Here is a 69,732-nt window from a genome sequence, read left to right on the forward strand (position 1 = left end):
ACATAATGAGAAGGTGCTGAGTCAAAGGGCTGGCTGGAGCGGGGCCATGGGGCTGACGAGGGGACGAGGACAAAGCTGGCAGGGGGAGAGAGTGCTAAAGGCGGGAACTCCAAGTGATGGATGACAATTGTGTATGGAATAACGTGGGAGGAAGATGGGGGTGTCTGCTGTTGCTTGCTTCCACAAAAAGAAAATGTGGTAGTTACAAAGCTAAAAATGGAAAATATTAAATTAGTAAGAGAAAATAAGTTACCATAAAAAGGGTGACTAAAACATGGATCTCGCTGTCACGGGGTGTTGTCAAGAACTAGGATGGTTATAAAATGACCTGATGTTTTAATCCCTCCACCATTTGCATACAGTCATTTAAATAACACTTTAGCAGGGATAGGCAATGTGTCTCTGTGGGGCTGGAGGGACCTTACTACAAACTGCCTTAACTCTCTCGGAAGCCTCTGTCACTGACTGCTTTTAGAAAAGGGATATTTGAGTAAAAAAAAAAAAAAAATCCCAGTAGGTGGTTCAGGCACAGCAATTTTGATGCATTCCAGAGGAAGCATTAGGCATAATAACTCTACTGCTTCAGGGCTCAGTAGTATTTCCTTGTCGCACCAGAGGAGGAGTGGATGCTGATGAGCCTGACTGATGGGGGGTGATTCAGAGAGCAAATCTTCTCTTCTCTTTCCAGGGCCACCTGTGGGGTTTGTCACAGGCAGCTCCAATTCCCCAGAGCCAGAGGAGTGGTGGCACTGGCTGCTGGGAGCTGTGTTATGTGGGGCTGCTGGGGGGTGGCTGCCTGCCCTGGGCAGTGATGCAGGTGTGCGGGTCGTGCTGCTGGCAGCCATGCCTGGTGTGTGGGAAGGCACCTGGCAGTGAAAGGTCATCCGTGATTACCCAGATGAGAGAGGAAGCAGCACATTAATAAAATTAGCAAGTGGGCTTAACCAGCAGGTGCTATCACAGCACCCTGATGTCTCTGAAGCCCAGAGCCCACCTGGCTGAAACCTTCCTTCCCTGCAGTGCTGTTGCTAAACCATGGGTTTGTGCCAAACAGTGCATCTCCAGGTGGGAGAGGAGGCAAAATATCCCCCCCGTCCCAGCTCCAGCTCTCCTCCAGTTGCACCATCTGCAGTTGTTGCAACATGTCTTGTTGCATCCAGAGAAGGGAATGGAAACCTATTAGTCAATCCTTTGTCTTTTTTCAGCACCTGGAGCCTGGGTGGGCAGCCAGGCTGTGGAAGAGGCTGTGTGTGTTCTGGGGAACAGGCTGCAGCATCTCTGATCTCTGCTGTTTGAAATTTGCTGTGACTCTGCAAACACTCACCCTGGTGTGCTTAGTAGTGTGGAGACCTAAGTGCAAGAGGCTTTTTGGAGTCCCCAAAGGCCACTCCTTCTGCTGAGAGCTTGTCCTGGTTGTGCCATGTGGGGTTTGTAAGGAAAGCTGTGTCTGTACGTTCCTGTTGTCATGCTCGAGAGAAACCAAGCGGGACCCCCTGAGTCATGGCTGCTCATATACGCTTGAGTTTCAGAACTCTGTGGGTGTCGGAAGTTGTGCTGCGTGTCACACCGCCCTCGGGCAGCAGGACTTCGCTGTAGAGGTTTTTCTTTAATTTTGGCAAATGGGTTTCATCTTCATTCTCAGAGATGAAAAAAATGTCAAATCCTTGATAAGGGGGGACTAGGGACAGGTAGCAGAAGCTTTCATCTTCTTGTTGATCCCTGGTGAGAGGAATAAACCTGCCCTGGACCAAGGTGCCGAGATGGATCAGATGAGGGGTCTATCCCCAAAAGCTTGACTGGCCGGGTCAGCAAGAAACACTGTCTCTTTGGCCTAGCTGAAGGTGTGGTGAATATGCTGCTGGGCAGAGGGCCCCATGGCAAGGCTCGGTTTGCAAACGCCTTTAAGTCACATAAAGGAGGGTCTTGCAAGTGAACCAGCACCAAATGTGATTTCTTTCTCTCTTCAGCTGGACTGTGATCGAATTCTGCACGGGGTAAAGGGTGGAAGGATTTTCTGCAGCAAATCCTCACAACCAGTCTGTGGCACTGATGGGAAAACATACAAAAATGAATGTGACTTGTGTTCAGCTGCCATGTGAGTAGGCGGAGAGATTTCAGTAATACAGGGCCATCCACCATTCCCGAGTGTCTTTTGCAGCACAGTGTTTGTTTTGATATATCGTGACTCACCATCAAGTGTGTCCTTGGTGCCTTGCTGTTAAGCAAACATAGATCAAAATGCCTGAGATTAATCTGATGACAGCTAATTAAGATACACAAGTTTCCAGAGTCCCCTATTCCCTTTCTGCTCGATCATAAGATTGTTTGGGGAGTAATAAATGCCATCGTATTGGAAGTAGCATCAAAGTATTAAGGAGTCCACAGAGGGCTGTCATGCCAATGGCAGAGAGCTGTGGCATTGCAAGTGAATAATGAGCAATGTCTTGTCCTCCCTTTGCAGGAGAGCTTCAAGCTACATCACGCTAGACTATCGAGGTGAATGCCGAAAGCCTGCCCCTGAAGTGGTAAGCGGCATGCCACAGCTGGGCTGGGGAAACATCAATCTTTTCCTTTCCCCTTGTGAAACTCCCCTGTCAGCGCAGTCTCGGCTTGTGGGGGCCTGATCCAGGCAGCCAGAGTGGAGAGTGAAAAATGAGAAGTACTTGGCAGTCGGTCATCACCTGCCCTGCTGTGCTCTTCAGCAACAGCTGGGGCCAACACCTTGGCCCTTCAGGCAGGTTAACGAACAGGTTGATTGAATGAATGAGTTAACTGAATCAAGGGATTAATTAGAGCCAAGCTCTGTGGCTGCTTTTCGGCTGTGTGGTGCAGCAGGCTCTGGCACTGTTAAGGTCAACTCAGGGAGTCCTGCAGGTTTGGAGGGTTTGGTTGTACCACAGGCTGGGAGGGTAGAGGAGTATTGGAGCCCCTGATCTCCTCTTTAACATATATATATTCTCCCTGCACCCTTGGCCACCTGAAGTGCCTCTTGGCTGCATGTGGCATCCCATTTCTCATTCCAAGGGCATGCTGGGGACCCAGCCTGGCCCCTGCGTCTGTGGTGGGATCATTAGAGCCCCTGGAGTGGGGTGTTTGTGGTGTAGATGTTTAAATATAGGTTCTGACTTGGATTTAATGTATAACCTGGGCATGGTCTCCATGTAGGCTGTAGGGTAAGACAGTGACATGTCTGGGAAAACATGGCTTTCCTCTGGGGACTCTGGTGGGGCCAGAAAGACTAGAACTGTGTGAATTGTAAGTGGCTCTTCCCTAATAACATCCAGAGAGATGGTTGGGAAATGAAAATTATTTACTAAGTGGCATACTTTTGGGAAAGGTTTTGAGCCTTGACATCTTGTGTGATCCCGTGTAGCAGATGAGTTAAGTATTTCTCCGTTATGCTCCGTCTTTCCACCAGTGGCAGCTTGGCAGTCTCCAGCACTTTGATTTGCAGCCCAGGTCTGTGTTTGTGTCTCCTGAGTGTGCGGTATGCCCTGTAACACCCAGGGAGGACAGTCTTCTGTGTTGGCATGAACTCTTGAGAAACTGAATATTCACCCCAGGGAAATACTGAGATTGTTCCCATGCTCCAAACCTGGAGAGAATCAAAACATTGAACAAGCCAAACAGAGAAGTTATGTAAAATTTTGGATAGGAGCTTTGGCTTCTGAATATGAATTTGGTATCTGTGTGTTTGTAGGCAACAAAGAGCTTTACTGTGGGATAGCCTTCATGCTATAGCATTACACGATGCCTTCCTCTGATCAGTGCCAGGATGCCAGCAGATCCCCAAGACATTAAAAAGTAAACATCGCAGCTCTGGCCCTCTGGTGGAAAGCAGAGGAATGCTCTCAACTTTAGACAAAGTTGAAGAAATCGTAGCGCAAAGAGAAATAATTTTGCCTGTGAATCATATTGGAGAACATTGTGTCTTGACCTTTCATGTGATCGAGCCACTATTGGTTTGTGTGTTCTGGGACCACAGGGAGATCAGGCACTGTGCAAGCTTGTTGGTGACTGTGCTCACACTGCCCAAGACAGATGAGATTGGGTATACCATGGCAACTGAAAAATAGAGAGGATTCCCGCAAAACTGTGCCTGGTCTGGAATTCCTTACTGTTTTGTGTTTTACCAAGATGTTACAGCTCTCAAGCCTTTGCAATTAGAGGAATACACCATTTACTGAAAGTCAGACAGCTTGTAGCTATATTAAGTATTCCAAGGAGAACTGGATACAATTAAAAGGGAAAGTGATAAGCCTTTTCCCTGGAGTGAAAAAAGACCCCAAACATAAACCCCTGTACACAGGGATTTATTCTTTATGTATATTACGTGACCTAAAAAATCAGATTGGAAATTTATGGAAGCCCACCTCCTTAGAAAACCTATTGAGTCCATCAGACTTTCCCTATTTCTCAGTTGGAAGTTTATGGACAGTGTAAAGAGCAACGTTATTTTCAGCACTGAAATTCATGGTCACTTGCAGTATAACAAATTCTTTTTTTCTACTGAAGATCCGGGCACTCAATATATGCTACTAAAACCCAGAGGAAACCAAGTGCTTTTGGCATCAGAAATAGTTTTAGACCGTTTGCAGTGTGAAGAATGAAAATGCAAAGGTCTCTCTAAGCTTTAGAGGAAGATAAGAAATTATTACCCAAAAATGTAATATTTCCTCAAGTTGTAATTTGCAATTATCCATGGAGGGTGCTGAGTTGCCTGACAAAATGTGTGCCTATCCTTTTGCAGCTCATTGTCTGCATCCATTCCTGCCTGCAAAGCTCCTGCTGGATTTCTGGGTGTTTCTGGCAGCATTCTCTGCCTGGTGACCTGATTGCCTTCAGGGAGGGATGCTTGTGGGAAGGGATGGGAGCAGTGGGGTTTGAGAGAGGTCTGGCACTAAAGGGTGTATCTGTGCACTGCTGTGGTGGAAAACCTTGCTGCAGAAGAGAGCCTGTCCTCAGGCTGGCTGGTGTCCAGGCTCACCACCTTCCTGGGGAGGTCTGTGCCATAACCAAATTCCTTTTGGTCCTGTGCTGTTTTACTGTGGATGAATGTAGGTCTGAATCCTGGGCGTAGGTATCCTTTTTAGTAAGCTAGCTGGTCACTAGGCCCTGCAGTGCTCGGTCATAGGGTAGAATGAACTGTGGGTCTTTCCAGTACATCTCACTTTTAATGCTGCATATCTCGTAGTTCCTTTGCTTCTTCAAAGTTCTTTCCACAAATCACCCATGTGATAGTCACCAGTCTGCCTACGTTAGCCAATACATCATGGGATATCCAGTTTCTCCTTCTTCTAAAATTTGTTTCTTAACAAACAGACAACTCCCAGGTTTGCAATGGGGAAGTCCCCGTTTTCTTACAATGCTCTTTTTTTTTTCATGCTTCTTTTTAACGTGGCAGAAGGAAGGAAAAAAAAAAAGAGCAAAACCTTTCCCACTTAGGTGGTAGGTGTGGAAAGCACCTTTCTTCAGGCTGACATTAGTCTTGTTTTCCTAGGCTGGCAGCGACCCAACCTGCCTGCCTTGTTGCCAGGATCTGCTGCAGTTGTTTAGTGTGGCCACTGAGCTGGCCAGAGGGACTGTCACACAGATACTAATGCCCTGCGAGTGTCACACAGCAGTAGTCGTGCTTGGGAATGGACTTATTTTTTTGCTCTTTCTTTCCAGGAGTAACGGAGTTCAGACTGCTAGCAGACACCAGGGATCAGCTGTGACCAAAGGTACAGAGAGGGGCAGTGATTTACCCCCTCTTGGCCAGCCTGTCCTCTTGCAGGCTGCACTTCACAAGGGTTGGAGTGCCTGACCTTGCCCAGGTGGGCTGTAGGGCTGGGGCACAGGGCTCTGCAGTGTGCTTTTCCCTCTCACTGCAGCCAGGGGATGGTGGGGGATGAGCCTGTGGGAAAGTCCAGACTTTCTAGTGCCCGTGTTAGTGGGCTCTGCCCATTCCTTTTCCCCTGGCTCTGTTTTTTCAGCCAAGCTGTCCCTGTGGAGCAAGGAGGATGCTGGCAGAGCAGCCTGCTGCTGTCCTCCATTGCAGGGAGACAGGGGTGACCCAGAGCCCCTACAGAGCATGGGACCATCACAGCTTTGTCGTTCCCTCATGGTCCTTTCAGGTCCCTTTGCCTTCTGAGACTATAATAATAAACTGTCTCCCCCTTGTCTCCCCTAGGGCAAGTAAAGGAAGAGTTGATGTCGAGCATCAGGGGAGCTGCTGAGTCCCCAGGACTGCCAGAGCTGCCTTCATCCCTTTCTGTGGCAAACAGGGCCCATACTTGCTCAGGTGGAGGGCGAAGGGCTGTGGGGACCCAGCAGTGTCTTCCCAGGTCTGCCCCACGCGTGCCGTTGCGGTCTCTGCCACCTCACTGTGTCTTAGCGTGCTTCTACAATAAAGATAACTCAGCAGCTTCCTGTCACTTTTCTTCACTAAGGCTTGTGGGCGGGACATGAGTCCCCACTCCAGCTTTACACCGCCTGCCCCCTAAGCAATAGCCAAGCACCAGCTGCTGTAAATACCCAGCGAAGATGTTGGACCCAAGGAGGAAGGTGGGCCAGGGTTTTGTGAGGAGGGACCAGAGGTCAGGTTCTCTGACTCATTGTGGGGTCTTGGGTCAATCACTTCACTGCCCTTTCAGCCCTTTTCTCTTGCCTGTAAAACAGATTAAAATATACTTACCTACCTCAGAGGGTTGTTTTGAGATTTAATTGGTTTATATTTGGAAACCCACAGATGAAAATGGGTCTTAAAATACCCTGTGTATTAGGCTGGCAGTTTAACTGTTGCAGTAAATGTCCTCATCTGAGGCACGGGGAAACCCAGACCACTTCGTTTTGAGGGGTTGTGGGAAGTAGATACACCTTGAGGGGACATGTTAGATGGTGTGCTGAGTCCTGCTGCACCACAGCCGGGGCTGGGGGCACAGCTCTGAGGGTCTCTGGGATCTGGAGGTATGAATTTGGCCAGCAGTGTGTCTTGCTCTGAGGGGGTAGAAGAACCAATGGCATCCTTGAGGCAATGCTGGCCAAGCAGAAAGCTCGGCTGTCATGGTGGCCCTTGGACCTTGTTGTTCTGGGTCACCCTTATGCCTTGGCCTGAAATTCATCCCCCAGACAAGGCCCTGTGGGCATGAGGGCTCAGCCAGTGCCCATCTTGGGAGCTGTCTCCTGCAGGGAGGGTTCCTTCCTCTGGGGTCCTGATGCTGGGGAAGATGGAGAAGTGAAGTTCTATGGTGTTGAATACTTTAAGCTATTTAAGGAAATGTACCATTGTTTGGAGTTTTAACTGATTTGCAGACAGTTCTAATTTGTTCATAATCTGAAAATGTTTTAAGATGTAGCCAGGTCTTTGAGCTGAAATCTCCCCTGGCTCGTTGGGGGCAACCCATCTGAGAATGGGGTGGGATTTGCAAAGTGGGAGACCCTGACAGTGGGTTAACAGAGATCTACTGGCAGTTTGCACGCACTTCCTGTACTTTCTTTTATAGCCGTTACTGAAAGTAAATATGTTCTTTATTTGTATAAGCTTCATTGCAGGACATTTCCAGAAGACCTTGAGTGAACACACACAGTGTTTGAGTCCATTCTAGTTGTGGCCTGATCTGTAAACACTTTCAGTTGCAGATAAGGCTGGAGTGACTTTCTTTCAGATTTTGGCAGGATTTTACTTAATAACAATTAATTTCACCTCCACTAAAGACATAGATTTTTTTTTTCAATTAAGTTATCAAATCCTTTTTTTCTACTACAGTTAATGAGAATTGATTTTAAACTCTCAAAATGCTTACGCATGCATCACTTTATTTCTGCTGATAATAGTAAAATCTGATTTTATTATCAGCAAACTCTGACATAAGCAGTTGTTAATATTTTGTACGCAGATTTTTAATGTGAGCAAACACTATGATTTACAATTAAATTATTACTGCCTATTTCTATGTGGGAAATCCCCTCACTGCGGTCATGCAGGGTGAAAATCTCATGAGTTTGGTCCTGGTTAGCTGTTTTTTGGGATGCAAAATTTATCTGCCTTTGGGCTGTGATGAAACAAGTAAATTCTTGAATGTTATTTATGCAGCCCTAGAATGATGAATATCAGACAGGAAAAGTGTTCTCTGATGATGTCTGCTCACTGATTCCAGCTAAAATCATGTGTAGAGACATCTACATGATTTCATAAAAGCAGTGCACAATTTGTGGCTTAAAATAAATTTTTGCAAATGAAAATCAGTACACTTGAAAGGTATTATGATTTGTAGTGATTTCAAGTATTTAGGGTTTGAAATAATCACCCATAAAACCTGCATTAACCGTGCTCCACAGGCAATGAACTGATGAAGATGGTGCCCCACTAGCCTCTTCTGTCGGTATTTGAGCAGCTTCTGAATTTCTCCTGCTGCCAGCAGAGATTATCATCCACAAAAATTGCAGCTGGCAATAAGGGATCGTTAATCAGGTTCCAAACCTGTCTGCTGAGAAGGTCCAGGACAGTGACTTGCTAAAACCGCCTGCACTGCTGCTAACAGCCCTACCAGAGGTAGCAACGCTAACTCCTTCCTGCTCGCAGCAGCCTGCCCGGTCAGTCCCTTCTTGCTTTCAACACCCTGTTGCAGATCGCTGCGAGGGCTCGCCGATTATGTCCATTCCGAGCAGGGCTGCGTGCGGCGGAGCGCCGGTGGGACTCTGCGTGAGTGATGCCACGCGTTATTTCTATGAGGTTCCTGGGGAGAAGGAGGCAAAGGTTCAAGAGGTATTGGGAATTTATTACTCTTTCTTTTACATTTGCTCTTGGTTACCCTTTGTGTTGCCCTCTAACACAGTAACAAGGCCAGAACAGTCCTCTACAAACCTGGAAAGGTACCAGCACTCTGGGGACTCTTCAGTTTGCTGTAAAATACACTTTATTAAGGGTGTCCCTTGCCAAGATCCACAGACCCCGTGTAGTTCACAGTGGTTTCCGAGGTTGTGCACAACTGTTATAAATCAGCAGCTTTGCTTTCCAGGCTTCTCAACACGGTTGGGTTTTGAACTAAACTACTCTCCGCAGGGACCTTTTTCATAAAAGGTGTCAGGTACTTACGGGATTCTTCAGGGCGTGCAGAGGCTGCTCTTGGTATGTAGTGAGGCCTGTTGACTCTGGCAGACGCCTCACAGGCCTTGAACTCACTGTGGCGTTTCTCAATCCTCTGCAGTCTGTCCTTTTAGATCCTGGTAGCTCTGCCCACCCCCTCCCAGCTGCTCTCGCAGCCACCATGGAGGGAAAGCCCATGCACAGCAGCACAGTGTGCTCTGGCCAGGGGACCTCTTGCAGTCTGCCACAGTAGACAATGCCAGAAATCCTGCAGTTTAGGGGTGTTTGCTTCTCCAAGAACGGAGTCGCAATGTGGGAAGCCTGATGCTGTTTGTGTGGTGAAGCCCCTCTGCATCTGCTGCAGAGCTCTCTTTTCTGGCTCTCGTACATCCCTGTGCCGCTCAGTCCCACCAAGCAGCTGCCGTGTATGGGTACCTGGGGGGTTCAGCATCGTTTGCCTTGATTATCACAACCTCTGCTCCATTGCCCATCTGCCTTTATCCTGGGGACTGCTGAACAGGCTTCTCTTTCCTCTCTTTAGGGCTCCTGTTTGGCATGTTAGCACATCTGTCCTTTCCTGTGAGCACTCCCTACTACAGGGAGCTCTTGTCCAGGACATTTCCTTGGGATCTCCCTGCTTCAGTGTGCTGCAGGAGCCCTCCTGCCGCCCAGTCCTCCCACCAGGACTACAGCACAAGGACTTTCAATGCTCTTCCCTGCATGGATTTAGGAGCAGCTCCACTCAAGTTCTTTGCTGAAAATAGCAAGGTGTTAAATGCAACTACTTTCAAATTACAAATCCAGATGAGAAATCATAATTTGCCTTGATGTTGAAGGTCCCAAAAGAAATAGTTTAGTGTTAGGTGTATTAACGACTGCACACTTGGTTTGTGGATGGAAAATGTGTGATTTCTGTTTATATTTATGAAAAACAGGTGAGTTGGCTCTATTGCCTTCTGGCTTCAAAGAAGTCACTTCCTTTCTTGGCCTGTGTCAGTGAAGTTCTGCAGAAACAGTGACAGATTCACGGCTGTAACTAGAGGGAACCTGGAGAGGCAGCAGAGGAAAGGAGCAGAATGCCCATGTCCAGGGGTGCTCAGCCAGGTGGGCTTTGCAGAGCCACCCTCTCCCGACGTGCCCTGCAAAGGGAAAATAAACAGATGGACGCCAACACAGCGTGACTGCAAGTGGGGGTTGCACAAACACAAGGATGTAAGCACACGGGGAACAACCAAAGGTCTCCCTGTCCAGCCTGCGTGGGATGTGTTCACCGGAGGGTGCAGCGGGTCCTAAAAGGCTCTGTCCCAACAGACAGGCTGGTGGAAAAATCTCTGCCGAATCACTCTCTGAAGCGGGCAGTTCTTTCGTAGGGTCGCAGCATAGATCTTGTGCACAAGGCAGGAGTCTGAAAGCTGAGCACAATGTGCCTTGGCCGAGGTGGGGGGGAACAGGGACGTGCTATTGCTGTTGTCATATTTTCTACGTCCCAATTCCTTCTCTAGATCTTTGACAGGTGTTTGCTGTTCTGTCACTTTAATCTGTCTCCTTTTGCAAACTCTTCCCCAAATTTAATAACTTACTTGGGAGAGAATTGTTTTGATCTTGACAGAACATGCTGAGTCAATCTATTTTAACTGGAGATTTGGTTTGCAAATACTATCTCCTTTCTGGTAAGGTTCAGGTGTCATCTCTGTGGACATTGGCAGGAATTCACTTGACCATGACAGCTTTTACAGAGTCTAGCAATTAAGTTGTCAAGATACATTTTCCTCTGCCAGGAATCATTAATTGATGATAGTCTTGGCTGGAATAAGCCCTGAGAGATGGATATCGTAATCAGGATGAACAGAGGTCCTTGTAGCTGAGGCCTGCATTGGTCCAAAGGTCTGGAGTCCTTGACACTTGGTGGAACTAAGATAAGGGAGAGTGCAGGAGACATCTGTGTCTGAATGTCGGGGGCAAGGAATGAAAACAAGATATAGGAATAGGGATCTTTCTAATGTCACTAGAGATTAGCATAGCTGGAAATGCTGGCATCTGGGGAGACTTTAGCTTTGCAGATGCACTCTGCGAACTACTAATATCAGCAGAGCTCCTGGATACGAAAGCAAATAGAATTTTCCATTAGGTAATCCCCAAAATCGTGTTACTGTGGATTTGCTTTTCAAGTGAGAAAGATGTTGGAGATGTCCATCACTTAAAAAATAAAACTGGGATGATTCAACACAAGCTCGTTCTGTTTAAATTATGTCAAAAATAGATCTGCAAGTTAAGGGTTTTGATGATCGAGTACAGAATTTCAAAGATTAAAAGTTAGAAATTTAAAGAATTTAGGATCCCAATTGAGACCAATCCAAAGAATTGCTAAAAATCTGCTTAAACAAAGGACAAAAGAAGTGTTCAGGACCAATCTAAGTTCTGTTAACCTTAATAGTGGGCAAACCTTTGGGAGATATCTGAAGAAAACTGAAGTTATAAAGTGTAAAGGGACAATGTACATAGTTAATTTTCAGGAAGGAAACTGTGCGTGGGCTAATATCAATCTTTGTGAAGTTGGCTGACTTCCTAGATAAAGGAAATACTGTACATCTAGTCTATGCAGACATCAAATGTATTTGGCCTGCTGCCCTGTGGAATGGTGTCACTTGGGCTTGGCAAGGTGGGTCAGGAACTGGTCAGGGGGGAGTTGGTAGCAGATGAGCAGAGGGTACCATGGGAGCTATCAGTAAACAGCCAAAAAGATGTATTTTAGGACCAAACTTAATATTTTTGCTCTCTGCTGTATTACAGAAAGATTTGGCACGTGGAACAGAGCACTGCTGAATGTTTTAGAAGAGCAGCATTTCTCCCGCAGAGCACAGGGTGACCTTCTGGACTGAAATTGCCTGGGCTCAAACTGGGATGAAATACAGCAGTGAAGAGTACAAAATCATGCTCTGAGGTTAAATAACGAGGGTTTTGGCTGGCAGCTCAGTTGAAAACTATAGAGGAGGAGAAAGATCTAATTGCATTTAACCAGTCGCAGGGTAGATGTGAGCCTGCAATGTGCTGCAGCCATGCAAGGGGCAATCCATGGCTGGGGCAGATCCATGTGGGAGGAGAGGGGTCTTGGCATGACCCATGCTCCCCTTGAGCCATGCAAAAGGCCCCTTCCTGGTATACATGCTTGTGTCAATCATTAGCTAGAAATCTAGTCCTGGGTAAACATAATTTTGGCTTTGAATGTCGATGACAGATTTGGTGCTTTACGTAATAAGGTGAGACCCCTTGATACCGTGGTGTGCTATATATTCCTGCTCTGACCTGCAGTCGTCCTCTCCCGCACAGAGAGCTAGCAGGCTGCATTGGAGCGGTACCTCTGTCTACCATGAAGATAGCAGGGGTTTTCGTGAAGGCAGCTCTAGCCCTTTGCTGCTGCTTAGGTGAGTATTTCCTGGGATATTGCAGAGATTGATCTAGCTGAATCAGAGCTGACTTTTCATTTCAGTAAAAGCATTTTGGGTCTTGTAATGTGGAGGAGAACCTTATTCCATGAAGAAATATTCTTCCTGAGAGACTATAGGATTAAATTAGACTTCGAGGCTGAGGTGTCAGCAAACGTCATACAGGCAACTGTTCTAATCTTGGTTTGCAGGAGCAAATTGCTGAAGGAGCAGTCGTAGTGCAGGGCAGGAGCTTGCACATGGGAGTCCTGTGTATAAAGGGCAAAGTAAACCTGTTAGAAATGACATCGTTTCCCATGTGAGCAATATAAATGCAAACTTTAACCTCTAGGATTGCTCTGTAAGTTTACTGTGCTCTTCCTGGTAACTGAGAGGGATGTGTTTGGAGATGGACAGTGCTGGTGGTCAACAGTCATCTTAAAAACCCGTGTCCAAACTTCTGAAAGTCAAATACAATGTCTGATAGAAGAGGTTAAAATCCAAGAGTACTGAATTGAAAGTACCAGTATTGCTTCTCTGTAACATCTTAGGGATGGATTAATATATGTTCTCCCCTGTTTTATTTCCCCTCAAAATTGCAAGGTAACTTCATTTAGTTACTTTTAATACATCCTATGGCCATTTACTGGGATAATGTAAAACTTCATATTTTCCTAAACCAAATAAAATAGTCAATAACAGTCACTGAATTTAACAGTTTCATGAAAAGTTTTACATATATCTCCTCTGCATATCAATAATTAGAATTTTTTTTTTCCTCTCTCCATTTTTTTCTTTCAGGTATTGCTTTTGGAGTTGAGGTGAGCTACAGATCCACTTACTCTGTTCTATTCCAGGTTTCTGGTAAATAGAAACAGCATATAATTACCTGATGAGCAAGTAAATTAAATCTAATGAAAGCTTGGCTGTCCAAATAATATTTGCCAATGCACGATTGAATGATATTGCCAACTTCACAAGAGAGTAAAAGATTCCCCATTTTTTTACAATATTTATAGTTCATTAAATAAAATGATGAAAGTGAGAAGTAATTATACAATCCTATTATCGTAACTCTTAGACATAATTTAGTTACTCCAAACCAAAGTCAGTAGGTTACCTCCTCATGAGGAATACTGTCTTAAGACGATACGCTTGAAAGCATCAAAGACACTGATTCTGTTAATTTTTTCCATGCTGTAAGACCTGCAGAACTGTGTTCCTTGCATCGGTTTTCTATATCTATATCATAGAGAGGAAAACAGCAGGGGCTGCGCAATGGATTTGTCTGCAGGTTCTTCCCACGCAGTTATAAGACTCCTGTAACTCACCAGAGACTGCAGCACGATTTGAAACCATCAGATTTTGAGCTGAGGGGCTGTGATGTACAACTGGGCTCCCAATTACCAGCTGCCTTTGTTAGGCACCATCTCACCCACAGCAATCCTTCCTCTGTGCCCTGCCTCCCCCAGACCCCAGCAGGAAAGCATAATCAGAAACTTGTGTAGAGAAGATTCCCTCCTCCTGGCTGCCTGAGCAGATTCAAAATAATACCTCTAAATTACCTCCTGGCAGGAGCTGTAGGCGCTGTGGTGGTGGGAGGCTGCCTGGGGGCTTCTTCCCATGGTGGGAGCCAACGGTGGGGATGACTCTGTGCTGCTTTTGCAGGTTGATTGCAGCCTGTATGCCAGCAGCGTCACCAAGGATGGGTCAGTTTTGGTAGCTTGCCCAAGGAACTTGCAGCCGGTCTGTGGCACCGATGGCACCACATACAGCAACGAGTGTGGGATCTGCCTCCACAACAGGTGAGTATTGCTGGAAACCTAGCAGAAGCCTCAGGGCAAGGGACTCAAGGCACGGGGGATGGCTCCATCTCCCAAAGGTGGATTGGGCAGAGGAGCATGTGAGTTAGAAGCTGGGTGCTGACACCACCAGCCTTGAGGTGATGCTGCTCTCTGTGATCCCTGACAGAGGTCTGCTTTCTTCCAGGGAATACAGGGCCAATGTGAAGAAGGCACATGATGGAGAATGTGAACCCAAAACTGTTACGGTAAGATGAAGCCCGTGGAAGACTTCAGCTGGCTGTTCAAATGCCTCACAAGAGAAAAACAAAATGTGCATGACCCAAAGGGAGCTAGAACCTCATGATAACCAAAGCTAAGAGGGTGTTTATGGGCTGTCTAGTCCCACATCTCTGTGGGTTTTTTTAAACTGGGACTTCCAGACTCTGCAACTGGGAATAAAGTGTTGTGTTTGCTGAACATTGGGTCCCACCGCTGGGATAGCTCCAGCAGGATCTTATGAAGGACCTCACAAAATCCAAATCACAGCCTTCCTTGTTATGCTGGGTTTTTTTCAGCAGGTGAAAATTCCCACAGAAAATTCCCACAACTTTTGACAGTGGAATTAGTTTGATGCTGGATTTGTTCCCAAAGGCTGAGGGGAGAGTAAGCAGACTATGTACAAGTGTTATATCTTTGTATCTAAAATGTGGTTTGTTTTTTTTTTTCTCCTCTATTCTTGCTATTTTTACAGATCGATTGCAGCAGGTACCAAAGAACTCTAGCAGATGGTCACGTCATGGTAGCATGCCCAAGGATACTGAAACCAGTCTGTGGCTCAGATAGCTTCACTTATGACAACGAATGTGGGATCTGTGCCTATAACGCGTAAGTCTTGTACACAGAACGTCCTTCTGGATAATTTGTGATAGTTAAGGCTCTCAGAAGCACTTCTGTAAGACACTAGTCTTTGTTAAGGCAGGTGTCTCTGTTAGTCTCTTTGGAGGTGGGCTCTTGTAATTCTTCAGCCAGCCTGAGTTTTCTTTCCCCATTTTCTATCTGTGCTTGGGAGGGGAATCACAAAAAAAACCCAGAGGACAACCCAGAACAGAGCCACAAACAGATTAAAGCGTTACTTGTGACGCATGATTACTCCTAACATTTAATTACACTGCGATATGGAAAATACTGTGTGTTTGCTGCTGCTGCCGCCAACCACAGGGCACATTCATACAAGTGAAGCAGTTGTAGCGTCCCACAGGGCGGGTGGGACCTTGTTTTCTTGTGCCAATGCCTAGGGTGTAATGGGAAAAACTGTTCTCAAGGCTTCCTAACCAAAGTATTTCTTTCTTTCAGAGAACATCACAGCAACATTAGCAAAAAATATGATGGAGAATGCAAGCAGGTCATTGACGCTGTAAGTGCAATAGAAGTAAAAAACTCATCTCTTAGGGCTGTTAAGAGAATCCTTAGAAACCCACAGATTTCCCTAGGAATTGTAGGAGGACCATATGCCAAGGCTGGCGGGGGTCCCAGTCCATGCTTTGCTTTTCTGCACAGTGAGGGTGGGTTTTGCATCCTCCCTGCTCTGAGGAGCAGGACACCCCATGCATACCACACCAAACCCAAAGGAGCAAGGAGATGGATATGCAGTGAGAAGCTGCAGAACTCTCTTCCCTATGTACTAAGCTGACTTTTGTGCCCAGGGGAAGGAGAGGCCTGAGATTTCACTTGCCAACATGCTGAGCAAGTTGGCAGTTTTCTCTCTGGAGATCACAAGCGTTTCCACCCTCTGCAACAGGGATTCAAAACTCCCGTGCTGGTTGCTTTCACAGACATAGAGAGATTCGTAAGACCACTAAGCTTACATATTTATAGAGTGCAGTTTATTATATATTTGTACAAGGCCAGCAGTCTGGTGCCTCAGGAAGAGAAGCTTCTATATTTCAGCACCAAAATTCTGGGATGTAGAAAGTCCATTCTCCAGCTGATAGAGAACCATTTTTTCTTTATCCCTTCAAACCCTGTGTTTAACTACAGAGAATCTGAAGTTAAGAAGAACTGGGGATGAAACCAACACAAACCAAAACAGTATTAGTCAGATTTCCAGCTGGTGAAAAGTGTTTCCCACTAGATTCAAGAAAATTCAATACTATTTTTTAATGAGAATGGACCCAGAATTTGTACATATTCCTCTGCCTGAAAGACCCCTTTCTCAAGATTGTCCCTCTCCTCGATTCCTAGAGTACTGGTGTAATATTCAGAAAGTTCATTTCTGATGGAAGATTTAGCTTCAGTCTATCAGGGCTTTGCCCTGTTGCAGAAACAATGGAGGCTGGGATATAGAATGAAAAGCTTTTTTCACCAACTTTTTTTTTGCATAGCAAGGGCTCCACCAGAGCTAATTCTCCTTATTTTGACAGATTGACTGTGATAATTACCCAGCATCAGCCACTAAAGATGGCAGACTACTAGTAGCCTGTCCAAGGATCCTGAATCCAGTTTGCGGCACAGATGGCATTACATATGATAATGAATGTGGAATCTGTGCCCACAACGTGTAAGTGCCATACATAGAGCACTCGTCGTGAGTAGCCAGCATTGCTTTGCAGTCCTGAGAACCATCCTTCTGCACTTCTGTTTATGCCTATTTCTTCAAGTCTCTTAGAATCTGGATTGGTTTTGGATTTACCTCAAGTTTCCTTCTGGTACCTTCTTTGTGCTCATGAGGGGAAACCTTGGAGTCAGATGGCAGCTCCTTGGATTAGTCTGTGAGCTGGGCAGTAACTGAGAAGTGGAAGGAATAATTCAGAATATTACTTTAAATTGCATATTATGAGACGATGTGATGAGCTTATTAATGAGTAAAGTAATGTAGCTGATCTGATGCACTCTTACAGAGTCTGAAGCTGTGGTTTGCTTCATTTTGCACGTGACTGCATGCAAGAGGTTAGGCATTTAGTTCCTCAACTTTATTGTTTCCCTCTTCCAGAGAACACAGGGCCCATGTTAGCAAAAAGCATGAAGGAAAATGCAGAGAGGAGACTCCTGAGGTAAGTATTCAATATAAGGCATATTTCTCCTCTTAGCTGTATTAACTGAAAGGTTCCCTGAGGCTACATCTGCTCTGAAAGTGAGCTGGCCTGAAGCCTGGCTTTCTCCACATGTCTATTAACTCTTGTCATCCCCTTGTGTTGAGGATGCCCACAAATCCCATCTGCCCTGAAGCAGGTGTCCCCTGGGCCCTCCTTGCCTGCACAGCCCTGGCAGATGGGCTGTGTAGAGTTAGGCACAGAGTTTTATATATCCCCACCTTTAGGGTGGGGATATATTCTGGTATATGGAGCACATGTGAAGTTTTGATCTGAGTGTATCATCCAAGAACTCCCAGACTTGGTGTATACGATGTCCCAACACGTAAATGTAAAAGTCAGTCAGTTTGTGTTTAGATCTTCCTTTGTGGATGCTCTTCAAATGTATTGTCAGCAAAGTCCAAATTCCTTCACTATTTTGGTGTTTTGTTTATTTGTGCAGTTCCGTCTGTGCATGAGAGGACTCATGCAGGGCTGACTCAGCCTGGTTTTGAGAGAACTGAGACATAGCACTAGTGTTGTCTCAGCATCCCAGTAAAAAAGACGTGGCGGAAGGGTTATATTGGGTTTTTTCTCAGAGAACAAGGACCTCCCGAGGTTTGACACTCCTGCTTTTTGTAGATCGATTGCAGTCAATACTCATCAAGAATTATTAAGGATGGCAAAGCCCAGATGCGCTGTCCAAGGATCCTGCTCCCAGTCTGCGGCACAGACGGATTCACTTATGACAATGAATGTGGCATCTGTGCCCATAACCTGTAAGTACTGTAGGTGGGACACTCTTTTGGAATGGCTAGCCATGGTCAGAGCTCCAGACAGCTTTTCTTTTGATACCAATGTATCTACATCTCTCTGTTTCTCTTTCAACCTCCTGAAGCCCCTGTCACCTTGATTTTGTTCCCTGATGCTCTGTTTGCGCTTCTCGGGTGAGCTGTGGGAGAGACAGCTCCTAATCGGAGCACATGATGAGGGCTGGGGTATTTGGGCAGAGGAAAGAAAAAGCATAGCATGCAGTAAGGAGACCTGATAGGTCTGTGGCAGTTTAGGATTACGCTTGCTAATGAACGGGAGAAGCCGATTCATTAGGCAATCAGATGCCTCCTTTATCGTATGTGTTGGCTATGAGTGTGGTTTGCTCTCTGTATCACCTGGGTGTCACAGGGCTCAGCCAGCGAGCACACTAACGCCAGCCTCTGCCTTTCAGAGAACATGGGACCCACGTTAAGAAAAGCCACGAGGGAAGATGCCAAGAGGAAAGTGCTCCTGTAAGTGTTAACTAGCTGTAAAATAAGCTCCATGTCCTACTCGCTCTCCAGTCTCCAGGAAGACCCTGGCTGGGCTCGGTGCACTGAGGGGCGATGCACTGGGCTGGTGCTGCAGTTCTCCCTGGCTGCTCACCACGGCTGCTGGCAATGAGGGCAAGAGAGAATGGGAATAGGCTGGGACTTCAGAAACAAAATGTCCCAGTGCTGCAGATCTCTGAACAGAAATCATCAGAGACAGCCCAAGAAGCATGAGCCTGTTTTAGCACAGTAGGAGAGGAAGACAGCAGGCTGCGTTAGATGTCTCTGTGTGCATTCAGCGCTAGGATTTCCATTGCACTAGACAGGCAGGTTAAAAAAATCCTCGTGCCCTGGTCAGCCAGGAAGAATCTGCTCTCAGGTATGCATACAGAAATAGCTTTATTATCCTGCACAGTAACAATATGTGCTGATAATATCTCAACACATTTATTCTGCTTATGCAGAGCAGCTCTAAAGCACCAAAAATAATCTCATGCATCCTGAGGGACTGCAATATATTTTCTATAGTAGAGACACATTGTTAAAATGCTGTCTTTGCTTTAATTAGCTCTTGGACCATGTGGGAAATAAGAGATGCTGCACTGGGGAAACTATACAAAATGATAGCAAAGTGCCAGCAGTGCTTAGCTAGTGTAGACTGACTTCCAATAGGTGTTTGTCTATTTATCCTCAAATATTTAAACTGTTTGATTTTTATATACTGTAAATATTTTTGCAAGAGGAGCTGGTGAAACAGTTCTTGCTGCTGTTTTGAAAAAGCTGAAACAAAATCTTGGATTTAGTTAACTATGTCAAACTGTACTTAATGTCAAATACTTTAAATCGGATTCCTGGGGTTAAATGCTTATTTAAAAACACGTATACATACCACTCTCGGAAAATAATCTTTTTGGTCAGCTGTTCCTTTCTTCAATCTATTGACAGACAATACCAAACCCAGCTACAATTACTTTATTAATTTCTATTGGAAGACTAAACTTAAATCCCCTGATTTTCCTCTGGAAGAAGCCTTTAAAATCTGGAGGATCGGAGTGGACAGACTGCGGATGAGGCACACTTCCATCTCCCAGCAGCTGACCCAGGACTGTTATTTTATCTCCCCAGGTTGACTGCAGCAGATACCTGAGCAACACCAAAACCGGTGAAACCATTGCAGCCTGCCCCTTCATCCTGCGCGAGATCTGCGGGACAGACAACGTCACCTACAGCAACGACTGTGTGCTGTGCGCCCATAACATGTAAGCCCTGGGGGTCACCCCCTGAGAGCTCAGCTGAAGAACTCGTTGAGCACTTTTACCTCTGCTTTCTCTTCCAGTGAATCTGGAACCAGCGTTGCCAAGAAGCATGATGGAAGGTGCATAGAAGAAGTTGCCGAAGTAAGTGAAACATAAAGAAAAGGAAGAGCTTGAGCTGGTGCTGCGTAACTTGACTAAACGCTGGTTGATTTTGGTGGTGTAACCTCTGCTAGCGGTCACAGCTCGTGCTCTCCTTCCTTCTGTGGGCAAGTATCACCCTCCCAGCAGCAGGAACATTGTGCACTTCCTGCACGCAGTCAGGAAAAGAAAGAGAAGACAGGTGGGGAATGAGTTACGAGGCAGGTAGCATAAATAATTTAAGGCTTTACAAGAAGAAATCCCTTTCCCACGGCAGTCTATCATAGCTGACGCAGGAACTTAGCAGTCTGTTTTGGCAATATGGGAAAGGGATGCGGATGACCCAGGATGTCTGGTGCCACCTGGATGCTTGCATTTTACAAAAGGATGTTCTGCAAAGATTAGAAAATTGCCTGTGTTTTGAATGCTGATACCTAATGTGTCAGGGGATTCAATCCCATCTCTGTTGTGTTGTGAGCTTTTTTTTTGTGTGGTGGTTTTTGGTTTTTTTTTGGTAAATGCAGTGTAATCTAATGTATACCAACAATGAATCTTGTAAAAATACCAGATTAACTATATTTGGCCAAGTCTAAACTATTTACACTCACTGGGAAATAGAAGAACAAAGCCATCTCATTAGCATGTGTTTGAAAGAGTCAACATCCCGAGTCAGATATTTCATTTCTATACAAACAAACTATGAAATGTCATTCTTTTGTTTCCCAAGTACGCTCTGTGCTCAGACCAGGTAAGATACATAAATCAGGGAGGAAGAGCTCACGCTGGAGAAACTGGGAGTGCTAAAATGTAAGGCCAGTTCTTCAACTGGTGTTAATCAGTGTCAACTGCTGGCAGTCCTGCTGGCAGATTTCCACACTCGAAGCTATCCCATTGCAACAAAAGGCCCGTCAGCACATCTCCCCTCCATTCTTGTGGGCTGCAAATAACTCCTTGGTCAGTCAGCTCTCTCACAGAAGCATATAAATCATGCCATTTTGATTTGGAAATTATTTTTGAGCTGCGTTTTGTAATATCCCGATAGATTCAGCAAAGCATTGGGGCATCATGATAAATACGAAGCTGAATGAGTGATGTCTACCTTCAAGCCTTGATTCAGTCTTCTCCAGCATAAAGCTAGGAAAGGAAATTCCTAGTTTTCCATGAAGAATAAGTTAATATAGAACCATAATTCCTATGGCAGATCCTAAAAAGCAGAGGCATAAGCAGGGAGGGTTGTGTCTGGGCATCCCTGCACAGAGCAGAGCCTGTGCCGGAGCTTTTGCCATCCCTGTTCCCCAGCTTGACTGCAGCCGGTACGCAAGTTCCACGCTGAAGGACGGCACGCAGCACATGATTTGCACGATGATCTACGATCCCGTGTGTGGTACTGACGGTGTCACTTACGCCAGCGAGTGTACGCTGTGTGCCCACAACCTGTAAGTACTTGACCTTCTCCCTGGGGGTTTCGCAGTGGTGGTGGTTGGATCCGTCTTTGAGCGCCACATAATATGCACGAGCTCTCTCTGAAACCCTGCATTGGATAGGTCTTGTTTGTCTGCCTCTGTTTTCCTGGTTGGTGTTTGACATGGGTGTTCCACCCCAGCGTCCCACAAAGGCGGATGCATCAACCAGGGAGAGTGTTATTCCAAAAGACATGTGCCTGGTCCCTATGGGCACGTTCTCGCTAGTGCTATGCACGCAAAGCTAAACTAATTCACGTGAAAATCTCCTGTGCACTACGAAGAGAGTGGGGATACGTTCGTGCACTGCGGTTGTAATGGGGATAGTTGCAGATAATGATGGTCATCTTTCTCCAGGGAGCATCACACCAATTTTGGCAAAAGAAAGAACGGACGCTGTGAAGAGGAAATTACAAAAGTGAGTGGGAAAGTTTTGGAACAAAGAGTGGGAGATTATGCTCTGCTCTGGGTTACAAACCAGGGGAGTGGTGGTGTGTAGACCTGAGGAGATCCCTTGGGAATTTCACACTGGTCATACAACGACCAACATCAGTCCCATTGCTCTGTAACTGAGTAGGAAAAGATGTGGCAGTGAGAAGAAATAGTACAAGTTCACATCTGCCACCAGGAGGAAACTTTGAGTTGGTTAAGATGATGTTACAGCCAGTTTCATTTCTCAGTGGGGTGTCATTCCTTATGCCGGGGGGAACCATGGTTTGCTCTCAGGCAGAGACTCGTCTGTCTTCTGTGGGCAGGAGTATTGCAAGAACATCCAAGAAATCTCTATCTGCATCATGAATTATTTGCCTCACTGCAGCTCTGATGGCAAAACATACGACAACAAACGTGTCTTCTGCAATGCCTACCTGTACATACAAGAGCAAAACCCTTCCTTTCGTGATCAATTCCTGTATCCGCTATAAATGTGCAAGGCTGTCTTCATAATGCATTTTTGACTAGCTGCTTATAGGCACATACTGGACATTTCTGGTGCACTATAACTTGTGCAAGGAGATGGGTTTTTTACCATTTTAAGGGAAAATGTGAAGGGCCCCTTTCTGTGTCGTCCTGCTTGTTGTCTTCAAAGATATTTTATTAATTTTCATCAGCATATAATCTGAATCTGTTCCACAAGCTCATTTTTTCATGTGGAAAGTACTTCACCAAACCAGCTGGATTGTATCAAATGGGTGAAACCTTTCATCTTTCCTGTAATGACAGTAATGAAAGGGCGTATTTGGGCTTTTCAGTTTGTTCTTTATCTCCAGTCAATGCTAAGCCAACGCTTGGGCCAGTGAGGTGAGCAACGGCGCTTCAGCACTGAATATGCTCTGTGTCTAATCCTTCTCTCTCCTTTTCTCACCAGATAAAGCATTAGGACTCTCAACCTCATGAGTATGACTGCATGTTAAATCTGTGCTGGAGTCCAGCCCAGGAAGACATGTTCCCTTTCACGTGACGTCCCATGGGCTGATCTTCCCCAGCAACTTTTCTTCAGTTTGTCTCATCTCCTTAGCTCCTGAAAAACTTGTTCAATAAACTTACTTGGCAACATTTCTCTGTCTTAATGTCATGTCCTATCCCTTTTGCCCATTCTCCTCCCTGACATGGTACCTCTAGTGGTGCATATGTGTTTTTCTATTGATGCTTTGCCCTACCAAAATATGAGTAAATATTTTCCTGCCACTTGTCAGTGCTGTCCCTGCTCTGATGAGTGTCTGCCCTCCCCTTGGAGTTCCCAGGCACTTCCTTATTCCTCAGAGTCTCCCTGTCAGTACTAGTCTCCTCTAACCATTAATATCTCTGTATGACTTGACTACAGACTTCATCTTTACAGTCAGTGCAAGGAGACATTCACCTCGAGGGCATGGCCCACCTTCTCTACAGGGCAATGTCTAAGATGTGGGTGATGGTATGCTGTCAAGGAGAGCACTTCCTTGTCCTGTAGGGGACAGCCATCAGCGCAGTCAGCTGCTTTTGAAAACCATTCGGGAAGGAAAAGGATGCAGAGGTTCACTTGTGGCCACTTTTAACCAAACATATAGCAAGTCATAGGAAAGCAGTTCTGCTTTTTTGGTACATTTTTGAAACCAAAGTGCTCAGAACCTGGTGATAAAGTTGCTGTCACTTTGGTGTCTGTATATATGGCAGGGAGGCGAGGGGACCTGGGGGCTGCCATTCATCTGTTGGCAACATAGGTACAGCCGCTAACACTAGCCCCACTTCAGGTCACCAAAGCTACTGCAAGTCCAATATTTCAGGGTTAAAGGATTTCTTCTGGCTACAGCTAGTAGGTCCCTCATTCAACATCCCATTGTAGTTTACCAGAGAATAACACAATTACTTGAATTGGTTTGGACAGTCACTCTTTAAATTGTCAGGCTAGATGAATAGGCTGAAGGCAAATGTTCCTGACTTGGAGATACTGTGAGTATTGTACCAGGGAATGAGGCCGTAGTACCTCCGTGCTATTAGAGTCCGTGGCTGGCATGTACTTTTCAAGACGATTTCTAACTAACAATGGCTTATTGTACTTTACTTGGGTCTGTGTCCTAATGTAAACACTCCTTTGGTTTATATAACCTTTTTGCCATTTTCTGTTAAGGTGTTTTTGCAGAACATGCTGCTTTACTCTAGTTTAAGTGTTACTTGGTTATCCTCAAGGATAAGACCTGATTTTTTTTTTTTTTTTTTTTTTTGTGGACTTTGGCAGACTTTCACTTGGCCTTAGGTCTGACCCCTGGCTTTTGCAAGCCTTTGCAGTAAAGCTGTCAAGAGTCAACAGAATGGCATTAGCTGGGCACATCTGTGCCAAAGCCTTCTCTGCTGAGCTCATTGTCTGATGACACCAAAGGCAAATAAGAACTCAAGGAGGAACGAAGTTGAGATTAAGTCAGAGCAATCCAGGGAAGAAGCCAAAGTGATCATTAGACACATGTCTCTGTGCCACATTTACCAGTAGGTTTCATGTAATAGTACATAATGGAATAAATTACTAGAACTGGGCCAGAAAATGAGGAAAGCCTGACATTGGAGTTTAAATATCCCCCGGGCTCAGGGGGTGTTTTATGAAGCAATATAACTCTGTAAAAGTAGGGCAGCTTTCTTCTCAGGGACAGAGCTGTTTTCTGTGCCTTGGAGTTGTTTTTCAGCTTTTCCAGAGATATTTACTAAGCATGTGTTAATTAGATGGTTTCTTTCGGCTTCTTATTGAAGAGGAAGGAACGGTCAAGCAGAGATGAGTACATTCAGGAGGAAGCATTGAATTTTTGTGGCTTAGGAGAGAGGTAGAACAATACCAAGTATAAAGTGTCACTAAGAGACTTGAAAGGTAATTTTAAGGTATGGTTGCCTAGCTGGATGTCTGCTTGGCCATAGGGAGAGGAATGGCTGGATAGAGATTCCTGTGCTGGGGAGCACCAAGAGACCATGTCAGGAGCTCAGTGCTTGCCAAACTGTAAATATATTCAGTAGCTGTCTCCAGCATGAGGGTGACAGTCGTGTTGGTGCTGCCCAGCCTACTGCTCCATTGCTTCTCAGGTGCATAATGCTGCAGAGCCCCAAGGGTGACTTTCTTACCCATTTTGGGCAAAGTCTGAGCAACTTCAAAGTGGTCAGGTCACACTCTCAGACCATTCGATTGTCATGCTACAAAAGCTTGTTTAGAAACTGGAAAGCAGCACTAAAAGGATCAGATGCAAGGCTGGATTTAGTCCTGTTTCAGTGCACTGTCACATTTGCACTCTTGCCATGAACAGAAACGGTTGCAGGTGCAGCCTTATACTCTCAGTCAAGGATGCAGTGAAGAAAAAACTGACTTTCCAGTGCGTGCTATGACTGCAACATCAGGTATCTAAAATCTACTGCTGAAACGCAGCTGGTCCGGCTCCTTTACGCCACCTTGCAGCCACTACTGCAGCCCTCTGGCTCTGGAGAGCAGGGACCGAGCTCCTGAGCAGCGCCAAGGACTGATGAGCTTCTACGGATTTCACACTGATAATGGTCCAGTCTCAGGATTTGTGACTTCTAAGTGCACTGGTACGTATGGCAGAAGCGATACTTTAAATATATAAATGTTCTCTCTCCTTCCTTGTTTGTCTATCTTATATTTATAGCCTTATCAATGTTTTCTGAGTCTACAATCATTTTTCTTACAACACAAAGAGGAGGAAGAATGAAGTGAATCATTTAACTCTTGATAAGTGGGATTTAGAAAACAATACTTAGTTGTTTCATATGGATCCAAAAGATTATTTTTTTTCACTATCAGCATGGTATACATCAACACTCACCCACCTGTGACTTGAAGAAAAACTCCCAACTTTTCCTTGACAGCATCTGTACCTAACTTCATTCAAATAGTTTATCAAAAAAATCTTTACCTTTCAAAATTATGACGGCTGATAATTTGCCTTGGTTTAGCTTTTTTTTCATATGCTGCATTTTCTAGAGAGGCGTGTGGATGGGCCAAGATACTCTGTCACTCTCCTGAGGGGTGCGTGAGAACAACAAGGCTCATCCCACTGATTTTCTTTTTTTAAAACTGTTATCTTTTCAGAAGAATATTTAAATTATTTTTTTACCACTTTATGTGTTCCTCAAAAAAAGAAATCTGGAAGCTCATTGCATCCGTTGCATAGGTCTGTTTAATGGACTGTTAACAAAGGAAACATTCTGGGAACTGGAAAAATTTCCTTAGACTTCTAAATTTAAAGGAATATAATCCTGATATCCACCCATTTTATCCATCAGCATGTTCACACTCAGAAATGTTCCTTCTATTGTTGTAATTTAATGTTTGATACCATTTTATTTGGTTCTTTGCCATGCTCTGGGCTCCAGTTGTGTGTGTTCTGCTGATGAATGAGTAGATATGAAAAAAGCAGAAAGCAGTAGTGGAAGAGAGCCTGTCTCCAGCTGGCAGACATCCACTCAGCCTAGGAGCGTTTTCCAGATTTTCACCAGCTGAGGTGCAGCCCCGTAAGTTTAAACATACTGTGAATTTGCAAACAAAGAGCGTTCACATAGTGTATCGTTTCCTGCCTATTTTTCATTCACAGAAGCAAAACCTTAATTTCATTCAAGCCCCCTGAAGGATTAGGAATGTTGGGAAATTTATTGCTCTAACCTCTTTTCTCTCTGTTGCCTTCAAGGCTCAGCTGTAGCACATACCCCAGGGGCATTGCTGAGGACGACTAGTCAGGATCCCCTGGCCAAGCACCGAATGAGCTCTGTGCACAGATGGTTTCACTTACACCAATGGGCGTAGGATCCCTGCCTATAATGTGTCAGTCTGATGGAAAGAACATGCTTTCCGAGTGACAGTCCCCTAGCCCCTGGCCTCTCCCTGTGCTTTTCCAATTTATCCTCTTTTTTCCCTCTCCACTTGTTTTTTGTGCTTGGGGGGAGATCATGAAGATTTAGTGGAGAAAAGGAAATAGCTGAAGAAAACAGCTGGAGTGGAAACCCAGATGATGCAGCATATTCAGATGGCATAGGTTTGTTGACTTGATAGGATTATAGTGGTTAGAGACACTAAAACCACTTCATTGTCTGTGGTTAACTCAGATGAACTCTCCTCCGCTTGCATCATTTGGGAGTTTCATTTACATTCCCAGCATCTATTCCCCTTTAGGAAAATGGTCACACTGAGTCTCTAATGGCAGACTTTCCCTTTTCCAGGGAATGTGGGACACCCAGGGACTCAGGAACAGCAGTCATTCCAGTGACTAAGAAGCAGGGCAAACCAAGAAGCAGCCTGAACTCCCATTGCTGTCCGTGGCAGCATCCCAAATAATGTCAGCTGAATGCTGAGCAGGCAGCGTACGATTGGACGTAAGTGACGCATATACCTTCTGTTGACATTTTATTTGGCAGGGATTTAACACTAGCTTCCTAATATTGCTATTCTCCACAGGCGGCGTTCAAATGTATGAAGAGAAGGGTAGCAAAAAGATGCAAAATATGAGACAGGTAGGAGAAATATTTCTTTGCTATGCAAGCATGCACAAACAACCTTCTCTGACAGCATGAGGAAAGTACAGTATAACCTGTTTCAAGACCAGAAAAGGAGACCAACAAAATCTTTGCAGATATCAGTGCATTCAGCTCTCCTGAGAATGAGAATGGGGCACAGTGCCCAAGCCAGGGCACACAGGGGTCACGTGATAGTGTACAACATAGCAGTTGTTATGCACGTACTAACATATTAAGTAAATAACTGCATTACTTTGCTAGTGCAATAGTTCAGAGGTGGCAGAAGTCCTGCTATCTACCCCAATGTCTGTGAAATAGTAAAATGCCATAATCCAGCAACATGCTCCTTTCTGTTAGCACCAACGGTGCTTCACCCATGTCTGCCTGCATAGAATCAACCAGTGGGCTCATTAAAGCTCAACTCTGCAGAATAAATGAAATTGTTGCCCTTTCTTTCGATGCTCGTAATGAAGGAAGAAGTGTTCAGTGGTTATGATGTTAATAGTCCTTCAGCTATAGAAACTCCTTCCACTCAGTTCCTCCTATTCCAGTCAAGTTATAGTACCATGATACAGCCTGTCTCTCACCCCATTCTTCCTTTCTTTACCACCAGGGAGAGCAGCAGATTTTCATTCTTGGCCTGTTGCACCGTATCCCTCAGAAAGAAATTCCTTATTGCTGCTTTATTTACAAGATCTTTCTTAAAAAACAAACCATCATTCATCCCAAATCTCAGAGGTTCCTAGTTTTCTTCCCATAAATGAAAGCAAACACCTTCATTTGCATCTTCCAAACATTTTTTCTCATATGAATTTTTGCAAGTTTATTGGCTGATAAGGTGAGATCCAGGAGCGTATTTTTGTCTGATACTTGACTAACCCTTGTTCTGCATTGCCTTGTCCTGTGGTTTCACGTGGAAAGAAAACTTGGCTGGGGATGTGAAACTCTGACTCCCTGGGCAAATAATGGGCAGGGCAATGCCTCCAGGTAAGTGTGGCAGCGATGGATGGGTACCTCCAGGAACAGCTGCTTTCCACTCCTGCTTTCTTCCTTCCATGTGGCACTTGTACAAGTGGACACATTCTTGAAGAGTTTAACTTAAATAACACTTTAGAATAATTTCTCTCTCACACATATCATTGTCTGTGTACAAACACCTGCACCTTTAGCTCCCTCAAGTTGGGCAGACCTTTAGCTCACCCTGTCCTGAGCTTGCATGAAGCAGGTCCCGGATCCTGGCACAAAGGGCTGTGGAGCCACAGCCTGATGGGGATCTGTCTAACAGGCCTGGGGCTGAGTCCAAGGCTTTGGCCATTTACTCAAGGAAATTCTCCTTCAGCTGCCTACTGCTCCAGAAAGGGCTCAGGAGAATTGTTATTCCAGTCCTCCTGACCTCTGATCAAGATCATAAAAGGAAACTATCACTTGTTTACAGCCAGTCCTCCCCAAAATGCACAAACTTGGTGTGTTACTTACCAAGAGGAGGGAGATGTAAACATCGAAGGTTAATTACCCTCTTGTCAAAAGCACTTTGTTGTCTATAGACATGTCTGTCAATTTTACGACATAGTACCGAGGGGAGCGAGCACTGAAGGCATGTTCCTATGATAAAATAATGAGACTTGGCAGCTCAGTGTGAAGAGATGATCCCTGTGCTTCATGAGAGACTGTAACCTGTCTCCCCAGCCAGCCTTGACACAGCCTTTGTACTGCAGTCGCATCCGGGATGCTTATCCCTCTGTAAACAAGCTCTCGAATGCAGCTGTCCAGGGATTAAACGATCTTCCTTGAGGCCTTCGTATTCCTCTTTGCTGCTTGATAGCATGCAGCAATTGCTCATCCCCACCATACTGAATTACTTTTCCCAGCCCTGCTAGTTAGTCAATTAAAATATCTTTCTTCTGCCTCTAAGCCTCTCTTGGCAATGACACTTGCGTAGCTGTCTGAAATCCAAGGGACACAGCCACGATCCCCCTGCCGTGTGCTATTCTGGTGATGTGCGTGCTGCTAGATGACTGGTAGCTTGAAAATGCCTCGTCTGCTGTCCTTTGGAGATGTGTTCAACTATTCCCCTGGTTTATATAAGCTCAAAGCAATTTGCTTTCATGGCAGAACACGCTTATTCATTCTATTTTAACTGTGCACTGAACTATAAATAATGTCTCCTTGCAGATAAGAATCTATTGAATTTTTTTTTTTTCTCTACCTTTGGAAGAATTTCTCCTGATCCCAGGTCCTGAAGGAGATGTTCCCTGCCTTAGCAGTGAAGTTGCCAGATTGACTTTCTCCTGCCAGGCAGTCATGAATGGTGTCAGCCCCTGGTCAGCTGCTGCTTACCCACAGCCACCTCCTTGTTGTTCCTGCTCGGGCTGTGGCAACGATTAAATGAGCACTCAGTGATGCACAGCCAAGATCATTGAAGTGTCAGGAAAATTGATGAAACCAATGATTTCCACTTCCTCTGACCCGCCGCAGGATAACATTGCCTGCATTACCTCAAAACCACCTAACCTACAGTATGTTCACTTCAATGAGTAATAGACTGGGTCATTGTCCAGCCAAATGTTCTGCTGTTTAGTGTCTCCTTTGTCTGCTGCTCATTCTATTGTTTTCCTGCTTTCACGTGAGTAATTCTTGCTCTGTGTAATGGAGCCCTGACCTGATGTCCTCATCATCCAGAAACCTGCTCAGAGCTGGAGCACAGGACGACCTGGTGAGGTGACATTTGAAGGTATATTCTCATAGTTGGCTCTGTTGAGACTTGCATCTGGTCCAGACTGCAGCAATGCAGTGAAAGGGCTGCTATTTTGGCAGCTTATTTTCTGTGGTGCAGATAATTTTGCTGCAAGTTTGAATGTTGGTGTTGTTCTGGGGAACTGTGATGGCAAGGGTCCTGGGCTGCTGCAGAAGTGGAGACACTTTGAAATCATTGAGAGCTAATAGTATTCTTAAATGTGAGTAGTTATTGGGTTTTTTATACAATGATTGCAATCTACTCTTTTTGTTGTACATGTTACTGGTCATGGTGCTACCTGTAGATGTGGCACTTAGGGATGTGGTTTAGTGGTGGACTTGTCATTGTTAGATTTACAGTTGAACTTGATGATCTTAAAGGTCTTTTCTAACCTATATGATTCTATGATCCCCTGTAAAACTGTGCTGGGAGCTCTTTGTACCACTCCCCTGGGATCTTTTGGCAAAGGTTGTTAGAAAACTCTGAGGCTACTCTCCTGGGTCATGGAGAAGTATTATGTTCCTTCATTAATAAAAACTATGCATAGGAGAGAGCATTATGTAAGTACCATATACATAAAATAATTCAGGTTGTAAGAACTCTCTAGAGGTCTCTAGCCCAACACTTGCTCAAAGCAAGGCCAAAGTCAAAGCCAACTCCAAAGTCAAAGCCAATTCCGGATGCTCAAGGCCTTCCTTATTCAGCTGGGTTTTCAATATCACTGAGGAAGGACATGTTTGGCCTCTCTGGTTCCTGTGCCAACACTTGGTCACCCTCATGGCAAAGAATAATTCCTCATATTTGGTCAGAATTTAATCTTTTCGTTGTGCGGGTCTGAGAAGACTCTGTCTCTGTCATCTCTACAACCCCAGCAGGGAGCTGCAGATAGCAATGTGATCCCTGCAGCCATCTCTTCCCCAGGCTGAGCAAGCCCAGCTCCTTCAGCTTACCCTAAATGCCCTGTGCGCCAGCACCTGACCAGCCTGGTGGCCTCTGCTGGACGCGTTCCCATGTGTCAACATCTGTCCTGGCACTGGGGCCAAGTACATTTTATTCATTGCCTAAGTAATGTGAAACCATGTTAGCCTTCACCTGCAGGGTACAAAGTTCTGCACATGATCTTATTAGCTCAGAAAAACATTCACTGGCATTACCTGAATCAAACTCTATTTAATAAGTTCATTAACACATGGATATGTTTTCATATGGATATGCTTTAATCCTATCAGTGACTTTGTTTGCTTTATTGCTCAGTTCAAACGGTGCCTTCGGGCACTAGGTGAGAGGCAGATCTTCCACTTGTCCTGTATCGGTTTCTCCAGGCGTGTGGGTCAGCACAAACAGTTATCGGCCACACTGTGGCCAAGAGAAAGACAAAGCTGGGAGCTGCAGTCTGAATTGTATTTAGCAGGCATTCTGGAGTGATCAGAGGCAATTTCATGAAAGAGCTACAACTAATTATTTCTATTTCCCACTTTTACAATAACTATTTGTTAATTAAATAAAGTGACAAAACCCAGGAATGTTTGGAAAAGTGTATTAAATAATTTGTCATTCATTTATCCCTGTATTACTTACACTTAGAGGTCACATAGTTTTGATTCTCTCAGAGAATATGAAATAGATACTGGCAAAAACTGTAATGGAAAATGTAAAACCAAGGAATTCCTTGGGTAAATGAGAGAGGATGTTGTATATAGACAAATCCTACCCTGGTGTCAACTCTCAGACCCTCTGGTGCTCACCACCACAACATGTGGCAACCCCAAGATGTGGTACTTACTTGCAGAACTCGGCCCTTGTGCTGGCTTCTGCACACACAAGGATGTTCCTTTAGCCAAATGGTCATTAGCCATATGCTGTATCTGACTTTGAGGATTAGAAGACCGTAATGAAGGGGATTACAGCATGAGATCAGTGGCAGGATTACAGACCAAATCCTCTTTCTAACTGTTCTCCCAAGAGCTGAGCAACCTGTCCTACAGCGTGAGTTTAGCCAGCTGTGGGATTTTTCCACGCTGTTATCGGAGGCAGGATAATCTGGAACTGTAACTCTGGGTGTCAAGGCTGCAGACATTGGCTAGCTAGAGGCTGTACACGAGTCTGAAACCTGGTGATTTCTGGGTGTAATTTTTGTGGCTTGCCTGGAGGGGGGTATCTGAGTGGCTCGGGAGAGACTGGTCTTCTCCAGTCAGCACTTAATTGTCCCAGACTTGAGTTCCTACATTGTCTGTGGGTGAGTGGCGAGAGAGTGAAGGAATGGATGTGCTGAACATCAGATGGATAGTGTGGTAGTTGGAGGAAATATCTGGGTTACTCGGGCTCAGTAAGTGCCAGACCCACTCTGGCAGTTACAGTGGAAAATTTTTCTTTGGTGTTTACAGGCAATGCACGCCAGCCTTTGGCAGGAAGGTGCTCTCCACCCATCAGGAGAGAGGCCAGTCCTGCCTAAAGGACAGCACGGACCGGGGCAGGAGCAAGTGGGCAGCAGGCAGGAGGCAACCAGACAAAAGCTGCCAGGTCAGGCTGGCGGGAAGCTGCTGGGAAGGTTGGTGAGGATGATTCACAGAGGTGTCGCTGCCTGGCTGGAGGAGGCAGTGGCAAGGTTCATATTTGACCCAGAAAGATGTGCATCCCTCCGACATGCGCAGAGTCCGTATGTGTGAACTGCTGAAGGCAGCAAGCATGGCATACGCCCAGGGGAAAAGCCTCTGCCTTCCAGAGATGCCATCCACCAGCACATTAGGGCCATACGTCTTGAAGATGTACCAAATCTGTCTAAAATATTCATGCATGCTCCCTGTAACTTATAGAAACAAACCCAGTTGCATAATTATTTTAATGCTTCACCCTTTAAAAAAACCTATCTCTTTAAGGTAAAAATGTAACCTAAATATTCACACAGCCATGCTGTGGCCTTCATAACATGCCAGTCCCCAGGATAGGTGATTCCATGCACTACAGTGCAATTTATAAATTTAACAAAGCACACCCTTTAGACCACTGGAATGTAGCAGAAACCAACACAGTTGCTTGGGCTTTCAATGATTTCAGCTGAATTTCATTTGATTAATGGGTTTTGTTCAAGGCAGCACCTGTAAAGCATCTTTTGCTCTGCAGCTCTGGTAGTGCTGAAGTCTATCCTAAATGCAATACTTAGCTCCCATGACCCAAAAAAACTAAGTAGGCTTGCCATTTTGGACCTGTGAAAGGGATCATGGTGAGAAACTTAGGTTAAAGGCCGAACCCACTCCTGAAAAATTATGCCCGCTAAAAGAGCAGAGATCCAGCCCTCCTCCAAGGAATGAGCAACTAGGAGATGGCACAAAGGCTGGATGCGCAAGACAGATAGGAAAGTTGTGACAGGCTCCATGTTTTAAGTATCATTTTCTAAAATATCTGTAGGGGAAAATGACCCACTGTACTTTCAAGCATAGCTGGTGCTGTGTAAACAGGCTCCCAAACCTTCAGTGTCTTTTGTTCTTAAGGTGGCTTGGCGGAACACTTTGGATCGGTTTGTTTAACTCAGGCTAGGTCTGTAAATAAGTGCTCCCTGCTGACAAGGTTCAAATGACATTTTTAGTGGCATTTGACAAAATTTAACCTGCTTTCAAGTCCTCTACTGAGCTCTTCTATACCCAGACAGTGAAACTGTCGAGAAGCCTTTTCTTCTCCCAGACCAATGCTAAATACCATTAGCTTTACAGATTAGACACAGTCCTGCCCGACTCACCCGACAAAGCTTAACCAGTTCTGCTGTTGGCAAAGCCACACCTGACCCATGTTCATACCTAGTGGTGAATGTCTGGGAATGTGGGAAAAAAGCCACCCAAACCCAGGAAGGCAAGCAGAGCTTCTTAGACTGATCTGCAACCAGGGTAGTACCGCACGCTCTGCCCAAGCTGCTCCCTGACGGGACACGTTTCTCTGCAGGGATGGATGAAGGTCCTGCTGCTTACTCCCCTCTGTGTTTTGTGCTCCTTACCTTTCTGTTAGGTTTCTTTTGTCTAAAAGGCTGTTTGTTTGGTTTTGACCACTGAGAACATGTGGCACTTGTCTCAAGCTATTAACCAGATGTCCAGCCAAAATCAATTGCCCAGCAGATGCAGACCATTACCTGAAAGTCAAGACCTCAATAAATATTGCCAGCCTCATTGTACTGGTGACAGATTCTGCTGGTTGTTTTATGTTACAGTTGAACAGCTTAGACACTGCATTTGTATATATTTGCAGTCAGCCTCAGAGAGACCATCTCAGGAGCAGAGCAGGAGCAGGCAGCCTGCGGACTCAAGAACAACTTCCACCATGACCACGACAGGCATTTTTGTGCTCCTCTCCTTCGCGCTTTGCTGCTTCCCAGGTGAGTAACTCTCAAGGCGCCACAGAGGCTTCATGTCTGAGTCCTGGATATCTCTAAAGGGATAAGATAATGGCATCAAAGAGAGACAATCTTCTCCTACGAAGAGCAAGGGTGACTCGCTACGTTGGCATTGCGTAGGATGCAGGAGCAGATCTCGGGGCAGTGTGAATTGGATGGCTGTTGTAGCTGGTTGTCTGTCGTAAATACAAATAACTGAAAGCGGAGTTTTGTCTGGTAACTAGTGCTGCATGCTTTTTACACTGTTGTATTAACACTGTTACACTGCTTCCCCTTGTTGTCATACAATTATTGTAAATGGATTGAAACAGGGCCGTAAGGAGGTGGTCAGACCTCCAGTAACCAGTCACGACAATATTGTAATGGCACAAGCAAGTTCTTTGCCAGAGCCTGTCAAGTTTCCTGCAGTACTTTTGCTGCTCATAGGGAAACGAGAGATGAAAACAAGCCGGAGTCTGATGTTCTCACTGCATATTTACATCTGATGAAATTACAAAGTCAAAGACAATATTTTTTTTCACACTCAGCTTCTGTAAAATGCATATTTCTGACAACAGATGCTGTATGTATTTGCTTATCCTGTAGGTGAGTATTTGCATTTGCATTTATCTGTATTGACTCAGGTACATAACAGCAGCTCTTTAGGGTCAAAACGGATGTGTAAAAAGATAAGGAAGGAAAAGCTATTCTGTTTTCAATTAATAAGCCTGCCTATCTCAAAATAAAAAAGAACAAAGCTATTCAAAAACTTCTTTCATCACAGACAGCAATAAGCAGTGCTATTATACTTATCAACATAGAGAAAAAAAATCATACTTAGTTTATTTAGTTCAGGAAACCAATCAGTAGAAATCATTCAGTTCGGTCCTGCGTATAGGAATTTTACATCCAGATTTTGAACTTTAACTGAAGTCTTATCATGTTGGCTTTGTTTCACCCCTTCTGCCTCTCTCCTTTTCCAGATGCTGCCTTTGGGGTTGAGGTGAGTGGAGGATTTCTTTCTGTCACTTTTCTCAGGTATGTGGCCTGCTAAAGACATAACCAAAGGAATGGGGGGGAAAAAACCTCCGGCCCGTAGATGCTTAGCTGTTTTTCACCTAGCATGAAATTAGTGTCGTCGTAATCAGATTCTACAGTGTAAAACAATAATCATACTGTTCTTGCCTCTACATCTATGCTGTACATTAGTGATGCAGTAGTAATAATACAAAATTTTTTGATTAATTAATTTTTTCACTGATTTAAACTGGCCTAAGCTTTAAGCTGGTCATATATGACTGGCTCTAAACTGATAGCAACAGACTGTGATATTAGAACGTACCTGAAGGCAGCCTACTGAAAGAATAAAATACTGTCAGATGCTGCAGCTTCCACACACCAGGTAATTAGTCTTGCTTCTCTGAAAACAACATAATCAGTGTGTTGAGAATGAAAGGGTTATAAAAGAAGTGCCCTGGAGGAGCCACAAAAATATAAGAATAGGGACCAATGGATAGCCTTTGTAAAATTATGGCAAGGAAACGTGAGTGACCACCACTGATTCACCCCATCTGGGGAGCTTTATGACTATAGTCTTCTCCTCCTTCTCCTCTCCTTCTGTGTGGGGAGGTCTCTGCAGGAGGGATTCACCCCTTGCCAGGTTGACCCACCAGCACAAGTCTGTGCTGTGCTAGTGAAAAACCCACCGCATGTTGTATCTGGTCACTGTCTTGTGCAAAATGAGTTGCAAATGTAAAATATCTTCTCCACCCTGTTGCTTATGTTCGTTTGACAGGTGGACTGCAGTAAATATCCCAACACTACAAATGAGGAAGGCAAAGAGGTGTTGGCCTGCACCGAGATCCTCAGCCCCATCTGCGGTACCGATGGAGTCACCTACAGCAATGAGTGCCTGCTCTGTGCCTACAACATGTACGTACTGCATGGCAGATCTCAGCAGCAATGCTTAGGACTCCTGGCAGCACTGCTTTTCAACAAACAGGGATCTGTCACCTGTCACTTGTGTGAATTCCCCCAAAATGGGCTTGGGTATCATTGCATGGCACTCCATTGCCTAGACATCGCTTTAGTCACCATGTCTCTCTTTTGCTGGCGTAATTTATTCAGGCTTTTCTTCTCCAGCTCAAGCATCTGCCAGATGACAGCCGTTAGGTCACATCTCATCACAACAAAGCAGAACAAAAGGATGGAGAGATGCTCTGCTGTGAACTGCCCAAAATGGTCCCTAAGCTCTCAGGGTCTTTACAACCCTGCCAGCCACTCTATGCTAGCTGGTCAGGGAGGATGGCTCTACCCTCTCAAAGTATATGAAAGCCTGACTGATAAAAAGAGTCAGTTTTCCCTTGTATTAGTTACATATTTCTGTATTCAGGCTGTAGCAAGGAGTCTTGTCTGAGCTTCCTAACATTTGTCTTTCCCTCTCCAGAGAATATGGAACCAATGTCAGCAAAGACCATGATGGAGAATGCAAGGAAGTTGTCCCTGTAAGTGAAACCAAGGGCAAAACAAGGGGCATGCTTCTGAGTGGCCAAAGCTGCTTATTGACTCCCCCAAGAAATAATTCAAACACTAAATAAGAGGATATATGAGATGTCGGAATCTTGCATTGGTCATGTTCAAGTGAAATGGCATCATAATGACACACAAAAAAGCATTTTTCCCCACTGTGGTGGTATCCTAAGTGGCCAAACAGACACACTCACCAGATCTACCTGCTTCATCCAAGTAAACTTTCACTGGTGCTTTGTTGTGTGTTCCCTCAACAGGTGGACTGCAGTAAATATCCCAACACAACAAATGAGGAAGGCAAAGTGGTGTTGGTCTGCGACAAAGCCTTCAGCCCCGTCTGCGGTACTGATGGGGTCACCTACGACAACGAGTGCCTGTTCTGTGCCCGTAACCTGTGAGTACTGCTTGTGCAGAGTTCTCCTGTGAGGGACTATGAGAGCTTAGCACTCCCCACAGCTGCTCTTCTGAACATCAGGTCTTCTACCAAGGATTTTTCTGTACAGCGCTTGGACTTTGACCCTCCTCTTTCCCTGATAACTAGACCCTGTTTTCCTTTGTGATTAAAAGGAAAACTCTGCCTTTGATCTAGAGAGAGAAGTAGAGGGCTGGGTGGGGATCTAACACAAGGAGAGAATGCTTCCCTTAACTAAGTTAAAAGGGACTGTGTGGCAGATGCTGCCTTGCAAAGGACAGCAACTAGCCTAAGGTGCATTACATTGTCACACAACCTAGTTCCTAGTCCTCTCTAACACCCTGCACCATCCCTTGCCCTTCTCATCATGCCATAGATCAGCACTCTGGCAGGCTGTGACTTCACCTGAGCTGGTATCTAGAGCCACCTGGACACAGCCTAAGCTGGATGCCTCCTGTATCCCGTTCATTGTACCGGAAGCTCGTCAGCATTGCTGGGAGCTGAGGGTCAGCAGAGCAACTTGCTCACAGAGCTCCCTAATGCAGGTCTTTTCCCTTCTCCCAGAGAGCCTGGAACCAGCATTGGCAAGAAGTACGACGGTGAATGTAAGAAGGAAAGTGATGCAGTAAGTGAGCTGCGTGGTGAGGGGCTGGGTTTCAGACCCACTGGTGTCAGGGGAAATCCTGCCAGTGTCTGCAGCAGCCCCCAGACCAGCTTCTACAGGAGCGTAACTGCTACTGTGCTTCAGCCCAGGGAAGATTTGCTTTCTCCACATGTAATACATACTATATGCACTAATGTTAGAAGAGGATGACTGCACAGGAAGGGATCAGTAAAAGATCGGTAGCAGAAATAATACATCTGGGCAGAACTGAGAATAAGAACAGAGAATAGCTTTTGGGGTCAGACCAATGGTCCATCAAGCCCACAATGGCTTGATGCAGAGCCTGCTCTTAGCAGGGGTCATAAGGATTGTGTAGGGGAGAGTAAGAGTAGAGTGAGTATGTATGGGACTCTTCCAACCGCCAGCTATTTTCAGGTGGTGGGTCTCAGCTAAGTGCGATTTCTGTGTGGTCAGTAAGCCTTGATGGATTTCTTCTCCATGAAATCCCTCAGCCTCTTCCAGGAGGCTGTATATGTCCCATATACACTTTTTGCACTACGATAGTGCTCAACAAGTGTAGCACCCATTGCACAAAGAAACAACATCCCACTCTCGTGGTATCTAGCTAAGTGCTGATCTTCCTGTTTTAAGACCATGGGAGAGATGTTGGACCTTTATACAGGCATCTGCACCTACACTTCTCCAGACACCAACACTCTCCATTTAATTTCCTGGCCAGGTCGGGAACACGGTGCGATGTGATCACGACCACAGCACGTTGACAGAGTGAACTGCTGCTGCTTAGAATTGCTGTGGTCAGGTTATGATATACATCTTTTCAGACAGGAAATTATGATCTATTTTTATATTATTAAATTCTTCTGGCATAGGAGAAGCTGACACCTCAGTTTATATCAGATTGTGCAAGGAAGTTAATTACTTCTAGTTAGATCCTTATCATCAGCACTGCAGCTGCAGCTAGGGGTTCAAGCTGTACTGCTACTGAATCCTTCATATCCTTCACATTAGGCTTTGGTTTTTTTGCAGGTTGACTGCAGTGACTACCCTAAACCTGTCTGCTCGCTTGAGTACATGCCCTTCTGTGGCTCTGACAACAAAACATACAGCAATAAGTGTAACTTCTGCAACGCAGTCGCGTACGTACCAACGTGGATCACATTCGTGTTATCAATTGTTTCCTATAGGCACAAGTTTGCACAGTTGCCACTTTCTTGTTTGCTGACCAGTGTTAATTAGGGATTTGGGGCAGGGGAGAATACCAGCTGTTAAGCCAACCATTCTTCTTATTTCATTAGGGCATACAAAGAGCTATGACTGGTTTGTTGATGTGAATGGTTTGAAGACCATTAAACATAATGGAATTTTTCTTGCATGTTGCAAAGAAAATTACATTTGAAGCTTCATTATAGTTTCCCCAAAATATTTTCAGTTTTAAGAATGGGTTAATCATTTCACTCATCTCTTAATAATCAAATAGCTAATGGGACTCTTGAGTCTGCAAGTTCTTTGTCTCTGGGACAGGATCCTATCTGATGTCTTCTCTAGGAGCCAAGCAAAAGGACACACTGTAGCAGGCCGGACTCTGTTTAATCCATTTTTTTTCCTCTCCTCACTTCCAGGGACAGCAATGGGACTCTGACTTTAAGCCATTTGGGAAAATGCTGAATATCAGTGCTGAGAGAATTCACCACAGAATCCTCACTGGCAAATCCCAGCTAAAGATCTCACCTCAGTACATCTTGCCTTCTGGGGAACTCAGCTCACTTCTGATTTTCTTTCTCAATAAACTGTATCAGCAACATTTCTTTGCCTTGTTTCACATGTCATCTCATAAAACATTTTCTTCCGATTTGTTGTATGATGATGCCAGGCTCAATAGGTTACGTGCTTATAGCTCTGGGCTTTAACAGGAATGTCTTTCTCCCCTCCCTCTCATAAAAGGCAGAAAATGAAATACATAAACCTCAGAGCTGTGTGACTTGGCATATAAACAATAGTCAGCCTACATTAGTGTTCAGACACTTGAACGTTTGACATTGTAAAGGGCTGAAATACAGCTCTGAAGTGATGACGCTGGCTAACCTCTTCCAAGGTATCTCTGGCGCACTTTCCCTGTGCAGGTATCACTGGGGAAACCCCTTCAGATGGTGGTGGTGTCTGCACCAAGAGCTGATCCCTGGCTCCTTCAGGCCTTACCTGAAGTGTAGCACTCTGCGAGGGCAGTCAGTTAACAAATTCCATGTTTCTCAGACACGAGTGGGCCCTGACTATTTGTCTAGGCCCTTGCAGATGACTTATTTCTAAGTTTTTCCCATCTTGAAACCATCCTTTAACAACCTCCAATTGTTTTAAGATAAATGTCCTTCCAGGGATGGTTCCTACTCCTGCCTACTTGTCTTCTCTCTTAGCCTTTAATAATATAATACTCTTTGTCAGCCCAAGGAGTATCTCGGCAGTGTTTCACAATCCAGGGACAAAGCATCCTTCTGTTTTTTGAGAGTGTGACCTGTCACTGGCGTATTGTTCATGAAATTTATTTTGCTTTTGTCTTCTGTTGGGGTATTGAATTGGTGGGGTTTTGATCCACACAAGAGAAACATAAATAAATTGGGCATATCCTTTTTAAAAAGTAATATCTCCCACATGCATTTCTTCTGGGAGCCAAAGGGAGGGAGGGTGCTTGTTTTCCTTGATGGAATGAGGTTATCCAAAAAAGCGACACTTTGGTGGTAAAACAAAGGATTTATGTTGAGATGGGCAGAAGGATGAAGCAAGGATTTCCAGATTGGATCCAGCTTTTCTGGGATCCAGGCTAGGGTCTCACATCATTCTGTCATCATCAGACTATCAGTCCATTAATGCAAATCTAACCCACAATGCTAATGTCTGTTAGGGGAAATAACAATTGTAAATTCTTTGCGTATGCCCATAAAAGTTGCTCCATCTCTTGTCCAGTCCAAGGACTCTCTTCAGCGTCTGGGGCACCCTCTTGCTTGCCGTCCCAGTTCACTTTTTTCCTGGTTTCACTAGAACTTAATGATGCTTTACTGGGATTAAGCTTGAAAATAAAAGTAGAGACTTTCCACTCTGGAAACCATTCATTCAACATTTTGCTGGTGAAAAAGCACTGCGTGTGAACGGGCGCTGATAGGTGCACACAGTGAAAATCTGACAGCAGTCTCTGCGTAGGTTTTTACAGTTGCTCTTTTGCCCACAGGAATTTTATGTGGTCCTTCAGAAGGAACCTGTCACATATTTCACTTGAAGGAATGACACAGAGGGTGTATCAACCTGTTGATCAACCCTGTTGATGAAGAAGCATCCTGGCTTACGGCACGGCTTACATCTGTCGAGATTGCCACCCCAACTAAAGACCAGGAATGTTGCTTCAGAAGAGGGGTGGATGAGCCAAACAGACATGAGCACATACATGTAAGCATGGTTACCAGCTGAGGGCAGAATCAAGGCTACGTTCCCGAGCAAAACTCAGGCCCCGCTGCATGCAGACCCTTCAGCCATCATGAAGACATCAGGTGTGATGCTGCTGTTTGCTCCAGCCCTTCGCTGTGTCCCAGGTGAGCAGCTCCACTGCCTCCTGCTCTGCTTTTGAGAAAGCGCTGGCTGTTTTTAAAACCACAAAAAACATCCTCAGACTGGAGAGAGCTTCATTCTACAAGGACTTATTTACTCCTAGAAAGATAGTGTTGAAAAGACTTGACATCAAAGACTATCACTTAGGGGGTAATATTTTAGCAACAGAACTGAGTGGGTAAGAACAACTGTGGGAACAGCTCTACTCTCAGTGTTAGTTTATGCATAATGAAAGAAGTGACATGTACGTGGTACAACCCGGAGACTCAGACATCCAGTATTTAACCTCTGAAATGTTGCAGAAACACAAATTATTTTCCTGAATGAAAGCGAACATTTCTTGTATTCATCCTGAACTGAGATGCCATTTGAGAACCTGAACAGTTGTAGGAGCTTTATAAAAGTTACACCTCACTAGTCCCTCCTCTTATTTAAGAGCCGTCGTGGTAATACATACGAGATGCTTCCTCTGTACTTGCCAGCTTTATGACCCTGTTTGCCTCAGTAACTTGCTTAGGCTTGAGTAAATGTCCTGCTCCATCCTTTGAACCATGGAAAATGAATTGTTGCTCTTTCATTTTGTACACCCTTTTCCATCTTGGCTGTAACCCTCATTAAAAAGATTATATTAAATCAGTTTTGTAAACATAATATATGGCACAAAATTTTGCCTGAAATTCCTTTTGTCTAAGGCGGCATTTGCTAACAGACACTGAATTGAAAGTTGAGGATTCAGGGCATGCATTCACAGGTTTTTTTACTCCAACAGAACACATGAATTGCATTTGTACCACATTTCCTTCTTTTTTAATTTTTTTTCCAAATACTGGAGTTATCCTCAGGTAAGGGACAGATCTTTCTGTGTTCCATCTGTGTTAGAGACATTTTCTGTTCTGTGTTAGAGACGTTTTCATATAAATCCTTGCTAATCACATTGTGATAGAGCATTTGAAAACCCTGAGTCATCCAGTTGTCTGAGCAATATTTGCCACAGATATTATTGGGTGGAATCGCTATTTCCATCTGATGGTAGTTTCAACAGGTAGTGCAGTATTCAGTTCCTGTCCAAGTTATTGTCAAAGTTACCGCAGCAGCATCTACGATGGTCACCCAGGCTCTGCATCGCTAGAGGCAATGTATCATCGTGCTCCTGCCCTGTCCCTGGGCTTTTTCTCAGCATCTGCTGCTGGCCAGTACTAGGGCAGCTCAGGGCATGTGTAGAGTCACCTAATGTCACCTTCCTTACATATCTGTTGTTGAGAGCTCTTTTGGGAACATGCATTGCATCTGCCTACAGGCCTCTTGCAGTAACTACGTGGTACCCAGAGCTGTCTGTACTGTGGAGTACGTCCCATGCTGTGAGTCCGAGGGTGTCACATACGCTGGTAGATTCTTGTTCTGCAATGCATTCGTGTAGGTATGAAAATAATTCTTTTCACTAACTAAATGGTGTACTGACTTAGCTTAAACTAACTTATCAGTCTTGGAGACTGATTGGAGAAGTAAAGTTCTTTTATTTTGTGTTTGCCTGTTCTCCTACTAACAAGGGTAGGGTTTTTTATTGGGACAATTTGCCAGGAATTCCTTTCTTTCAGGTGTAAATAGGTAACATTTAGTAGAGTTTTCATTTCCCTGTTAAGTAATTGCTGAAGAGCTTTCTTATAGCAAGCAAAGTCTATTTTCTACAGACTATTTGTTCTTCCTTTAAATTAAGTCTTTATCTTGTCTTTAAATGTTAGTAATAAAAGGAAATAGCTGTAATAGTGTTCAGAAGTTTCCTGGTTTGGTTAAGTTGCTCTATGATATATCTATCCTTCACCAGAGGGAGAAACAAACACTAAAAGCCCAGATGTTCTGTCTCTGAGGTACTGATTTCTTTGTCCACAGGAGAAGCCATGGGACTCTTCATTTGAGATATCTTCTATAGTGTTAACTACTCGACAGGCTTCAGCTCAGAAAGAGGAATCCTCCCCAATGTCGCCCATGGCAGATGGTTCCTAAAGCCTTGTCCTGAACCTTGAAAGCTCCTCTGCTTAATAAAAAAAGCAATCAGCACTTATATCTTGTTTTAATAATATGTCTCATTCTGTTTTTACCTAAGGTGTTGCATGATTACATCACTGCGACAATCCTGGGGTGCAGGTATTAACGAGCAAATCAGAGGGAAGGGGAATACGTTGCTCTGATCTACAAAGAAATCGGCTGCAAAGGCAATGGGTAGATCTTGAGGCCATCTGCCTTCATCCAGCTTTCCAAAAGAAAACCAGGTCTTGGAGGTACATCCTGGTGCACTGCTCCAATCAATTTATTGCACTAAGGGCATCCCTGACAGACACTCTGCTTGGGTGGGAGGAACTCTGCCCCCCCAAGCACTGCTCTCCAATACAAGCTACCTCACCCCTGCATTACTGTATGGTAGGGTTTGGCAGCATGGAAAGGCTCCAAGCAAACCTGAACACACACATAATTGGAGACTGTCCCAAGATTGTTGCAGTTGGGGGTGTTTTGTGGCTGCTCTGCAAAAGCCATGGAGGCACAGCAGAGGGTCTTGCTGGCACCCGGAGCTGCTCATCCCTGCTTCAGTTCCCAGGGTTAGCCCTGATTTCTTATGCCCGCAAGAGAAGTGGTGGAGGTCAGCTTCCCAGCTGCATCTCCTCCCCTTGCCAGCAGTGTTGGAAACCCACCTTTAGGTGACAGAAGCCCCTGTGCAATCCACTCTGCCTCCCAGAGCAATGGGACAGGGTGTTTTCCCGGGACAGGCAGATAGCTGGCTGCCCACGTTCGCATTTGCAACCTTCATTGATGCGGGGTATTGCAGAAAACCAGTGGGCAGCCAGTCCTAACAAACCTGGTGTTCAGAGGACTGCTAGCAACTGCTACCACAGCCCGTTTCGACACCTCACCCACCACTTAGCTGCTGCTTATAGGTAATTACGTTGACTGTCCCTTGTAGAGGGTCCTTGGAGATTCTTCGGCCTCTGAAAATCTCAGCTGATGAAAGGAAGGGCTTGGAGTCATAGCGTTAATTTATTATTCATTAACAGCGAAGTGCTGGCAGTGTGGTGTGCCGTACAGGCAGCAGTCTCACAGTCAAATAGTTAATGATCTTAAGTGACAATGTGTCACTTTCCAGAGACTGGAGAGAGCAGCGCTCTGAAGGGAGACTATTTATTTCCAAAAGACATGAGTCTCTGCAACCATTTAGTGCCAAGTCCCTTCCCAGGGCTGGAGCGTCCGTCCTGTGAGAGGGAGGTCTGTGTGCAGGGAGGCATTTCATTGTCAGAGGCAATTTCTTAGGACCAAGACAAATTGAGGCTTTGGGAGGTAGTACTGAGGGTGTGCAGCTCAGGGGCTTCATGCTGCTCTTGGCCTCCTCCACAGAGTGAGGGAGTCAGGCGTAAGAGAACATGAGCTCCAGCACTTATTTTCTTTCCTGGGGAGCAGCAGAGAGGATGAGGATGACCCCTAGGAGCCGTGATGCCTTGGAGACAAGCGGAGCTCCCAGTCACGCTCAAGATCCCAGCGGTCCTCAGAAGGCATCTTCCAGGGGCCGTGTCCACTAAACTGGACACCAAGCAATTGAGGGGAAACTGTGAGCAGAAACGACAAATCCTCCTCCCTGATGCAGAGTTATGCAGTGTAACACAGGACGAACTGAGGGCAGGGCAGGAACCCACGACATCCATAACCCCCAGCCCCAGGGGGGCAAAGCCTTAAGATGGAGATGAAGACAGTCCTCTTTTATGGGCACTTTGTTGGAAATAATTTTTTTGTTGCTGCTCAATAAAATCCTGACACAACAACACAAAATCCTCTCACCATTACTAATCTAACTCTCCCTCCAGGAAATTCAAGGCAGGAAACATTGTCTGCCTGCCGAGGTATTTTATGGTACAATTCTTTAAGCAGTACCTCAGCACTTTATGTCATTATCTGATGTTTGTGAATTTAGGAAATGCCATTCAATTACCCCACAACCTGATTAACACATTGCATGTAGTTATTTTGTTCTGCTCTATTTTATATCAATGCTTCTGTTGTAGTGTATTATTCTACTTGTTGCTGGCCAAAATATACCTCAGGCCAGTCTAGACCTTTCTGTTAATGCAGTTTCTCTCTGAGGCTTCATTCAGGATAAACAGTTTATTACTACATTCTTTCTTGATGCAGAGAAAAATAAAATGATGTTTTAAAAGAAAATTACTTGGAAACATCGTTTCTGGGGGCTGGTTGTGTCAGAGCTATTGCGGGGGGGCAGAGCTGAGGTTTGCGGAGGGACTGGGTTGTGCAGGGCCAGATCCTCAGGCTTTTGCTGTTAGTATGCAGCTCCCAGACAGTCAAATCCTTCCAGACACCCTTGCCTGTGATATCATCTATACTTAAACGACTGGAGATATGCAGGCAGCAGTCAGATAGCTGAACTGCAAGGAGAAATATTACATGAGTGCGGCTTAGAGCAGGGGGTTTTGCTTGCTATAATTGAATTCACGTTCTCATAGCAGATCCAGTTCTGCCCCCATGTGCAGAGCTCTGGGAAGAGCATTTTGTGAGCTCTTGCAGTGTGCCACATCGCTCATCGATGGCCAAGAAATGCATTTTGCATTTGTCCCTACGTTAGCACAGACAGGAGCACAGTACCACTTTATTCTTGATTATGGTGTGGTGCAGGATATGGGAGCAGGACAGGGATACCGCTGCCGGATAACACCACACGGTCTTGGTGTTATCCAAGTCCATGTTGGTGGACGCATGCACACATCCACCTTTTTTATTTTCAAAAAAAATTAAGTATTGTTTCTCTTTGTAGCCAGATGAAGCCTGTGAAAAGTTTTAAACTAAACAGGGAAAATAAATATAGAATATTTTAGGTTGTGGTAGATTATGGATGTGTTTGAGATAGGGAATCTCAAGAGCAGAGGAAAAGATTTCCAGGAAAATATTATTGTTATGGGAAGAAATAATGCTGGGGTACAAAATGGGTAGAATATCCAGAGTTATTGGAAATCTACGTTAAAACAAGAGGATCCATCATATGACTACCAATGTTTTTTCCCACTCGTGGCCATAACCTTGAAAGTTTGCCCTCTAAGAACTTGAAATAGCAGAAAGAGTTTTATTTAAACTTTTCTGTGGTTCTCATATCTGTAGAAATGTTAAAATAATCCAATGGCCAAAGACACTTTACTAAGCCCACCATCGTGAGACTCTTGAACATCACAGAGGGGTTTTGGCAGGTGAATTCATTTTGCCCTTCCCATTTGCAACATGTGTATGACATTTCCCAAAGCTTACTCTTCCAAATGCATGGAGACAGCTGTTTTTCACTGCTCCTAATGCCTGCTTTCAGACCACATGCTGCCCCGCAATTATTTCTGTCCCATGGCCCCTGTTTCTTATTAATGGAGCTCCTTGAGCAATCCCACATCACACCTCTTCCAGCAGCTCGCACGGCCCTGCCCTTGGCTGCTGCTAATTATCTCCCATCCTTTCTCACAGGACCTGTAGCAAGAGTCTTTCCTGGCTTCTCTTTCTCTCCTTGCTGCCCTGTGAAGCAGCAGGGATTACTGGAGGAAAAGAGCTGCTTTCGGAGCACTTCTGGCTGGTGACCCACACCCTCAGAAGCAGCATGCAGGTCAGAGGGGGATCTCCCCAAGGGATCTAATTAATAAAAGGGCAGGTATTGGTCAAATGTGAGAATGATGCTGATCCTTAGCAGGTATCCTGCCATTCACAACAGCTCCTGCTGAGCGACCAGTGGGATTTCCTCCTGGCAGGAGGGGAAACCAGTAAAGCAATAGTTTCTGGTAACTGGAGATCTCCGATCTGGAGGTGGATATGGGGAAGCTCAGATTGCTGGGCGGGAGAGGAGACAGGCCTCGTTCCTGTAGCCTCACTAAGCACCATAGAGCCAGCCAGTGCCATCTCCACCGGCGGCTGGTGCAGGTTCTGAGGAAGCCTTCTTTTCAGTTTTCAGCATTCTTGCCCTTGGAGAATAATCAGCATTAATGCTTCTGCGATTACTGCTTCCCTTCCAAATATGCTCACAATCAGTTCAAGGAATCTGAAAGTCAAGTTACTCAGGATACTGAGAATACAACAGAAACAGCTTTCAAAGGAACCCTTCAACTTCTGATATTTGTGAACGAGATCCAAATAGCATTACTCATTTATTTTTCAGGAAAATTATTTCATTGATATGAACAGGCCAAATCCTGCAAGCTCCATTCTGTGACTGTAGTTCCCATACACTTTCAGCTATATTTTTATGATTTATCTGCCCATGCCAAGACTTGAACGTCTCCCAGATGAAAACATGATGAACATCTCCCATAAGAAAAACAATTCTGATTTTTAAATTTAAAACTAAGCCTGCCTTTAAGCCACATGTACGAATCAAACTTCTTCTAAAGCACAAACACGCTCCGTCCCTCACTTCCTTCTATGACTACCTTAAATAAAAAATGTATTATTTTATTCAATATTCCTTATTTGTTTTTCCATGCACTTGCGATAGAGTTGAACCACTTAACAGAGCCTAGCACATTATTCTTCACTTATCTTCCCTAAAACATGACTTTCAGCTGGCACTCTAAATTTAATGCCATATAATGGAGGGGGGAAGGGACGAGCCTAAGGACTCACCTTCCGTTTGCAGCTGCTGCAAACTTTTCTTGAATGTCCTTGGTATGAAGAAGCCAATTTTACCTGCACAGAGCACCACTTGCCATTAAGAGGAAACATTATCTCAGTCCAGATTTAAGGCCACTTAGTCTCATCATTTCTTATTCAGATTCATGCCCACTGCCAACAGATGCATAAGTCTTACAGAGAAATGTCTTGTAAATTTCTGAATTTTAGTTAATGTTTTCCTGTTGTGATGACTGTTTCCTTCCTGTTGATGAGAAGTTCAGCATACCAGGAAACTACAGGAGAGAGTATGGAGAGATTCATTGAGCCCTGAGCATCTTTAAAATACGCTGATGCCTGCCAAACCCCAGATTTTATGTCTGTAGAAGCTTAGTGTCCCATGCTGCGGTCGTCCCCCCCCCCACCCTGGTATGCCATGCAACTCTCCTGGAGCCCAAATACCATCTAGTGTATTTAATATGGTGTGCACAAGTTTAAACACTTTCAACAACTGGGCTTTCTTTTTGCTTTGCCATCTTTCATGCGTAATTTCACAACATCTACAACTAAGATAGTGCTCTTTATTGAAAAGTACAAATCACTCATTGTACAGCAGGGCGCCTTTGTTAACAAGCTGGGTGTAGCTCAGTTTTATTTAATTTTTCTGGGCATCTGTCTGACAAACAAGAATTCTTTAGAGCTCAACTCAATAATCAATACAACTTTCTTAGTTTACAGAGCAAATAATTATTTTATGGGATGACTTCATAAGGTCAGGGAGATGTATGTATATATAGCGCAGGGAGAGAAGGCTGAGAACCATCTACTGAACTCAACGGCAACAGATTTGCAACTAACAGACTCTACAACCATCTCCGCTATGAAGACAACAAGAAGCGTTGCCCTTCTTGGGCTTGTGCTTCTCAGCTGCCTTTCTGGTAAGTTGTTTTTGCTACAGTCTATGCCAGTATCTGTACTCTTTCTGAACCTTTGCCTTTATATTACATCCAAGAGGAGAGTTCAGCCTTTTGGAGATGTGATGATTTAGTAATATGCGAGCTCTATTTCGATGAACTTCATCCTTGTGCAGATAACTGCTATAGATCGGTAGGACGCATTTGCCTGATTTAAACTTGTGAGCCTTAGTGGGTATAATAGGGCTGCAAAAGAAGGAAAGTTTATGTCCTATTTCTTCTTTAGTGAGTCAAAATTTCTGGTTTCACCAATAACTGAGTTTGTTAATCCTAGCATATAACTTCTCGTTTACTTGGAGTAGATATAACATTTGGGAAAATAATCACTTCTCAGTGAAAAGAAAGTGTATTTGGTTACTCTGTTGAGAAAATGATGATTCCAAAGGAATTTTAGCCAAGGACACTGTGCAATTTTTATATTTTATCTCTGTTTTTATTTTAGATATTGCTGTTGCTCAACGACGGGTGAGTAGATCTTCTCTGTCATTTAGTCTTGAATTCTCAGTCTAGATGAATACTCACAGAGTTTCCCAGGGAAGGCTTGAGAGAGGAAAAAATAAAGAGAGTGAGCAACAAAGGTAGATGGAAAAACGCCCTTAAATATTATACCACCTCTTTTCCCCAAAAATAAGAAAATATCTTTGTCAGAGAAGGATAAATTACCATGTTGATGATAAAAGAGATAGCAATTATTAATGCAGAGTGAGAGTCAGCACAGCACAGAGTGCCAGCAGAAAATCTATACGACTATTGAATAACTGCCTAAATATCTTCCCTGTCTTGATTCCCCAAGGAATGATCATTTTTTCTCTCAATGCTTGCCGAAAGTACTGGAAGTCTTAATAGCGAAAAGGTGCTTTTGCATGCTGTAAGAAACACAGTATAGCTTGTTCCCTCTCTTTGTCACCATGGAGGAACGGTAGAGAAATAAAATAATCAGCAGTAGTCGCCCAGTGCAGTGAAAGCAGGATTACCACAAGCACACCCTTCTCCACCTGGAGACATTACAAGCCCCTTTTAACAGGCCTCCTGCGGCATGTTCCTGTTGAGTGGAAAAACGCAGGCTGTCTGTCCCCGCAACTACGAACCCGTCTGCGGGACCGACGACGTGACCTACCCCAACGAGTGCACCCTCTGCAAAGAAATCCTGTGAGTATAAGGTCTACCGGTTACCTACAATGCCAGTTCAAGCAGCAGACGAAAGCTTTTGGGGCTGTGACTAATCGGGGGATGGACTAGATTTTTCATAAGTTTCTGTCTTCTCTAATGGCCACGATCTTCCGTGTCAAAGCTCCTGCTTCTGATTAATTACTGGGGCTTTACGAATGGAGACAGTGAGTGAGATGACTATATGGTATCAACAGATTAATCCTTCCTTTCCTTCTCTCTCTCTCCCTCTAGACGTAACCGAGCCATCGACAAGAAGCACGACGGAAGATGCGTTAAGGTGAGGTCTGAGGCTGGTTTCTGCTGTGCTGAGCAGTGGTGGGTGAAGTGATGTCAAAAAACTAGACAGAATTCTCACCTAGGATTAATTCTGTATTAAAAACACACAGTTTCAAACTGTCAGACATGGAATGAAAATTAAGAATTTCAGATTTGCCAGAATTTCTTTTAAATTTTGTTTGAACAGCTAAAATCAGTGGGTTTTAAAATGCTACCTTGTGTGCAACAACAGACTTTAGAATGGAAATTTTTTATTTCAATAATGCTTCAGCATTATCAAAACACTTCTCTTTAGACTTAGAGGCTTATTGAAGCAAAGAAATTCCCAGAGGAAGTTTGGATTTTGGTTAAATCGTAATTTTCTAACATAAAAAATGATTCTATCAGAACGTTTATCATAAAGTTTGTTTATCAATATACGGAGCTACCATGAAGTAGAGAAGTATCTCTATTTTTAGTTCAGAGGAAAAAAAAAGAAACACACTGGCTGCGCAGTTTAACATAATACAACTACTTCCATTTTGGTACACTCAGAGTAATTGCAGAAACACCAAGTTGAGCGTAAACTCTGTTTTCAAGTGGCATCAGCATTTCTCAGCAAAAGTTGCTGCCACATAAGGCGTTTTAGGTAAAGATCCTTCATGGTGGCGTTGGCAGTGAAAATCCCCAAGAAGATAGGGATGAAGCCCATTTCAGGACAGGAAAAAACAGATGGTCCAGGATCATGCTGTACCCACGTGTAGGACTCTAACTGTTCATGCTCTTCCAACTCCACCACGCTGGGGATGGAAGCTCCTCTCCCTTTACAGCTCTGGGGAGAGGTGGAGATGCCTCCTATGCCATGCTCCATTTACACAGGACTGATGCAAAGGGGAGCAGAGATTAAAATGTTGTTCTGTGACTGTTTCAGATCGACTGCAGCAACTACAGAAGATCGGTCAACGGCGCTGCGGTCCCCTGCACCTTGGAGTACAATCCCATCTGCGGTACCAACGGAATTACCTACAGAAACAAGTGCAGCTTCTGCAGCGCCGTTGTGTAAGTGAAGGGGCTGGGTCACAGGAAGGGTTTCTGGATCAGTAGGTCTCGTGTTGGTACTCAGACCGTAACGGGGTAGGTTGACTTGCGAAGTGGCTGCGCTGTGCTCATTCATTCTCAACTCTCTTTCTTCCCAAAGGAATGGACTGGACGTAAATGTGCTCAGAAATGGAGAATGTAACCAGGTAAAGCGTGCTGCACTCTTAACTCCTGTTACATTTTACAACACAAATTCACTGAATCATAATTATAATTATTTCTAAATAATAGACATGCCTGCACTGTCCTGGTGCATTTGGCCTGGAAATAGGATTTGAAGAAAATAGCTGAATTATGGCAGGGTCAAAGGGTATTGAACCAAATCCATGATTCAGATACGCAGTCCCCCCTCTGACCAAGGAGCACAGCAGTCAGCAGGGTTGAGCAAGAGATGCTGCCTCATCCCTTCTGCTGGAGAGCAGGATGGTGCTATATTACCAGCACTATTTGTAGTGGTGATTCCTTGGGTGGGAGTACTTTCTACAGTGTGGATTGCGACCACCCATTTTCTGTACCATTGTCTCTGGTAGCCTGCGGAACCAGAGCAGACCAGACAGTGGGAAGGCCAGCCTGGAAATACCAGCATGGTCCTTTCACTATTTGTAATAATATTTATTAGATTTTTCCCCTTCCGCCTTCTCCCTGCTTCAGGCTGCTCCAGGCAAGCACTTCCTCTGAGTTTGCAGAGTTGCTAGAACAGAGCCCTGCACCTGAAAAGTACTTTTATGCTCTGCCATGTAATAGACGTTACATAAACGTAAAACACTCATGAAGGAAAATACAGGGAACAAAAGCTTTAAAACCTGTTGTTGCTCCATTATTAGCACATCGATTGCAATGAACAGAAGGGCAGCAATCTCGCCTGCACCCTCGACTATAATCCCATTTGCGGCTCCGATGGCAAAACCTACGGAAACAAATGCCAGTTCTGCAGCGCTGTTTCGTAAGTATGGGGATCACCGCATTAGCCATGAAAGCAGAGGAGCTGGAGCGCACATGCAGTGGCGGCAGATGGTGTGGAAGCCCCAGAGCTCCCTTTAGCCCCTCGGTCAATCCATCCCTGATCCAGGTCCCTCTCTTGACACTCACTGCTCTGTCACCCCCAGGCACTGGAGATCTTAAGCCCTTGTGAGTCTTCTCCTTCCCTTGCAATTAAATCCAGATCCCCGTTTGCAGGCTCATAGTGTTGCTGACTCCCTCCCTGCCAGAGTGATTTAAAATGTGACTGTAGGAGGTGTCCAAAATTACGGGGTTTGTCCCAAATCTTTTTCACATGAAAAAGCGCGTGACCTGGGGAATCAGGGAAGAAGTGAAGCATTAAGGGAAATACTTTATAACTTGGAGAGCATGAAAGCATTGGCTTATTTGGGTAAAATTTGGCTATAAAACCGAGATCCTTGTCTGTAATTTTGGTCTCCCTCTTTCTCTTTAGGCGGAGCCGGGGAAGTCTGTTCCTCAGACACCAGGGTGAATGCTGAGCACTGGAGACGGACCCTTTGCCCTGATTTTTCCCTTAAAATCCCGCAATCAAACATGCTCTTCCCTGCTTCCTTGACTGTTGCGCCTTGGTCTTTGCTTTGATTGATCAATAAACAAAACGCAACCACTCTCTTTGCCATGGACTGGTTTCTGTTGGTTTTTTTTTTTCTTTCAGGGCAGGGGTAATGGTCTTCAGTCTTTTAGGTACTTATCTGTCAGGCAGGAGAAGTTGTGAAATAAACCACAATAAAGAGCAAAGCGTAACGCCCATCACACACCAGCCCAAGCCCTCATGACAGTACGTCACCCCATACCAAACCATCAGAAGAGAAACCAAGCTGCTATAAAATACTGCCACTTTCCTCATTTCGGTTTCTTATAGCGCGTAAATGGATTTGCCTTTTTAACAGCACTGAGTCTTGGAGGAACTGGTCCTTTTAGGGGTCCTGTCATGGGGGGATGACCCTGGGGAAGTGTGAAAGAGAAAGGTGGCTGTGGTCACCCATACTTGGTCACAGGTGGCAAGCAGCAGGTCTGCCAGTGTGTTATAAAGAGGAGGCTTATAGCAAAGGGAGGAGGCTATGTCATAGAGGAGAAAATTAGGAACTGCTGCTTCCTTGAAGGGTGTGTCCATCGAGACTGGGTTGATCAGCAGTAAATTGCAGCAAGCTAGGCAAGGCTGTAATGAGCCTAATGAGAACCCAAGGAGAAATTAGTCTGGGCTCAGGCTTTCAGCTTCTTGGAGAAGAGGTCTGAAAAGTTGTATTTTGGATATTTGAGGCAAAGGTAGGATAGGGGACACTTAAGGAAAAGGTCTTGGATTTTCTAATCCCAGGAAAGAAGGGCCAGAAGATGTGCTGGTAGCTCCAGGATATTTTCTACCTTGGGAAAAAAGGTATGGAGATAACATCTTTGAGGTAGCCTAAAGAGTGCACTGGAGGAGCAATGATACATATGAATGTTCATGATGATGTGCTATCTCTTTGGGTGAGTCAATGAGTTAATATGCAAACAGCACAGGCAAAAAGTCCCAAGTGCCACGACTCATGCACTCCCTTCCGCTTCTTTTCTCCACCTCCCATTCTCTTGTTATGTAGCAAGAATATCTGCTGCTAAAGCTGATATTTAGGACAAAATCTGTGTCTTGCAAGACCTTTATTTGGGTTTTATTTCCTGAAGTAGATTATTTCTTGACCAGGAATCCTGTGGGTGCTTTCCAGCAGAAGATAAGAAGCTAGTACTAGCACAGAGCAATGCTCTGTCCTAGGAAGTGGGATGGAACTTCTTATTTTCATTTTTTTTTTCTGTTAGTACAAGGATATTGAAGGATATTAATCATATCATGCCTCTGTGTCTGCTCTTAAGAAAAGGCAAACTGGAGAATCATGAGAGTACTCACTGTTTACCCGCTTGTGTATGTGTGGAAAATAATTAAGGAACAGTCTAAGTAGCTAGTGGATGTGAACAGAGACCTGTCAGCACAGGACAGAGCTCGGTATAATTTCTTGTTGGCCAAGGGGTTTATAGAGTGGCCACACACCAGCAGAGTTTTGGCCATAGCAGGAAGATCCTAGGGAACCCTATGCAGTGGTAGTTTCTTCCTGAGGAAGCCAGATACTCACTTAGGAGCTCAGAATGCTTTGGGAAAGCCCAAAGAAGAGCTGCTCACCTACAGGGAAAGGCGGATGGCAAGTACTGGGTATATGGCTGTATCCCAGATGCCTCATGTAAGCAAGAACTCTTTAGAAAATGGAAAGGTTTGTATCATCTAAGACTAAAGACTGGCCCAACGCAAGTAAGGTAAGCATTTGGCTTGACACCCGCAAGACTCCGCCTAACTATAACCCTTAGAATGCAAAGCAAGGTCCAAGTGCTTTTCTTCTATCCCTGATTTTCAGAGAAGTCAAAGGGACAAAAGAGTTCCCTCACCTATGCCAGCAAGTGGTCTGTCTCAGATGTTACAAAGCAGTGGAAAGGGGTAATAATCATAATCACCTGGTTGGTAATTTAGTCTCTTCCTCTCCTTGGCCCGGAAGGGATTGGTCCCTGCAGTATGTTTGTCAAGGCTTCAGCCAGTCAGTTACGCTGCAGCAACCGAAACGTTTGGGTAGATAAAGGGCTGAGGCATTAAGGCTGTGGTCGTGAGCAGTGACGTATGGAACGAGAAAAGGCAAATAAATAGTGCTGCGAGTGGCAGAATGAAGTGTGATTTTGAACGGCTCTGCGGCTGACTGACTTGATAACTAAATTATATGAGAGGCTGCGTCATGAGCTCACCCTTAATAGACATCTGAGAATTCACCTGTCAGTCACGGTTTCTCTGCTGTGTGGATTTTAAGATGTCTAGCTAGCTGCAAACTAACACTTCCCCAGATGTAGGGCATTCCTAACGTTGCTCTCCTGCAAAAAACTCTCTCCCTTGCTGGCTGAGGGTGTTAGTAGCATTGTTCCTCTGTTGCTACAAAAATGTATTAAGATTTCTTGTTTGTTTGTTTGTTTTTAATTTTTTTCATTCCTATGTCAGATTTGGTTGGAACTAGTTGCAGATTAAAAATTTACTAGCGAAACTAATATACAGATGTATCTGTACATATGGCTTTCCTAAGTCTTGTCTCCTTAGGAAAGCATACTAAAATTTCAAACTTTTTCTTATCAGAACAGATATTTTGCAAATGGTGCAGCTGAACACAAACCCTTGCACAGACTCAGCTGGAAATAGAGCTCTGGTCTCCCAATTCCTCACCAAATTCCCTTCATTGCCACTTGCTGTGGGAGCAGAGCCCTAACATATGTTTGTGAATGTGAAAAACTGGAAAACATTGACAGCTAGAGTTTAAATAGTTCAGGGAGGAGAGTCAGCAGTCCTATCTGGGACTGTGCACACAGCTATGAGAGCATGTCACATCGGAGCGCTTCTCCACCCCAACCCAACAAATTTAGAACCATCCTCAAAAATAGCCAGGGAACAACGTATAATTGGTTTCACAGACAACACATCCTCATGCTGTGATTTATTTCGTAACGTCTAGTGCGTGTCATCACGCCGCACTCAAAACCTTGGAGCTGGCATTCAGCGAGGGCCCAGAGAATGAAAATTACCAGCTTCCCCGATGAATCACTGCTTTGAAAATTCACCCTTGTGAGAATCCTGTGACTATTTAGAAAAAAAAAAAAAAAAAAAAGATATTACAAGCCCGAGTCTATCACTCATGTAATTAGCCCTTTCTAGGTTTGATGTGGACAGGGCAGCATTCCTAAAGCACCATAAACACGGCCAGGACCAATAATGGCTTTAGGAGCGAAGTGAAGTTCTCACAATTAAGGTGAGGAATGAGGACAGCTACAGATGGGCGCATAAATACACAGAAAGGCAGGTCTGTGTGCGCACTGTGGGCTCCGGTGCTGAGACGACACCTCCCGCACGGATCACTTGGCTTGGACTAAAGAGCTACCTGCAGCATGAAGGCAACAGGTACCTTAGTGCTTCTCAGCCTGCTGCTGCTCTCTCTCTTCTCAGGTAAGTGATTTTTTTTCCATAGCCTAGAAAAAAAAACCCCAACCTCCCCAAATCTTTCCTGACAACAGCAAACTTTGGAGAGCCTTGATCACCGGATGACAGGCTTGAAGATAAAGCTGAGCAAGTAGAAAATATCTGCGGGACTTGCTCACTCCTATGACATATTTCCACTCCTCATGTGCCTCCGCAGTGAATAACGCAGCGGAGGTGTCACTGGGAGACAGAGCGAGCAAATTCTGAGTGGCTCCTTCAGCAAATGTACCAAAGCAGAATGTAATTACGAATTTTTGGTACGAATGTTCGCTGGAGAGTTTTGCTGAACCAGTTAGAGAAGAAACTCACTCACCTCAGGGTCATTGGCTCGTGCTTTGATCCTAAGCATCTTGGTATTTGGTATTTTCCTTGGAGATGGGGAAATGTAATTAGATGAAAGTTTCAGCTTTCGTTTATGTTGCAGAGAAAAGCTTGAAAATTAAATTCAAATGTCCTTAAGGAGTCAGAACAAAGAGGGAAAATTAAAAGGATCCAGCATTTATTTATCTGGAGATTTACACATCTCTGATGATCTGGGGAAGCTGAGAGATGATTTTTTTAACATACAGGGCACGGCATTGTTATCAATTGCTTGTGTCCAGCTGACCCAGCTCTGGAAGGTTTGTGGTAACAGTTACTGAAAAGTGTGCAGAACAAGAATTATTTATACTTGGGTCTCTGAATAACTTGAATAAAGAATTCACTTGAGAAAATTGCATGCTGTGCATGGAGAAAAGAGGTGAATTACTTTGTACACATTATTCATTATGAAATATTCATCTGTCTCTAATTGAGTCTTAATTGGCACTGAGTTCCGTCAGAGTGCTGAAGCTTCCTTTCAAGGCCAGGCGGAATAGCAGGAAGCTCTGTGATCTCCTATAAAATAAACAGATGTCGAGAGACATCATCACGAAGTCTTGTGTAGCCCCATGTAATATTCATAAAAAATATCTAATGAGCTGTTTTGTAAATAATATGCAGATAGCCGGAACAGTGACTTTACAATTAAGGCAGCGCAGCCTAACCTCAGGACATGTCAAATACGTCAGCGCGGGATAAAACACCGAAGGGCAATACAGTTGGCAGAAGAAGTGGAGTGGGTTGGTGGGTGATGGTCTAGCTGACTGAGGGTTGGGTAGCATTTCCAAGCGTGGGGACCCAAGGTCCTCCCATCTCCTGCCCTGGGTTCCCTCCAGCTCAGACCCTCCTGAGCAGCATCAATGGCTGGCAGCGGTCCCACTGACCCAGCAGGTACAACCTCGCACCCGCACCTCCGCTGCCTTGTGTGGTGCTGGGTTCTTGTCCCACGCTGCTGTGACCAGGATTCTGCAAATCTGCACCCCATGCACCTTGAGTGTCAGGCCCTCCCTTAGGGACATCGCGGGGTCTCTAAGTTGCAGTAGAGACATCGCGGGGTCTCTGATAGTTGCAGTGAAGCAACGTAAAGAGGATGGACAGATTACCTTCCAGCCCAGAGCGGGTAACAGCAGGTATTTTTGCACTGGCCGGCACTGCCAGTTCTGCTCTGTTATCACCCCATGACGTCTCCTTGTATCTCACCCAGATGAAGTTGTTCTGGCAGAGTCTCTGGGCTGTGCCGTGCTGAGGGTGGCTGTAAAGCTGACCGAGGGGTCTCCTTCTCCATGGTACACACCTGTAGCAGTACCAGCCATTTTCGTTGTTCAGAGGTGCAGGAGCCTAAAAGCCTTCAAAGTCAATATAGCTTTAAACTCTCTGTTGAGCGCAGATCCAGATCCGATATGGCAGCTCGCTTCCCCGGGAGTGGCTGCCTTCCAGGAGATTGGGTTATGTGTCTGAGATGCAGTTAGCAGCTGAATGACTGATTACATGGTATTTTAGTAACATTTTTCAAAAAAGCAAAATACTGAAAAGCAATTCAGATAAATGTATTTCCTGCCCCCTCCTCTGCTGCACACGATGACAGAGTAGGAAAAACCTGGTGTATGTTTCACTGTGCTTTGCATGAAGGGTTTTTGACTTCAGTTCAGCCTCTATCAGAAAATGACACTGATGTATAAAATCTCTGATTTTTTTTTTTTTTTGTTCCAGATGTAGCAGGTCAAGACATTGAAGAGGTTAGTGCAGCTGTTTCTGCTTACTGTATCTGCATTTTCTAGAGGAACGGGTTTGTAACCAAGATTTTGGAGCATGGTAAACAGTTTTTAGTGTCTTCTCGGAGCAGATGGGTTCTTCCAAGACGTCCCAACACTCTGGGGAGTTCATCGTTGTACAGGGCATGTTACGTGTGGCCACATTAGCAAGTAGACCGGGGAACTGGATGGTTGATTAACAAATGCTTCCCCCAGTTAGGTCCAGGGTGCTTGCAGAGGGTTGCGTTTGTATGCAGCACCCCTTTTGTCCACTTTGCTCCACTGTCCAATCTTCTCGTGAAACAAATGGACCAATGAGGGTGTTTTATCCCCCAAAATGAGCTTCATCGCTGGAGCTTGTCCAGAGGCAAAATACCTGTACCATTTTTAATTCCCTGCAGACTATCGTTTTCTTCCCCTTCTGCTGGGAAGGCAGAAACTCAGCAAGCCCCAAGCTGAGTGCACGGTGTCACAAGATGCACAAACCATGCAGCAGTGAGCTGACTTGGCACCGAAAGCCCGAAAGAGCATCGGTGCTGACTCTTCTCCAACATGCCTAGGCTAATCCACTCGTGTCTTTGGGAGATCAAGGCTTCTCCCAGGTGACTACAGTTTCCCTCCTCAAACAGAGAGCAAAAATTCCCCTGAAACATCGCTTCTACTCATTTCTGACAGGGCTTTTTCTTTCAGTAGACAGGCAGTGTCATCCCTGCTGCTTTAGTCCTCTTGTCAGAAAAAGCAGTTGTGACCTCGTATCCAATTTGGAAAGTGAAAGAGAGAGCATGGGAGTCTTGAAAGGATGTTTTTCTTATTCCTTTTGCAGATTTGTAGAGAGTTTGTAAACAGAAGCGTGTACTGCACAAGGGAGTCCAACCCTCACTGTGGCACTGATGGCATCACGTATGGCAACAAGTGCGCCTTCTGCAAGGCAGTGCTGTAAGTGAAAGCAGAGGGGATCGAAATTACAGAGTTGGCTCAATTTCCACGTACGTAATGATGTTCTTCACAGTGGGGAGGCCCTGCATCCAGGCTGCTCCTCTCATATGGACCAGCCCCTGAATCATGCCAGGTGGAATATTTCTTCCTTGGAACAGAGCTGTGTGCATGCAAGTTAATTTTAATTCCTTTCTAGGCTTTGCACATTGCTGGTTGCCATGCTGAGAGGCAGAACGGGGCCTGGGAGGCAATTGCATCCCGCCTGTACCTTCTGCAAACACTAAATCGATGCACAATTCCCACTATATGCCACAGGCTGCAACTTTCACTGCCCACACTTTGGGATATTGACAAGTGTCTGGAGGAATGTGGGTGCTGAGCGGTGCCAACTCATTCCTGAAAAGTCTGAATGGACTTCGTGGAACAAGACACAAAATCTCAGGGGAAGAACCTGAGTTTCTCCTTTTCCTGAGCTCTGTTACCTTTTAAAGGGGATGCAATAGGAACGAGCAGCCCTGGACTGAATGTGCTTACAAAACATCGGTTTTCCTTAGCAGTCCATAACATTTGGTGCACACTCAAGGCTGCCTTACCCCAGGGGAAATCAAAGAAGAGCAAGGAGAGGAGAAATGGCTCGATGTTCCCTGTGAGGCAGCAGCGTACACTAGCATCAGTCAGGCAAATGGTCCTGTTTGGACAGATGAGCTCCTTGTCCCACACTGCTGTGTCTGTCATACACTGCTTTGTCTAAGTCTGTCTTGTTCCTTTTACAGGAGAAGTGGAGGGAAGATAAGATTGAAGCACCTGGGGAAATGCTGAGTCCTCACTGTCCCCGAGCAGCACCAGCTAAGCCCCCGTCAGCAGTGGCCGAAGACGCCTGTGCATGGACACGGGAGCAGCTTGCCCTCATCTCCGCTGTCTCTGCTCAATAAAATAACACTCAGCACGATTCTTTGGCTGGATTCCTTTTTCCATAATACCCAGAAAAGCACTTTGATATAGCCGTTCTAAAGCCTAATGCATGGCTTTGCTATACTGTGCTATTACATCACCCTCCTCCCGGGAAGCAAGGCGCTCCCTGTGCCGGAGGGGCGATTCCCACGGCTCCCGTGGGCTGTGTCCTCCCGTCCCCAGCAGCCATAGCTCTTCTCTCTCCATCCTGCCTGGAAAATTGGCCCATGCCCCCCAGGTAGCCAAGCTGTGCAACTGCTCATGGGGTCCTACCCAATTCCCCCCATCCCAGGGGGTGGGTGATAGCAGGCGCCTTTATTCCTTACCCAGCCTCCATAGGCATGTTTCTTCCTCTCTTGGAGGTTATTGTGGGAGGGTGACAGGAGAGCTGGTGAACAGCGTGACTGCATATGCCTCATCTCCTTGGGAAACCAGAGACAAACAAGCTGAGGCTAGGGAATATTGCTCCATTTAAGCCTGCAACAAGAAGATGGCAGGTGGAGGCTGGTTTCAGGCAGAAGCTGCGAGGCTCGTCTTTCCAAATCAGTCTCTTTCTTCTTCCTTCTAAGAGAACGCTTTGTCTTGAAAACTGTGAATTTACCAGCATTAGTTTCCTGCTGCCAAGTGGCTTCTCATGCTAATAAAATTATATTTAGAAGAGCACCAGATTGCCTAAAGTGTCAATAATTAAAAAAAAATATTCCCTGGAGGAGAAAAGCTGTGGGCTTCCTCTCCCCACCTCTAGGATAAGCTCTCCCTGAATCATACACACGCCTTGATTTTATAGGCACAAGGATTTGTATTTATTTATAATTTTAATGCACATTATTCCTTTCTTTATTTTTCACACCGCTGCCCTCTCTCTTCTTGATGCTGGCTGGAAAATCCTTCTTTGTGCAAACATGAAAAAATTAATTCCACAGTCTCTCCCCATTCACTGTGCAAAATTCACACGGGCAAATACTTGTGGCATCCCCTTGTTAAAACATTGGCAGCAGATCAATGGGACACCAGCTCCTTCATGTTAAACACTTAACTTTCAAAGGGAGCTTTAGATTTTATCATGAGCCTCAGGGGTCAACATATTTTGCAAGAGCCTAAACGCTGTGCATCTAAACCCCTGGACCTTGTTTGGACAGAGCTTGAGTGTTTGCCTATCATGCCACAATCCACGCTTTGAACTCAATTGGAGCGCAATACCTAAACAGAGAGAGGCCTTACAATGTGCTCAGCACACCTAAAGCTGGCTTCTGTTCTGATAATTCACATTTGCGATGCCAATTCTGGCAAATCCTTTGTCATTTGGGAACTTTACAGGCAGCGTGCAGGCGGCAGGCAGCCAATGGTTGAACTGCGCTGGCAAAACCCTGCATTGGCTGGTTTGGAGCTTTGCTTAGACAAATGTCTTTGATCCTGATACTTCTCCCATCCCAGTTTACTAGATTCTTGCAAAATCTGCCACCTCTTCTTGGAAGCAGACTAACGCTCTCTGTGTCCCAGATTGAACAGGCTGGGAAAGTGCACTTGTTTGGTTTGAAATTCGTATGTTACATTAGCGAACTCAACAGCAAGACATCCTGAACATGGATAAGATTGAGGGGACCAAGAAGCACCTCCTGCATGAAGATAAGTGGTCATGAAGGACATGTTGGGAAAGTGGAAGGACCTTCCTCATCAATCCTCCTGCTTGGAGCAGGATGATCTCCGTGTGTCTTCCCCTACCTGAGTTAATCCTGTTACATTGTGCGGCCCTGGACCAGCACCATATTCAGAGCACAGCAGCAAAAAGACCTCATTTTTAAGATGGAAAGCAACATTTTAATGAGAGAGGGAGATCTTTATGCCTGAGATAGCCCTCAAAAAATCTCACAGCATATTCCGCTATCTAATCCTTTTTATTCTGGAGGCTGAGATAACATGGACGCAACACAAGAGAACAGAAACTTTCAGTGCAAATAACAAATAAAATCACCTCTGTACCTCTACAGACCCAACCACCACCTCCTCCACCTGTGCTGGGAGAGTGGCAAATGGGAGTCATCTCCTTTGAGGAGATGATTTCCCTCAGTTGGAGAAACATCCCAAACCTTCCTCCCCAGAAGAGGCCAAGAGAGGCAGCACGACACCAAGCAAAGGGTTTCTGTTGCGATGCGTCCTTCTGGCTGCGCGGGCACATCGCTCCGGTTAACCGAGACGGCAGTGATGCTTTGCTGGTGCAGGGCCCGTTCGCTCTTGGGTTCAACCATGTTCACCCCCCAGCAGGGCTGATGGATGGATGCCAGGGGCAGGGTAGGAGTGTGGAGTGGCCACAGCCTGTCCAGGCTGAGCTCCCATCTGTGTCTGGCTGCTTTCCCGCGCACCTACCAAACCAGAAACCAAACCTTCAGCCACTGCTTTTCCTTTGATTTCCTTCCTTCACCTTCTAAGATGTGTTAGGTTTTGGAGATTTTTTTTTTGACAGCTTTGAAAGGTGAGTGAGTCATGACACATTTGAGATGTCTCTTCTATTAGACAACATGAGCATCTTCACAGCTTCTTCTCTCCCTGAGGAGGAAGGGTCCTTAGCTAGAGAGCAGGGGCTGGGACAGGAGCTGCCCCAGCATCTTGGCCACTGCCAAGACCTGCCCCTAGCAGCAGCAGGAGGGCCCTGTGCTCCCTGAGTTCCCTCAGTCCTCTTCAGCAGTTAAAATAATGGAAGAATTAAATTTGCGCATGGTTGCTCTGACTGAAAGGAAGCTGCTGCTCACAGCTGAGCACCCTCCTGTGACTGGACCATGCACATGGCAGAGGGGAAGGATGTATTTCCATCTCACAGCTTCACTCTGCTAGTGATGCAGCTGATATATCATTGTGTCCAGGCTCTTGGCCCATTTAGCTTGTGTGCTCCACCGCTTCCTCCTCCTCCCCCGGCACAGACACGTGTCACTGTCGCAACTCACTTGAATCCTTTGTCCTACTTTTTTCCCTTGACATTCACAGCGTTTGACAAGGCTTTTCTAGCTGCCATGGCATGATCCTAGGGTGGTGGTGCAGGATTCCCACAGCCTCACTGGGTAGGAATCTCTGGACTTGGTTACCGTTTCAGTTCATCCTCTTTTCTCTAAGAGAAGGCAGGCTGGTTCAGGTTGGAAGGGACTTTAGTCCAACCTCCTGCTCACGGCAGGGTCAGTTCTGAGGTCATATTAGGTTGCTCAGGGCTTTATCCAGCCTAGCACTGAAAACCTCCAAGGGTGGAGAATGTACAATCTCCACAGGCTACCTGCCCCAGGGTTTGTCATCACAGTAAATACATTTTTCCTTGTACCCAGTTTCAACCTCTTTTCTTTCAACTGCCTCATCTCCAAGCCACACACCACCGTGAGGAGCCTGGCTCTGTCTGCTCAGTAACCTGCTTGTTAACTGGTAGGCTGCTCTTATGCCCCCCTGAAGCCACCTTCTCATCAGGCTGAACAAGCCCATTTCCATCGACCTCTTCTCACAGGGCAAATGCTCCAGCCCCGATTCTTTTGGTGGCTGTTCACTGAACTTTCTCCAGTTTTGCAATGCGTTTCTTGTACTGGAGGGGGGCCCAATCTGGACATGGAATGGTTTGGGTTGGTAGGGACATTAAAGATCATCTAGTTCCAACCCTCTGCCATGGGCAAAGACACATGGGAGAGAAAGCTGAGCTGTGAGGACATGGAAAAGGATTGTTCAGGGAGTAGGTAGGAGAACTATTGCAGGGGATTGAAAAGACATAGATGATGAGAGTTGCAAAATATGTAGATGGTGGCAGTATTAGGTCCTTTAAGGATTAGATAGCAGCTGAGCCTGCTCTAGGGTTAAACAGCTCCCAGATGCTGGGAATCAGCCAACAGTTCCTCCATCCTCATCACAGCTGAAGGACTTAAATAGGAGACCAGGGGAAGTATTTGGCTCTTTTTACTGATTCCAGAGCAAAGAGAAGGTGAGGGGTTTGTTTTGTGGTGTGAGTTTTGGTGTTTTGGTTTATTAAAACAAAAAGTGTGGGTTAGGAGCTTCTTATGGGAGTAGCTGCAGTAAGTGTGGCTGGTTTTGGTGTCTTATAAGGCTGCTCTAAAAATGCTGGGGAATTCATAAAATGCATGTGGGAGGTAGGAGTTGCCATGATATGTAAAGGGAGAATGGTGAAGGCATAAGATGCATCCACAGAGAAAGGCAGGTACCACATAAGGGGTTGATTGTTTTAAAGCTCTAGTGATGAGATGGTGCTCTAAGACACCTCTTTGGTTTTGACACCCATGGGCCAGTGAGGGCCGAGAGCTTTGCTAAGGTCAGTTCCTTAGATCTCTAGAAGAAGCAGGACTTTGTCAGAGCCTCAATCAGGACTTGAAAGATAAGGTCAAACTGGAGCTTCTTCTGTGCCCTGAAGGATGCCCTGACCAACCTGAGGCTGGTCCTGAGCAACAGCTTCAGTGCTTGTAGAAGGGTTGGACCTAGCCCCCAGCTTGTGGAGCAAAGGTTTCCCAGGATGTGAGAAAAGTGGTGGTGCTGTGTAATACAGTGCTTCCCCTTCCGAGCTAAAATTGCCCAATTAGTTGGGAGTGAACCGAAATGTCAGTATCGTGACAAGGGCTGGCTATGACTGTTTCTGGCCTTCTTCCCAAAGAATGTTGTGCCTTTCCTTGGGAGGGTGACTTTTGTGCAGTCACCTGTGATAAAGCCACCAGCTGCCCGGGTCCTGCCCTGTAACCGCATCCTCCTGTCATCTCCCGTTTCTAGCCATACCCTTAATCCTGATGCACAGTTACAAGCGGCGGGCGGGTGCTCCAATCCCGTGTGATGCTGACCCATTCCAGAGGAGCTCGGAGGGGCTGCGGGAATTCCCGTGTCCCCGGCCGCTCTGGGTGTCGGCGCGGGGCTGCGGCTCGTTCCCAGGCGTCGGGCTCCCTCTTGTGACCGCCGGGACCGGCACCGCCGATGCTGCGCTGGTCCGGCGGGACGGGCTCGTTTTGGAAAGGGGCCCCTCGTGCCAACCTTTGGGAGCAAGTCAGCTCTGCTAAAATGGGAAAAATGCCTCCTGGGGTCTCCGCGCTGGTAGGGGCATGACCCTGCTGCAGACCTGATTTTACCTGTGGAAGCTTTGTTTAGCATTAGGGCACCGACAGCAGGGCTGTGCACAAACTGCCGACAAGCTGCTCAGCCTCAAGTTCCTGAGGTCGCTTTGCAGGACGGGTGTCCCCGTTCCCCCATCCGCTTTGCAGGACGGATGTCTGTATTAACCCATCTTTGAGCCAGCTGTTCTTGCAGTGAATTACACTGACATGGAGCAGGGTAGGGAGGCACTGGCACTGTGAGCTGTCCCAGGAAACTGTTTGTTACTGGGGTCCCCCTCCTGACAGGTGTTCTCCCCCTCTCCCGAGACCACTGTTGGGCCAGGGTGGTCCCTGCAGGGCCCATCACCTCTCATCAAAGAGCTCAGGTACATGAGCCCTTGGTATGATAGACGAAAGGTAGCTCTAATCCAGGGCTTCCTTGGCCTGAGACTGCTCGGAGTGCTGTCTTTGGGGCATTGCTCACTTCTCCTGCAGACGCTGGAAGAAGTCTGGATGCAGAGAAGTGCAACTGAGATGAGCTGGGTTTTGTACCTCTAGGATTTGGGGACAGCTTTCCAGTCAGACTGTTGCTGGGTGCAAATATTGAGATTTAGCATCAGTGCTGGGACTCCAGTTGTGATATACTCAGCTTTTCCCTGAACGCAGCTGAGGCTTTGGCTCTGCCTCTGCAAAGCTCTTTGCCTCTGTTAATGCTGTAACAGAGGAGAAAGCCACTGCTTACCCTTGTATCCAAGCAGTTATGGCATAGCACGCATGGTGCTGTCTCTCCAAGGCCTGGCAGGATGGTCATGTTCCTCTTCTTGTGAGCAAACTGCAGGGTGGTGAGGGGGGAGTGTGCAGTACCAGGGATGGACACTGGATGCTGCCACAGACCGGGTGGTTTTATCGCTGGTGCCGTGTCTCTTCTGTACTTTTCGTCTTTGAGCTGCTGGCACCAGGCTGAGATTCTTGCTATGGGCTTTTTTGTAAAGCCCCAGCTCCTGGAGTGTAGTGATTAGGTGAGACCTAAACTTCTACCTTCCTAAATATATATATATAACCCTAACCCTATATATATATATTTATATAGTTTAAGCCCCTACAAAGTCAAATCATGATTCAAAAAGGCTGAGAAAACTCAGAACAAACTTGTTTGAAAAATCAGCATGATGTTCTACTGCAGGGAACAAACATTTCCAGTGGACTACACCCCGGTCCTTGTTTTGTTTGCAAGTCTGGTTAGCCCTGGGTCGTGACATGTCAACATTCACCTGGTAGCTCCAGGAGCTTGGCAGATGTCACAGAAGCTGTGATCCTCCTGCCAAGCTCTGATAACAGCCCTGATTCCTGCCTCAGCAGGGTCCCAGTTGTGCAGTCTTTCTGTTGGCATCAGCCCTGTGGTGAGGGGCAGCCCTGCACCCCAGCAGAAAGTCTCGGGTCTTTGACATAACAGGTTCTGCATCTCCTCTTTGGCTGCTTGGGTGGGCGATAAACCCTCACAAATTAAAGCAGGGGCTGTTGCAGGTGCATGTGCTTGTTCCTCCCTGTTTGGTTGAGCTCGGACACCCCTGGGGCAGGTAGCAACTACTCACAGCCTGTTTTTAACATGAAATTTCAGGTGCTCAGTGCTCAAAAAAACTTGTCTGTGATAACTGACTGCCAGCCCCAGTGCTGTGCTCTGGGAATGGTCTCTATTCCAGCATGTGCAGCACAAGGCACCAGATGGGCATATACGGAGAAGGGGCTGGGGTGGTGGCAGGAGACTCGTGTCCCATTCACAGACAGACCGCAGTCCTGATTTTTGTAAAAGGACTGTAGGTGTCTGTGAGGAGCTCATCCCGGAGATGTAGGGGAGTCAGCCGTGGTTATTTGGAACCCTGACAGGAGGCAATAAAGGTGCTATCCAAGAGGCGGTTCCTGTTCCTCCTGTCTGGATACACAACTCTGTCCCTGGGTGTGTGGGGAGGTATTGATCAGCATTAGCAGGAACAGTTGGAACTTCAGCAGCGCTGGAGGACCAGGAGCTTTCCAGCCTTCGTGGGCAGGCTGAGCGGATTGGCGATGGGGTGACCCTGCCCTGTCCCAGAACTGGACTAGCCATGGCTGGTGACTCCAAGGTTTGTGTTTGCGCTGCCAGAGTTCTACTAGTGACTTCACTACAACGATAGCTGTATCTGATAGGATTTTAAAACTAGGACTTTGCTGCAGCTCTGCCCTCCCCAGCAGATGCTGCGGAGCTCCCAGGTCAGGAAACATCAGCACAGCTGGGATGGCTCCTGGGGAGCTGGGCTGCTATTGCTGCCACAGAAAGAATAGTCTGGGGGGTCGAAGGGGCTGTCAGAGAGCCTCTATAGCAAATAGAAAAATGTTTACTGTAATATGCAGCCCATGTCCTCCTTCTTAATTTGATTTTTATAGTGATCTTGTGGGTAAATGTAATATGGAGGGAGTTAGTAATAAATTTCCTTCCCCTTTCTGGAAATTGGAAGTCAACACAGAACGGATAAAGGAGAAGCAGTTAAAGCCACGCAGACCATGGTGGGGAGAACTATTTATGTGGATGTACAGACAACCCTTGGGGTGGAAGAACTGTTTTATCAGCTAAACCTGAGATTAAAACAGTTACACATACCTTCATGCTACAGAAAATGTGAAAGCATTTCTATAACCCAAATAGGTTGGGGAACCATGATACTTCTGGCATGGAGTTAAATTCAGTAAGCTGAGTCTCTTGTGGGGCAGTGAAGGTCAGCTGAGCCAACTTGTACGCAGTTCAAACATTCCGCTTTTGGACAGTCAAAGCTCACCTCCCCTTAATGCAGATCCATGCTGTTGAGACAGGAGGCATGATAAGGTGTAGTTAGAGATGAGCCATAACCCCTGCTCTTAGCAAATAAAGAGTTTTTGGTGATGGTGCTTTGTTAAGGAGAATGAAGTGAAATCCCTTGGGCTGCTCTGCTGTGCCATGGCTCTGTCACTGCTGCTGGAAAGGCCACAGAAATGTGGGAACCAGAGCCCATGGGGCCTTTCTTCTTTAAATAGAGGGAGTGTGGGGTTTAGGGAGAGGTATGGGGTCAATGAGAGGATATCTAGAGTAGAGGAGAGCCTCGGGGTAGGATATGGACCTCTCTGCCCAGCTATTCCATCCCTGCAGCATGAGCAGTGGGGGGCTGAAGGGAGGCAGGATGGCAGGGACCCTTCTAGCCTTGCTCTGTTGCTTTCAGGGCACTGTGGTGTCTCGAGAAAGTCCTGTTGTGCCCATCTTTCATTGTGACTTAGCAACATGAGAAACAGCACTGATCCATGGGTGAAAGAATGGCTTGGGCAAATAAACTTGTTGCTAGGTGCTTGTTGTAGGGCTGGTGAGACTGTTGGACACTCTGGCTGCATGAACACCCTGCCCAGTGCCCTCTCTGCTCGGTAAGATAAGGTCACTGCCATCTGCTGCCCCTGTAAAGCTGTTAGTGTTAATTGGCTCTGGCAGAAGCTTTAGCTCAAAAGCTCCTGTCTGGTTTCCTTCCCAGTCTTTAGCCCTTTGCTGTGATTCTTGTCCCATGCCTGGCCCAAGGCTTCTGCTCAACCGTCTGGAAAAGCAAGTGGGGAGGGGGCTGTAAAGCTCAACTGATCCATGTGAAAGATTGATTAGTGCTGGAAACTGCTCATAAGTCTGTTTGGCCCACTTACTGCCTAAACTGTCTGACAGCTTAGTGCTGTTGCTGTTCTCTGTCTTGATCCAAGTTTCTTTGGAGGTAACTCTAACTTTTTCCTTTCGTAGTTTCTGGAGTTGTGCCCTGTACTTGACTG

At 45.5% G+C, this 69,732-nt stretch overlaps 4 protein-coding genes across 4 annotated transcripts; all 4 read left to right on the top strand.

The window, feature by feature from the left end:
• Positions 1-12,434: 12,434 nt before the first annotated feature.
• Positions 12,435-22,869, top strand: SPINK5 (serine peptidase inhibitor, Kazal type 5). Its single transcript, XM_010158178.1, has 16 exons — positions 12,435-12,489; positions 13,291-13,310; positions 14,158-14,294; positions 14,479-14,539; positions 15,025-15,158; positions 15,627-15,687; positions 16,694-16,830; positions 17,263-17,323; positions 17,984-18,120; positions 18,567-18,627; positions 19,771-19,904; positions 19,982-20,042; positions 21,339-21,475; positions 21,857-21,917; positions 22,255-22,367; positions 22,866-22,869. The coding sequence occupies exons 1-16, from the start codon at positions 12,435-12,437 to the stop codon at positions 22,867-22,869; spliced, it is 1,374 nt and encodes a 457-aa protein (XP_010156480.1).
• Positions 22,870-34,514: 11,645 nt separating this feature from the next.
• On the top strand, positions 34,515-39,933 carry LOC104514481 (ovomucoid-like). The gene is made up of 8 exons (XM_010158179.1): positions 34,515-34,569; positions 35,550-35,569; positions 36,362-36,498; positions 37,013-37,070; positions 37,353-37,489; positions 38,072-38,132; positions 39,159-39,268; positions 39,752-39,933. The coding sequence occupies exons 1-8, from the start codon at positions 34,515-34,517 to the stop codon at positions 39,795-39,797; spliced, it is 624 nt and encodes a 207-aa protein (XP_010156481.1). The 3' UTR covers positions 39,798-39,933.
• A 9,297-nt stretch (positions 39,934-49,230) lies between these two features.
• On the top strand, positions 49,231-53,325 carry LOC104514485 (double-headed protease inhibitor, submandibular gland-like). Its single transcript, XM_010158182.1, has 8 exons — positions 49,231-49,288; positions 49,767-49,789; positions 50,349-50,473; positions 50,726-50,771; positions 51,681-51,808; positions 51,948-51,993; positions 52,672-52,790; positions 53,280-53,325. The coding sequence occupies exons 1-8, from the start codon at positions 49,231-49,233 to the stop codon at positions 53,323-53,325; spliced, it is 591 nt and encodes a 196-aa protein (XP_010156484.1).
• A 3,460-nt stretch (positions 53,326-56,785) lies between these two features.
• On the top strand, positions 56,786-60,742 carry LOC104514482 (serine protease inhibitor Kazal-type 6-like). The gene is made up of 4 exons (XM_010158180.1): positions 56,786-56,843; positions 58,947-58,972; positions 59,811-59,923; positions 60,697-60,742. Exons 1-4 carry the CDS (start codon positions 56,786-56,788, stop codon positions 60,740-60,742), a joined length of 243 nt encoding a protein of 80 aa, XP_010156482.1.
• The last annotated feature ends 8,990 nt before the right edge of the window (positions 60,743-69,732 follow it).

Source organism: Eurypyga helias, unplaced genomic scaffold (genome assembly GCF_000690775.1).
Source record: "Eurypyga helias isolate BGI_N326 unplaced genomic scaffold, ASM69077v1 scaffold44538, whole genome shotgun sequence".
Classification (NCBI taxonomy): Eukaryota; Metazoa; Chordata; class Aves; order Eurypygiformes; family Eurypygidae; genus Eurypyga; species Eurypyga helias.

What these genes read in the sequence shown, in the direction of transcription:
- SPINK5 (XM_010158178.1), top strand. Translation starts at nt 12,435, where the DNA reads ATGAAGATAGCAGGGGTTTTCGTGAAGGCAGCTCTAGCCCTTTGCTGC. An exon ending in AGCCCTTTGCTGCTGCTTAG is followed by an intron (nt 12,490 to 13,290) that starts GTGAGTATTTCC and finishes TTTTTCTTTCAG; the next exon opens with GTATTGCTTTTGGAGTTGAG. An exon ending in ACGCTGTGTGCCCACAACCT is followed by an intron (nt 21,476 to 21,856) that starts GTAAGTACTTGA and finishes ATCTTTCTCCAG; the next exon opens with GGAGCATCACACCAATTTTG.
- LOC104514481 (XM_010158179.1), top strand. Translation starts at nt 34,515, where the DNA reads ATGACCACGACAGGCATTTTTGTGCTCCTCTCCTTCGCGCTTTGCTGC. An exon ending in CTGCTCTGTGCCTACAACAT is followed by an intron (nt 36,499 to 37,012) that starts GTACGTACTGCA and finishes TTCCCTCTCCAG; the next exon opens with AGAATATGGAACCAATGTCA. An exon ending in GTAAGAAGGAAAGTGATGCA is followed by an intron (nt 38,133 to 39,158) that starts GTAAGTGAGCTG and finishes GTTTTTTTGCAG; the next exon opens with GTTGACTGCAGTGACTACCC.
- LOC104514485 (XM_010158182.1), top strand. Translation starts at nt 49,231, where the DNA reads ATGAAGACAACAAGAAGCGTTGCCCTTCTTGGGCTTGTGCTTCTCAGC. An exon ending in GCTTCTCAGCTGCCTTTCTG is followed by an intron (nt 49,289 to 49,766) that starts GTAAGTTGTTTT and finishes TTTTTATTTTAG; the next exon opens with ATATTGCTGTTGCTCAACGA. An exon ending in ACGACGGAAGATGCGTTAAG is followed by an intron (nt 50,772 to 51,680) that starts GTGAGGTCTGAG and finishes TGACTGTTTCAG; the next exon opens with ATCGACTGCAGCAACTACAG.
- LOC104514482 (XM_010158180.1), top strand. Translation starts at nt 56,786, where the DNA reads ATGAAGGCAACAGGTACCTTAGTGCTTCTCAGCCTGCTGCTGCTCTCT. An exon ending in CAGGTCAAGACATTGAAGAG is followed by an intron (nt 58,973 to 59,810) that starts GTTAGTGCAGCT and finishes TTCCTTTTGCAG; the next exon opens with ATTTGTAGAGAGTTTGTAAA. An exon ending in GCCTTCTGCAAGGCAGTGCT is followed by an intron (nt 59,924 to 60,696) that starts GTAAGTGAAAGC and finishes TTCCTTTTACAG; the next exon opens with GAGAAGTGGAGGGAAGATAA.